The 72089-nt window shown below is 30.9% G+C and overlaps 8 protein-coding genes and 1 long non-coding RNA gene across 11 annotated transcripts in view; 5 read left to right on the top strand and 4 right to left on the bottom strand.

Moving 5' to 3' along the window:
• The window catches only part of LOC122611079 (cyclic dof factor 1-like), a 1707-nt gene extending 491 nt beyond the window's left edge, over window positions 1–1216 (top strand). Inside the window, exon 2 of the mRNA XM_043784040.1 lies at window positions 178–1216. Coding sequence (XP_043639975.1) covers window positions 178–1008 — 831 coding nt within the window. The 3' untranslated portion in view covers window positions 1009–1216. The remainder of the gene's footprint in view (window positions 1–177) is intronic.
• Window positions 1217–6445: 5229 nt separating this feature from the next.
• On the top strand, window positions 6446–11223 carry LOC122579271 (putative lipoate-protein ligase A). The gene is made up of 5 exons (XM_043751402.1): window positions 6446–6648; window positions 7067–7350; window positions 8239–8477; window positions 9793–9941; window positions 10587–11223. Exons 2-5 carry the CDS (start codon window positions 7172–7174, stop codon window positions 10800–10802), a joined length of 783 nt encoding a protein of 260 aa, XP_043607337.1. The 5' UTR covers window positions 6446–6648; window positions 7067–7171; the 3' UTR covers window positions 10803–11223.
• Window positions 11224–19365: 8142 nt separating this feature from the next.
• On the top strand, window positions 19366–22828 carry LOC122578752 (agamous-like MADS-box protein AGL65). Of its 2 annotated transcripts, XM_043750779.1 has the most exons (11): window positions 19366–19460; window positions 19752–19938; window positions 20275–20353; window positions 20429–20493; window positions 20581–20596; window positions 20696–20757; window positions 20851–20947; window positions 21099–21146; window positions 21730–21857; window positions 21955–22339; window positions 22577–22828. In XM_043750779.1, the coding sequence occupies exons 2-11, from the start codon at window positions 19754–19756 to the stop codon at window positions 22610–22612; spliced, it is 1101 nt and encodes a 366-aa protein (XP_043606714.1). In that variant the 5' UTR covers window positions 19366–19460; window positions 19752–19753; the 3' UTR covers window positions 22613–22828. The 2 variants fall into 2 exon arrangements, with proteins under 2 accessions (XP_043606714.1, XP_043606713.1); XM_043750778.1 differs by lacking the exon at window positions 19366–19460 and adding an exon at window positions 19576–19645 and having other exon boundaries at window positions 20429–20596.
• Window positions 22816–24432, bottom strand: LOC122578753 (chlorophyll a-b binding protein P4, chloroplastic). Its single transcript, XM_043750781.1, has 3 exons — window positions 24137–24432; window positions 23528–23943; window positions 22816–23100 (listed from the first exon to the last, which is right to left on the bottom strand). Exons 1-3 carry the CDS (start codon window positions 24337–24339, stop codon window positions 22964–22966), a joined length of 756 nt encoding a protein of 251 aa, XP_043606716.1. The 5' UTR covers window positions 24340–24432; the 3' UTR covers window positions 22816–22963.
• A 1560-nt stretch (window positions 24433–25992) lies between these two features.
• Window positions 25993–28215, bottom strand: LOC122580090 (thioredoxin-like 1-2, chloroplastic). Its single transcript, XM_043752361.1, has 4 exons — window positions 27914–28215; window positions 27564–27746; window positions 27210–27374; window positions 25993–26528 (listed from the first exon to the last, which is right to left on the bottom strand). The coding sequence occupies exons 1-4, from the start codon at window positions 28079–28081 to the stop codon at window positions 26328–26330; spliced, it is 717 nt and encodes a 238-aa protein (XP_043608296.1). The 5' UTR covers window positions 28082–28215; the 3' UTR covers window positions 25993–26327.
• Window positions 28216–36122: 7907 nt separating this feature from the next.
• Window positions 36123–38259, bottom strand: LOC122578337 (photosynthetic NDH subunit of subcomplex B 4, chloroplastic). 2 transcript variants are annotated; one of them, XM_043750281.1, is made up of 6 exons: window positions 38061–38259; window positions 37919–37963; window positions 36941–37109; window positions 36768–36823; window positions 36521–36592; window positions 36123–36345 (listed from the first exon to the last, which is right to left on the bottom strand). In XM_043750281.1, the coding sequence occupies exons 1-6, from the start codon at window positions 38151–38153 to the stop codon at window positions 36223–36225; spliced, it is 558 nt and encodes a 185-aa protein (XP_043606216.1). In that variant the 5' UTR covers window positions 38154–38259; the 3' UTR covers window positions 36123–36222. The 2 variants fall into 2 exon arrangements, with proteins under 2 accessions (XP_043606216.1, XP_043606215.1); XM_043750280.1 differs by having other exon boundaries at window positions 36941–37112; window positions 38061–38257.
• Window positions 38260–40082: 1823 nt separating this feature from the next.
• Window positions 40083–42968, top strand: LOC122609717 (2-hydroxy-palmitic acid dioxygenase mpo1). Its single transcript, XM_043782667.1, has 4 exons — window positions 40083–40540; window positions 42420–42482; window positions 42565–42636; window positions 42725–42968. The coding sequence occupies exons 1-4, from the start codon at window positions 40205–40207 to the stop codon at window positions 42839–42841; spliced, it is 588 nt and encodes a 195-aa protein (XP_043638602.1). The 5' UTR covers window positions 40083–40204; the 3' UTR covers window positions 42842–42968.
• Window positions 42969–43038: 70 nt separating this feature from the next.
• LOC122609716 (pentatricopeptide repeat-containing protein At4g21065-like) lies at window positions 43039–44392 on the bottom strand. Its single transcript, XM_043782666.1, has one exon. The coding sequence runs from the start codon at window positions 44266–44268 to the stop codon at window positions 43057–43059; it is 1212 nt and encodes a 403-aa protein (XP_043638601.1). The 5' UTR covers window positions 44269–44392; the 3' UTR covers window positions 43039–43056.
• Window positions 44393–54112: 9720 nt separating this feature from the next.
• LOC122609796 lies at window positions 54113–54790 on the top strand. The gene is made up of 2 exons (XR_006325395.1): window positions 54113–54216; window positions 54380–54790. It is a non-coding gene; the product is annotated as an uncharacterized LOC122609796 (long non-coding RNA).
• Window positions 54791–72089: the final 17299 nt, after the last annotated feature.

Genomic DNA, 72089 nt, shown 5'->3' with positions numbered 1-72089 from the left:
TGGGTTTTAGTTTTTCATTTTCTTGATGTTTAAGTGGTTAAAGATTAGGACTTGAATATGTTGCTTAAACCGAAAACTGATCAATTTGACCCGGAAACTCAAACTGAATTTTCTTTGAATTAAGGTTGCCTTGATGTAGTGTTCTTACTAGACCAACTGATGTTTTGATATTTTTAGGATCAAACAACAGCAAGTTATAGTGAGACGAAAGCAGACTCAGACAACCCGAAAACTCCATCTATCAAAGAAACTAGAAAACAAGAATTTGAACAAGAAGCAACAAACCCGGAACCTAAGACCCTTAAAAAACCCGACAAGATTCTCCCCTGTCCTCGTTGTACCAGCATGGACACAAAATTCTGTTACTACAATAACTACAACGTTAACCAGCCGCGACACTTTTGCAAGAGCTGTCAGAGGTACTGGACTGCTGGAGGCGCGATGAGAAACATGGCAGTTGGAGCGGGTCGCAGAAAAAAGAAGAATTTGATTCCTAGTTTTATTTCAGGACCCAAAAGTCTTCAAGATAAAAACAGATTCCCCTCCAGGATTACCAATATTCCTAGCCCTGGGGTTTCTTGGCCTTACAATCCTTGGAATTCTACAATTCCGATTCCAATTCCAGCCATTTGTCCTTCAATGCCGATTTACCCTTCAACCTACTTGAATGGAATTCCATTCTTACCTCCATCTATCCCTGCAACTGATCATACTATCTTAGGAAAGCATACAAGAGATGTTTTGTTGGTGAAATCTAGTGATGGTGACGACGAATTAAAGAAACAAAAGATACCAGTTCTGATTCCTAAAACTCTTAGAATTGATGATCCTGATGAAGCTGCAAAGAGTTCTATATGGGCATCACTTGGAATTAAAAATGAAAACTTTAAAGCATTTCAAGGAAAGGGTGAAGAAACGAAGAAGGATCATGCGACAGGAAATTCTTCCTTTCTACAAGCGAATCCTGCTGCGTTTTCTAGATCACTCTGCTTTCAAGAAACGACGTAAACATGGGTGCCGTGTTTTGTTCAACCTAGCGTTGTTATTTAGTGTAGATACATTGTATAGTTTAGTTGTTACAATTCCAAATTTTCTTGGTCTTTTATCCCCCCAATTTACTATGTTTAGCATCAATGTACTTGAAATCTGACTCCTTGTCCATCTTTTTTAATTGATGACATAAAGGATATGGTCAAATGTGAGGTATTCTTATCAATAAGTTGTACTTTTTCCATGGACTATATATAAATTATTATTTAGCTCAACTAAGAATATGCACATATACAAGAACTAACTTTAAGTTCAACTGCATGTAGTAACTCATATCTAGACATTCATTAGAAGGGCCTTAGGGCTATGGTACCACAAGGAAATCTAACTCGATAGTAATTATTCACATCTATATCATGAGCCGTTACAGTATAATCCAACATTGTAGAGCACGATTGGTGGTGTACGGCTAAACTAGGCGGTGTACAGATCACCACCCTTTCACTAATCTTTATATTTTCCGCTCTAAGATTTCAGAAATTGCAAGAACTTGAATGTGATTAACACATACAATAAAGGCTTTCTCTTCGTGTGGGAATCCGTAAGCAATCAGATAAGTAGTTATAAGTCAAACATACCACAAAATAAAATTCCTAAGTTTAGAAGGCTAAGATAACAGTTGTTCAGATTGTCTTGTCAATTTCACTTAGGAAACCAATAATGGTAATGAATCTGATATGAATTACAAAGGCCACAAAATAAAAACCTTTAATATGAAAAAGACAACAGTTATTTTAGATTATTCAATAAGCCCTACACAAAGATATTTCCAACTCTAAGCCAATTGAAACCACAATTTATGTACAAATTAAATGAGTTGTTTTGTGGACCTAAAATGCCATGTCTCTGTCTATGGCCTTTTGCTTTCTTCTTGTTCCTTTTTTGCACATTAAGTTCAATCCCATTTTCCATTATTTTCTTATTCATTTATCACAAAAAAATGTTCACCTCATATTGTATTCTACTTCAACTTGAGTATCAAATGGGCCAATTCAAGCCACTTGCTAATAAAATATCTTTTGAACCTAATGTTATGTTTTTATGAAAAATACCTAAATGATTTAGTATCATGTGGGTATGCTTGAAAGGAAAAGGAGGTCCATGGCTGTTTCTAAGAATTCCAAGAATAAGCATAAATGAAAAACAGGCCAAAAAGGTCACATCTTTGATGAACTTATCTCAAAAATATCTCAAGAATTTCTCCAAACCTAAAAAGTTCTTGTAAAAAAATCTCGATTGTTTGGTTCTTGCATTCTGATAGAGTGATAGGAGTAGCTTACATAGCCACAATGACAAATCTTGGCCATTTTGTATAGGTCAACCAGCCCCGGCCAAAGGGTATTTGGTGTTGCGGTATCCAAGTAAACACAAAAAACCAGACGTTGTGACTACAAATCACATAACTACATAAGGAACAAATTTGCATATCTTTGTTTCTGCTAAAAGGAAAAAAATTATTACTATTACATGTCCAAAGTTTTAATTAGCCTGATGTATTTGAATAAACTATATTAGTGCCAATATGAAAAGTCAACTGTTGAAAAAGCTTAACTTTTTGCCATGAAGTTGACAATTACATCACTAGAATTAAGAACTAAAAAGTCAATCTTCCACTTCTGGTAAATATCTAATCTTATGTTATTGTTATAGTGCATATTAGGTCTTAAATTGAGTGGAGATGATAAGGAAACCATCATGCAAAGAAACTTATGGTACTAGTGCACTTAAAAAGGTTGACAAATGCTTAAATTGACCCAAAAAGAAAGAAAAATAACAATTTCATCTGTAATGGCATTGCAATTAGTATAACTATTTGGATAAGTATAATATCTTTAGTCTCCTAAATATCAGCAAATAAAAAATTTCATTGAAAAAATAGAAATCAAAATGGTAGTCATGGCATAATCAGGATTTGATAACACTAGTAACAGCTTGACAGGTTGAGCTGCAAACAATTTTCTGCGAAAGTTCGAAAGACAATTCAGTATTATCACACATCTCTGGTCTGTCTTTCAGTGAGTTGAACCTGCAAGTGTTGGTTCATGCTAAACAAACACCTTTTGGTTTCAAAACAACTATAACATTTAAACATGTTTACAAAGATTATATAACATTGCAATAGTATATATATTCAAACATATGTGTAAATTAATCATCTAAGTATATCAAAGACATTTTGCATTTGACACGTTCCAGACAACTTTTAACTCTTTAGACATCCTTTATAAGTTATCAGTTTGAAAGATAAAATAATAAAGTGGCTAAAAGGGAGAGTTGGGCAATGAAGATTGAAGAAAGTGTGGCTATTACTTGTGTAGCAATCACTTCTGCACCTAAAGTAACATCCTATTTATATTTATTGAATAAAGATTCAATCAAATTATACACATCTTGTGGATTAACATATATAAAAAGTTGAAGTCAAAAAAGTTTCATGCTGAAAGTCAATTATGCCTTTGAAGCTAATTTAAAGCAAAAAAGATATATGTGAAATTGTGAATTATATTCATAAGTTTAAACATGTATAAGAAAGAGATTCTATTATAACACATAGAAATATTAGTGGAGACGATAATAGATAAAGAATAGAATTTACATGTCAACAATATCTTTTAACTTTTAGGAACTTACAAAGAATTCGCATAGTAGTAAAAGATTTTAGAGAAAATTACATTTTTGGTCTCTCAAGTTGGCAGGATTTCCAGTTATTGTCCTTAAGTGAATTAATTACAAATAAAATCTTGAAGTTGGTCAATTTTTTCACTTTTTACTCCGTAACTAACAGCCGTCTATTAGGTCCGTTAAGTGAGGAGTAGATTCGTCATTTCATAATGATCTCTTCTTCTTCCAAACTCAAACACAAACCCAGATTCGTCAGGTTTTGCAGAAAACGAAATATCAACTGAAATCACAGCGACCGGAAATTTGAAATTTTTGCCGCAAAAATTAAAATCTAGATTTATCTTATGTTTCTTCGAATCAAAACACGAAACATGTTGAAATCGACTCAGAAATCAATCACGCACGAACCCTAGACAAAATAAATCTGGTCTAGACTTCGCCGGAGAAACTTGTTTTAATCGAAAATAAAGACAATATAAAGCAATTGCACTTCGAATCCAACTAAATTTAGCCATAATCGATTCCGATCCAAGCAATTCCGAATCCAAAAATCCTTGTTTTCGATCTCAGATTTGTGTGTTTCGAGTGTGTGTTTGTGTGTTTCCGAGTGGATGTGTGTGTGCTCGGTGTGTATTTTTCAGTTGACATTTCATTTTTCCGTCGCCGTGATTTTCAAAATCTGGGTTTGTCTTTGAGTTTGGAAAAAGAAAAAGAAAGGATCATGGTGAAAATGACGAATCTGCACCTCACTTAACGGACCTAATAGACGGTTGTTAATCACGGAGTGAAAAGTGAAAAAGTTGACCAACTTCAGGGTTTTTTCTATAATTAATTCACTTAAGGGCAATACCTAAAAATCCAGCCAACTTAAAGGACCAAAAATGTAATTTTCTCAAGACTTTAAATATATTATAATCTATTTAAAAAGAATTCTCATAATGGTGTTTTTTTTCATCATCTGTCATTTTAATATAAATATGATATTTGCCAACTATTAAACATAACTGATGGCTGGTGCAATGGTTTGTATATTGGTCTTTAAAGTAAGAGGTCACAGGTTCATCTCCCACCCCTCTTCTTTTTTTTTTTTTCTTTTTCATTTTTGCCCCCCTCTTTTTTCCTTTTTCTTTTTGCCACCCTCTTTTTTCCCTTTTTTTACCCTCCTGTTTGATTTTATTTATTTCTACCCCTTAACTTTATATAACTTTTTTTTTAACATTTATTTTTTTAAACCTCTTTCTACACTTTACATTTTGCTCTTTTATAAGTTTTTAAAATGTTATATATTTTGCTTTTTATCCCTTTTTTTTGCGTTATATTTTGTTTTTTTATTTTTTAAACATTTGGTTTTTATAACATTTTCACATGTAGCATTTGTTTTTTTTTAATAACTTTTTCATTTGGTTTCGTATTCCCTTTTGATTTTTTTTTAAAAAATTTTTGGTTTTAATATATTCCTTTTGTTATTTTTTTTAACATTTGGTTATTAATACTTTTTATCTTAACCTCGCTTATAAAGGAAAACGCTTTCAAAAATCGACTCCATTTCTTCCTTTTGTTATTTTTATTTTTATTTGGTGGGTCTTGATGAAGCAAGATTATATATTTTAAATATTTTTTTCCTTATTTGAATTTTAAATTCAAAATGTAATTATTATATATAGTTTTTTAATTGTATTAGTGTTATAATGCCGTATCGGCTAACAGGTTGACGTTCTTTTCAAATAGCAAAACAACTAACTTTTATTATCCACGGCCAACGGCCGGATATAATCCTAGTTGTATATTATCCTTTTTTCCTTTTAATTTATATATCTAGTTTAAGATCTAAATTGGTTTTTGCTTCATCAAAGTCTTAAGTCTAATATTTTAGAATGGGAAAAAGTAGAAAAAGTCAGTCTAGTAGTGGAGTTTTGCTAAACAAAACATTGATTTTTTTTTAACGGCAAATTTGGATTACTGAAGGACTACTGAAGTATCATTGTGCCTTCTGATCATACCCATTAGGCAGGAGGAAACTCAATAAATATAAGAAAACCCTTATATGGGTCTTGAAACCATGACCTTATGGTCACTAGGCCTTATCCCACCACCAGAATGCCACTAAGCTATCAAGCCATGGACTAAATAAAACATGATACTCCCTCCGTCCCATTAGAAGTGTCTTGTTTTGAATATTCAAAGTCTTTATTTATCAACTTTGACCTTATATATTTTTGTTTGTGTTATATATTAGTTGATGAAAGTTATATGTTTTGATTGAGTTTTAGATATATTTTTATAAATTTCATCAAAAGTTATATAGCACAAAAAAATATATATAAGGTCAAAGTTAATAAATTAAGACTTTGAATATTCAAAATGTGACATTTCTAATAGGACGGAGGGAGTAACTTTTACTTTAGGGCTTGACATTTATTTTTAGAGATACTAAATTACCCCGAATAAAACTAAATTACTAAATTACGTCATTGTCAAATATTAAACTTGAAGTAAGAAGTAAGATCTTTTACCAACTAACAAGTAAGATAACCTCACATTGACACAAGGTTGACTCTTTTGACTTGTTGACATGCTATCTTACGTAAGACCATTATCAAATTTGTTAGACTCGTTGTTTTTTATTCAACTTGAAAAACTTGATTTTTTTTTTACTCGCAGAGTCGTGTTTTTAAATATATCAATTCAGTGTTATACTCTACGAGTATTTTTTAATTTTTGTAAAAAAACATATAAATGTAAAATTAAATATATGCTTTGCCCAAACGGCCCCTAATTAAGTTTTGGGTCAGACAATTACTAAAACCAATTTCAAACCCGACCCGTATCCATCCTCTGCTAAATCAAACTTTGGCTTTATTTCCAAAGTTCATCGAGTTGTTGCTGCTCCGCCCACTGCCGCCGTCACCACCAGTGATCCTCCTCCGTGGAGTGCAATACTAGCCTTTTGCTCAGCTCTCAACTCCTAAAGATCAGGTGTACCATCAATATACATTGTTTTGTTGCCCCAAAATACTAATTAAAATGTACTTATGCACACTAGGTGTTTGACAAAATGCCTGAACCAATTAAAAGCAAAATCTGGGCCTTTTTAGCTTGCCATTCTTTTTTTGGTGTTTGTATTTTTGACTAAATACTGTAAATGTCTTACCTTTTTTAATGTAATCATCTTGTATACTTGATGGGTTGGTTGTCACACTTTGATGTTCTTAAGTACTTCCAAAATACTCGTAGTGATTTTCATTTACCATTCAGACTTTTGGAGGTGTTTTGGATTGCGTTTCGGGGGAGATTATACGTTATTGGCGATAACAAAACGCGAATAATCAGAAAATATTATTTGAGAAAATTTTATGCGTCAGTCTTCATGATATTTCCATTGATCTTAATATAGAACCCAACCACTGAAAGCCGAGTTGCGGTCCATCGCACCTTGAAGTGGATTGTTTAAAAGCTACATTAACAAATTTTGGAAAACGTTGTACGAAGACTGTTTGGAATGGCTACACGGCAAGTTGGACGTGTTGGACTTCCGTTAATGAATATTGTGAGAATGAAGGGAGTGCCCATCCTGCAGCAGTTGGAGATCGAGGAGTGCCTTCTCCGGACTTCATCGGACAATTGGTGCATCATTAATGATGGGACGGATAAGCCGAATATAGTCATGGGGGTTTCCGGGTGAGTTTCCTGTCAACTCATAAGTACACTTCAGGTTATATTTGCCCTATATTATAGTCAACTAAGAATGAAAAACTAGCTGGGAAATTTGTTTATTATATATCATAATATTATCTCTTACGTAGAAAATGCATACATAAGAACCTTCATGGCAATGTAAGTATTATCTTCACTCATATGACATTATCCTTTCAAATATTTGATGAATCTCTGCCTATGGTACTACGTACTATGTCTGATAACCAAAGTGAGGTTTTCTAATTTGTTACCTTCATATATTTTGAGTAGTGTTTGAGTCACATGCTGAGTAGTGTTTTAACTGTCACAGAGGTTACCAGCTAAGTAAATTACCCATATTATAATACTAAGGTTTCGAGCTTTAACTGCGTTGTTTACTGGATCTGCCTGTGTGAATAGCCTCTGTCCTAGCGTATTAAGGTTAATATCTTGATTCCTTAAGTTGATGAATCTTTATGGATTTCATATGATCATATGTATTGGGCCTAGCTTTCGAAAGACTATGAAAAGCTTATTAAAATTTTTAAGGGGAACAAGCTAAAAAACTATAAGCCCGAATATTATGGCTTTTAGATAACTCATAAGCTAAATAGCATAAGCCTTGGCAAACACCACCTATGGTTTCTGAATGTCTTCCCTTCCCTTTCTTTCCCCCAGGTTTTGTGGTTTTAACGCGTTGCAGCTTTAAAAAAAAGCTTGATTCTGCTAAACCTTGTATAGTTGTATCTACCGTATTATTTTAAGTTGACAAATGTTTGGGATATGAACTTGTTTGCGTAACATGTTTATTGAGTCGTGTGAAGAATATAATGCAAATTGTAACGTGTTTTGTTACCGAGACCTTATCTTTCTGCATGAATCTGTTATTAGGAAACCTGCTGAACTTCTTGAGATTAGCCCTGTACTAGAAGATAGAATTCCTGTCATAAGGAGGTTTACTGGTGGTGGGACAGTAATAGTTGATGATGGTACAATATTTGTTTCATTTATATGCAACAAGGAAGCTGTTCCTGATGTACAACCATATCCTCGACCTATCATGTCTTGGAGCAGCCTATTATACAGTAAAGTGTTCCAAGGAACCACTGATTTCAGGCTTCGTGAGAATGGTATGAGAACCGAACCATACCCTTATCTATAAACTTTCCTACCGTTGGTGGATTCTCAGGAAGAGTCATTGCTATATATATGCTATTTTCTTTTTCTTTTTTATTTCATAGTTTGTCTAGTAGCATCTAGTTATAGTACCAGGCGGGACAAAATCCCAAATAAGTAGTTTATAGAAGATTTTGTATAAACAGACACCAGACCAGAGGTGAAACCCTGCTCGGTGGTATTTGGTGTTTTGTAGGATTATCATCTTCATCGTCAACTAAATTGTGACTTTAACATGCTGACCTCCTGAATAAACTCGAATGCAAATTGTAGCTGGCTTAATACTTAATAGCAGGCTAAACTCATGTTCAGGCTTCTTTAATTTTCAGTATAAGAAATGGCTCTTGCTCTTTGATGATATCATCGCTGTTAGAGTTGGAAATTCGATCCAGTTACTTGTCAATAAGTTGAAATCTACTGTGTTTTATCTCAAATTGTTCAAGTAACTTTAATACGAAAGTTAGCTAGAAAGGGAACATGTGAAAAGGATTGGTTGGGTCAGACGGGTGAAGTTTTTGGTAGTGTTTTCTTAGAGCATAAACCCACCTTAGTGGTTTATCAAATTTTAGATTATCATTGTATAAATATTGTTATGTATCATAAACCACCTTAGTGGTTTGATTCAAAAGTTTAGATTATCATTGTATAAATATTGTTATGTATCATAAATTCACAATCAACTCATTGAGTATTTATACAAATGGGAAAATTGTAAGTGGTTTAACCCAATGCTGATCTTTTCAATATGACCCGTTTCAACCCATGCCTAACCTGCCCATCTTGTGAACTTTAATCGCTGCTGCTTTTGTTCGTTATTTCTTATAGACAACAAAGCTGACAGGACCTCTGTAAGAGGCTTTCTTTGAAGACTGGAATATTCAATCCACACCAGAAACTAGTGTTTCATTAATTCATGTATGACTGCCCTTATCGGCTTATCCTTTGTAAAATCACCATTAAATCAGTTCATTATCCTCAGCAGCAATGTAGGAATTTTTGGTATTGTAATGTTGAAATAGTTGTCAATGTTCATTACGTGCTCATGGGTTCATGCTTGTTGGAATTTCATTTTCTTTCTTTCCTCTTGTTTCTTTTTTTTTTTTTTTTTTTTTTGGTTTCTCTTGATAAAACTCCCTTGTTTTTGATTTTATTTCTTATGCAATATTCTTGCCCTCTTTCATGAGATGCAATTCCAAAAAACCTGAATGGTATCTGAGGAATTTGAATTTGGTATGCTACATGTCTGACAGATTGCCTCTAATTTTGTAGATTATGTATTTGGCCTGCGGAAGTTTGGTGGAAATGCTCAGTCAATCACTAAAAATCGTTGGATCCATCATACATCCTTTCTGTGGGATTACAAGACTCGAAACATGTCCTATCTGAAACTTCCCAAGCGGACCCCTGAATATCGACTTGTATGTCATCTTCTTAATTTTGCTAAGCTATTTAGTAATAATAAAATATATAGACGGGTATGAATCATGATCAGTCCTTAATATATCGATATCACATTTTTAGCTGCCTGCTAGTTAGGTATGATCAATTTTGAGATTAAAAAAAAGCTCAAAAACACTACGATGATTTACAAAACGTGGTACTTATAATTAAAACAGCAGATCTAGGCATCTAGCTTAAGATTGCTAGTACATCTAGGATTTCTTCTGAAAAGAGGGGAGAGGAACCAAATAAGTCTTGTTTTTGAACTCTATTTGAATATATATTTAAACATATCATATTTATGGGAAGAAACCCTTCATCCAACCTGCCTAAGTGCCTAACGTCATTTTGGCTCAATAAGGCATATGGAGCATCACAATATTTTATAACTTTCAGTTTCTTTTGTTAATTTTATGGCAACATTTGAGCAAATGATGAAAAGGAAGATAATACCAACAAATTGACAATATGATTTGAGCAAATTTACAGTCTTTTCTGCTATATGATCATAAAATGATGCCTCTGATTTACTTATGTAATCTTCTTATGTGGTGTGTTATTCCAACTTAAATGGTTACATGATAAAGCTTCTATCAGACATTTATTATCTAGTTTGTGATTAGGCAAGGGATCATCTCGACTTCATCTGCCCCATGAAGGACTATCTTTCAAGATCAGATTTCATTAACAAAACCATTGATGCAGCGGGAAGCCATTTTTCAGTTAAGTCATCCGAGTTTGATGCGCTCAAACTTCGTTCAAACTCGAAATTTACTCCCACCTCCAGATTACTTACAAAACAGGAATTAGAGGCTGCAGCAATTAAATCCTGTGAATAGAGACTTACATTTGATTCAACATTGATTATTTACAACACACAAGTACCATTGACCTGCATATGATTGTTTTTTGTGAATTTTTCCAAGCCATTAAATCTAAGACTCGGCAGGTATCTATGGCTCATACCCTGACCAAAGGAACGTAATTGTTTGTACTTTATTAAAGAATCCCTTTGAATAAAGCCTGGTCCATTTCTAGGTTCTTTGATGTTTCCATGTCAACGTAGGATGGTACTAGTTGTAGTATTGACATGTTTTCGGTTATTATGCAAGGGCTTCTGAACAAGTGTAAACATATGTTCTGGGGGATCAGAATCACTTTCAAAATATTTGATTGGATGTCATCCGAGAATCCAAATCTCGAAACATGATTATATTGTTACGGCTCATTGATTTGATTGGATTTTTTTAACTTGCATAATTTGAGAAGGGTGCGACTTAAATGTCTCGTTTTTGGGCACTTTTAAAATTAAAGTTTTGTTCTATATATATTTAGAGATGAATGGAGTTAATTATTACTTTATTATATATATATATATATATATATATATATATATATATATATATATATTATATATATATATATTATTGTAATATTAAATATAGTATGGATATTCACTTCCATATTAGAGTCATTATAATCTCTAGAATGTTCTATTGCTTAGCCTATAAATACAAGGCTTTGGTTGTATCTTTTATTAATAAGAATTACCTCTTTTTCTTTTCTAATTCTTTTCTCTTTTACTCTCTCAATATTATAATACGTTATCGAATGACTCAACCTAAAAAATAAAAAGAAAAAAAAATCATTCGATCAATAAAGGTAATTCATCCGTGAGTTATATCTTTTCTATACCATGAATCAATTTAGTCAATCGGCAGACAAGTCTATGGGTTGACTCATATCTACATAAAGTTTGTGATCAGATAAGTCTTACTACCTTTGTTTTAGAATTTTAGTAATCTTCATTAAATTCTTGAAACACGTACACTTAAATTCTAAATTTCGATTTTATGATGGTTCGGTTGAGCATGGATCTTCACAACATATATGGGCTGACATACTAGACAATGTGTACGCCATACTTTGTTCTTTACGGTAAGTTTGAGGTAATATCCGATTATAAGTATAATAAATATATCGATCGATTATAGTATCAATCCTTCAATTAATAAAGATTTATTTGTTTTTTACGTTATCATTATAGTGATAATCTTTATTAATATTTGTTATAGTCATGGAATGAAATAATTTTTTTTTTTTTTGAATTATGATGGTCCGAATTCTCTACTAACAGTATTTAAACTTGGTTACGGCCTTGTTTATCTCGATTAGTAGTTGGATTTGGGTGACTATCATTACTAAAAAGAAAAATATATGTTTTGTTCATGCTTCTATTATTTGTGTTATACATATGTATGTTTGAATGATTTATCTGAATTGACCATTAACAGTTGCTAAACTTGATTACAATCATCTTTAGTTCGACAAGCGGTTCGATTTGGATAACTATCTTTTGAAGTACATATTAATTGATGACAATAAAACAATTCGGATTCATGTTTGTTTTGTTTTTACAATGGATGAATACATTAAATAAAATTTTCGGACGATAAAATTTTTTCGACGGATGCCGGTTGTTAACGTCGATACAACTCCGTTTCCGAGAAACACAAACAACGTCTTTTTTCAAACAAATCGCCCGACAAAGCGTTTTGGAATTTTAATGTTTGGCAGTCAAAATAGTTTTATGATCCATCATCAAGTCATAATAGATGCGCTGACTAAAATTTGAGGCGAAACATGAGATCAGAACGTTTTTGATTAGAGAATCTTGATAATTTTGACCGATAATTTTTTTTGAAGTAATATTGATTTTTCTCACATCTAATCAAATTTTTAAAAAATTTATTACTGAGCTCTTTATTGTTAGGAAATTGGTGAGCAAGGCCATATTTTAAAGTAACAAAAAATAAGGTTTACAGTAAGTCTTTTGGACTAATGATAATATGATTTCGAGGCTTATCAACTTAATCTGAATATTGGTTCAATTCTAAATTTCTAATTGCACTTATGTTTAATTTTAAGATTACTTGAAGCATTCTATGTTTTCATAACATTATTAGTTATGCAATAAAAAGAACTAATTGTTTTTTCGATATTCAACAAGGTGAATCATAACGTATTACCGTTATGTATGAGAAACTTCAAGGTTTCCTCGCGAATTGATATTTCGTTATTCACTTGGATTTTAAAAGCAAATATATAACGATTATAGACTCGTTGGAATCATGTCAACGCTTGAATATTAAACGGTGGAATACCCGTTGCAATTATGAGAATTCTCAATAGAGAATCATAACTAGTTATGTCAAATGGACTAAAATTATTTTTGATTTTGTTGGATCAAAAATTGTATGATTTGTTAATAACATCAGTTTATTACGCAACATGGTTATCGAATACCATGCAATTATGTCAAATACCTGAAAGAAATATCATAACTAGAGTTATATTTATTTGACATGAAGTTGTTTTCAAAATTCTCCATAGAGAATAATATGGATATGCCATTGAATAAAACTACTACATGTAGTTCATATATAATAAAGAACACAAGGTTCTTGTGTGATTCTTTGAATACATCCAAAGCATAAATAACTATAGGTTATCGATTTTTTTTTGGCATTATTTGTCATTACAATAAACTACGTCATTCAAAAGTTCTGAATGATTCTTCGTTGGGAATCATTACAATAAATTATTGTGCAACAATATACAACTTTTGATTTTGTTGGATCAAAGTTTGGTTTGATTATGAATATCCATGTGATTATGTCAAAAATTGAAATACTATGATGAATTGGCATATCAAAACTTCAAGTTTTGAAATACTTCCATTTTCTTGAAGAAAATGATCACCAAATTGGTGTAATATAATCACGAAGATCCATTATAAGAGCTTAATATGAGAGCACATCAAAATTCGTGACAAAGGTCATAAGAATTCTATGATAATCATAAACATGTGATTCTTCTAAAGATTCGCTACAATTAGTTGCACATGAAGTTGAAAATTTGTCAAATATAAGCGAGTACAACTTCACATGGATGCTCATGAAGTAGCAATATGATAAAATATTTCTAAAGCCGTTTAACGATGTGGTATCCATTCACTAAAGTGAATTCAATTACATGTGATCGGAATGATCAATATGTGTCATGGTCATAGAAATTTAAAAATCAAAGTGTTTCTTAAGAACACGAGATGACACTAGCAATGATCGACTTCTATATGATCAAATGCACACGAGAGTTCACTTATCATAGTGTTTCTATTATGAACACGAGTTGTCACAATAAGTGACCAAATTATTAGTGACTAAAGAAAAACGACTATATACAATATGTCATTATTTCACTTCAAAGACATTTATATATGTATTCAAGATTGTCATATCATTGACATATTGTTGGTTCCTAAAGAGCTACTTCGATAGCTAATTTAAATTTGATCAAAAGGAACAACATTTAAGAGTAAATGATACACTTTGGTATCATCGTTGTATATAAACTATACAATGCAAAATGTACTTGGATGACATATGGTCATAACTAGAAGTTTATGAACCATGATTTTATTATTATTGTTTTGGCGTGACCGGTTGACCATCCCGTGTCATTATGATGCAAGAGAATCTGTAGATTCTACAAAGTAATGAGTCTATAAGCTCCTAGAAAAGATCAATTATTCACCAATTGCTAGCCAAGTGGGGACTAATTCCCTTATATATCTAAAGATAATACAAGAGGATGTATGTGGCCTATACATCTAATATACCATTTAGTTATTCAAAATCGATGTATCGTCTAAATGGTCATATATCATGAAAAGCGTAACATGCAGTTTGCGTCAAAAGTGGCTTAGCTAATAAGATTACGAGTATTCGTAAATGGTGATGAATTTTAAAGCGCTTATTAAGCGTCTATTGCAAATTAAATGATTATGAGAACAAAACTTTGAATTATATGTTTGGGCAAAGTCATTATACAATATGTTCTTGCATCATGCCAACAAAATAAAATAGTTCCTCCCCGTTATCTTGGATATGGTATATATCCTATGACAATGCAAAAAGATGTATTTCAAAAGAGGACTATATTCAGGGGGAGAGATCAAAGAATTTATAATGATTATTGTGTGAGCTTACTAGCAAGAATATAAGGTTCATATGGTGATTGATTCACTTGAGTTGGCAATTGACTTACATGCTCACTAAATCAAATAAAGTCATATATATTGATTTTCAATGCTCCAATGGTGATCGTATCTCACAATGATGACTTATATGCGTCTATGTCACACGCACAAAAGGATATCGATTCCAAATAAAAAGTCTCGAAAATAAAAGGAGCAATAATTGTGATGGTCATATCGAGGTAAAAAGACCCAAACATGTGTCTTAAAGAGACAATAGACATGATGGTTCATGAAGAACCGATGATATTTGAATAATGAAGAGATCTCTTACAAACATATATCATGTCAAGTATTGCACTGAATCAAAAGCATGGAATCGAAATAAGATTGATGTCGACAACAACTATGTATATTATATGGCACTAAATATTATGCGTGCAAATTTTAAGAGCATATATGCTATAAGGTGTAAAAAAAATAAATAAATTGAGATACGTTGGCAAAAATAGCAATACGAGTAATGCTACCGAATATTTAAAGCCTCTAATCGTACACGAAATTTTTGGACATGAAGTCCATACATAAGAATGTGTAGCATACTTTATATAAATCGGTCTTTGTGCTAAAGTGAAATGAAAAATTGATATATTGATGTATATGGCGCAAATAATGCGACGATAGATTTTCACAAAGACCTACATATATTCTCCCATGGTTGATCATATTATTGGTATATTTGAATACCATGATATACAAATAGTTATTTCTATCTCCTTACTATCATTAGAGCCTGCAAGTGGCTTAAAGTTTCACATGGATATAAAATGCTTGGAGCATGTATATATTTTAGTAGTACTAATGATAGTACTGCATATCCCCGATATCAACAAGCTATAGCTGGATGAAACTGAAGACATACTCCGTACATGAGATATGAGATTATCTGATCAAAAGAATTCACTTGCAAAGATGATTGAATATGTTATTGCTAGATATTTGTCTCATCCGCTCAAAAGACAGTAAACAAACAATTTAGTTTTTCACAAATGGTGACACTACAAATTGTATGAAGATTAAGCAATCAGCAACAACTACATCATCAAGCTATGAAGATCAATGATCATGATTGAAGATCAATGATGAAGATGCCCTAGAAGAATGTGTTTGTGATATTGGCAAGAAATACTCAATAGTATCATTTGAAGATAGTGCGGTGTATATAGATCAAGCTCATTCAATGATGGATTCAATATCAACATATGATCAACAAGACGGTGACACAATCAACCTTCATCACATCTGATCAAGCAATAATTTGGCTGATTATTGAGTTATTTGTATACAAGATCGACATTTGATATTTTGAAGACGGATATTTAAATGAGGGGGAGTATTATACGCGCTGCACTCTTTTTCCCTTTACCGAGTTTTTATCCCACTGGGTTTTTCTTGGTAAGGTTTTTAATAAGGCAGCAAACACCATATTTGCGTATAATAAAGTGTGAATATCTAAGGGGGGTATTGTAATATTAAATATAGTATGGATATTCACTTCCATATTAGAGTCATTATAATCTCTGGATAGTTCTATTGCTTAGCCTATAAATACAAGGCTTTGGTTGTATCTTTCATTAATAAGAATTACCTCTCTTTCTATTCTAATTCTTCTCTCTTTTACTCTCTCAATACTATATATATATATAGGGAAATGTTATATTGATAACCCCTAAAAAAGTAAGAACCTTTAAGAACCTTTTTTATTAAGGGTATTTTAGTATCTTAATGTTTCATCTTTTATTAATGAAATCACTTGTGCACTCTTTTTTTTTTTTTTTTTTTAATTTCATACTTGCATACATATATTTATTCACAAAAATATTCACATGCACAAATGATCACAAACTCATGAAACATTCATTTACAAAATATTTGCATGCATATGATCAACTTGCATACATGTGCTCATAGCACTATATTTACACATATGTTCATTGAATATATGTTACATCGTCGTCGTCTTCATCATCATCGAACATTCAACGGAATAGGTCCATGTCTTGTATATATTTGTAATATCCAAAATTGTACCTAATTATTCAAAGAACAATTATTAACATGTAAAAAAATATAGATCATTATATGAAAAGAATACAGATCAATTCAAAATGACGAACAAAATAAACAAAGAAATAAAATATTAAATTTAATTTCCATATCACAGTATGTTAACCAAAATATTATATCTCGTTAGCAAAATACCACTCATGCAAGAAAAATATAGATCTTGCCATCTATTGTATCAAAAATTAATAAATATATTTAAAGCTTTAAAAAAGAATTTAAATGAGATCTCAGAATGTAATATGAGAACCAAGATTTTTGATAGTAAAATACGAGTACTAAAATAGGAATCTGAGCCAATCAAAAGATACAATATTCTATTAACATCCAAATATACAAAAGTAACTTTACCGTGTAATTCCATGGAATTAATCCAAAACAAATTGATTTCTCTTTCTTTTTGATTTTTCTGCATCATATAAAGCACATCCAGGCAAATATGTTTTGTATTTACTTGATTGTTGAAACTGTCTCAAAATTTACAAACGCATAGTAGCCATTTTTATAGCATGACAGTTTTTTTTTTCCGTTGGGTATGTGACTAAATTACCCTTTTTTAATTAATAATTATTATTTACATCTCTAAATAATTACCAAAATACCACCTTTATTTTAGGCCATTGATTAAAAATTTTAAAGGCTATGATGGCTTCTAAAAAGTTTTTAAAGGTTCTTACTTTTTTAGAGGTTCTCAAAATTACTTTTCACTATATATATATGTATTTCTATCATTAGGCAACGGGCGGAGATGAGAAGTAAAATCGGGGAGGGGAGGGGAGGGGTGACGAGACGCTCCCCCCACCCGGGGGTGTTTGGTAGAATGAAATGAAAATGAGAGTTAATGAATGAGAATTACTTACTTATTAGTTTGGTTGCATTAGAAAATAGAAGAAAAAGTGGGAGAGAGATTGGTTACTATTCTCTGTATATAAATTGAAGGAAATGAAGAGAATGTAAATACTTTTATTTATATATTTTTTTATGTTTGATGGAGTTTATTTCTTAATTATATAATTTGTTTAAATATAAAACAATTAAGTTATGTATATATAATATATATATTTGAAACAACAATATCTACCAATAAACTAAAACAGGATTGATATATACACGTGGCGTAATCCTTGATCGACACGTGTCCTTTTAATTTATTTGTTTTATTAAATTAGCTTTTGTAATTGTATATGAATTCAAATTCCTTACTAAACTTAAAATTAAACTCTAACTCTTGACTTATTAATACAAAAGACATTATAACCTTATTTAATTGATCATTTTCTTATAAATAAATTGTCTCTTTTTCTCTATTTATTCTTCTAACTCCTATTACTTATAATAAATTATTAACATGAAGACTTTAAAAATTTGAGTTTACGATCCAAAATCACAAGGCTATTTTTCGTCATCCACTATGCTTATAAGTTTCGATTTTGATGTGATTCTAAAAGTTTAAGGTAAATTTAAAAGTCTAACTAAAGATATGTTTTATTTATCATTATTGTTTATTATAATTTAGCTTCGATTATCGGTTTACTTTAACAACAATTTATTTCATACTCATAAATCATGTATAAGGGATATTCGGATTTTTTATGATACAATATATATAGTTACCGTACATCGTACGAGTATTAGAACTACTATTAAATATAAAAGGTAAGTGGTTGAAATTTGAAAACGATTCAACCATTAGCAAAAATGAGTGATATTCATAGCAAGAAGTGGATTTTTTAGCCATTAAGTCCATAAGTTATGTATATATTATTGATATGTTTCAAATAATTTTGTTTAATATTTTTGTATTTATCTAATATTCATTCTTTGTTCTTATCAAACAACGAAATATTTTTTTTCTTTTAAAAATTTTTTTCTCAATATTTTCATTCTATTTAACATTTGTATTCTTTTAAAATTACTTTCTAGCAAACACTCCTGGAATAAAACATAGAATTTGCCGTTTAAAAAAAAAATTAACAACAAAAAAGATAAAAGAAGAAACTAGGCTAAGGACACAACCTTCTATACACAAGGGACTACTTTCAAAAAAATTTACGAGAATTTATACGGAGTACTTAATACATATCGAAAAATTTCAAAATTTTATTACAGCATCATCATCACCTCACCGCCTAATTCGAACGTCAGACACCCCGCGAAAAACCATGTCATCATGTTTTACAACTCACCCCTTCTCTCTCTCACACACACAACACCTATACATACATTTCCTATATCTATATCTATGCACACACAAATTTTACAATAAAAATAATATTATGACAAATATCCGCTTCTACCGGTGACGATCGCATAGGTCCGCAATCACAGCAGAGCTGTAAGCCCCTTTCCTCTCTTTCCTTCTTTTTTCCTATCAATTTATTAAAATTAAAAAAATCTAATAATAAATTCTGCTTTTCATATTTTTCAATTTTTAAGATTAGGGTTTCTTTTTAATTTGCAGAATCTCTTCTGGGTCATAATTTTCTTGAATTAATTTCATCAAAGATCATATCTTTTTAGGTCTTAATATATGTATATATATGTTATATGATATTATAAATAAATTCAGGTTATTGTTATTTTTGAATCTTATTATTTGATATTTTTGGGTGAAATTTGATTGTAGTAATGGGGAGGGTGAAGCTGAAAATCAAGAGATTAGAGAACATTAGTAATAGACAAGTGACGTTTTCGAAACGAAGAAATGGGATCTTGAAGAAAGCAAAGGAGTTGTCGGTTTTATGTGATATTGATATTATCCTTCTTATGTTTTCTCCTACCGGAAAGCCTACATTATTTACCGGACAACGCAGGTATGAGACGTCTTAATTATGCTAAACCCTTTTGGAAATTTAGTTTTGGATTGTTTAAATTGTATGCGTTGTGAATTATATGTCGCGGTGTAATGAATTTCAATTGGTATTTTAAATTGTATGTGTTGTGAATTATGTTTGGATTCATATGTATGCAATACGTGAAATAGCGTGTGAGGGTTGGACATAAGCTCAGTGTTTCTTTTTACATATTGTTTTAGGGGTGGGGAGTGTGTTCTGGTCATCGTATCTGGTTATCAACGTGTGCAAATGTGATATCTGAAGTAGCACACAGTTAATCAAAGTTGTTACTTAATACATGTTTTCTATTTGTAGTAATATTGATGAGGTTATTGCAAAGTTTGCTCGATTAACACCACAAGAAAGAGCAAAAAGGAAATTGGAGAGCCTTGAGGTAAGACTGCTTTTTTACTTAAGTTTCTTTTTTTTTTTTTTGTGGTATTATGTGTTGATCCGTATGAGTATATAGGCTTTGAAGAAAACGTTCAAGAAGCTGGACCATGATGTAGCTATACAAGACTTTGCAGGCCGAAGGTTGTTGACAATTCTTTTTAGCTTTGTACATCTTTATGTTGTGATGCAACGCCTAATGTTAGTTTCTTTGGTTTGGTTGTGTTGCAGCAGTCAATCAGCTGAGGTCAGAAGAAATTCCTTCCAAAATACCACTATATATATCTATAAAGTTACATCAGAATTTCTGTTAATATTATATTAAGATAGTTACTAATATTTTCAGGATTTAAGCAATCATGTGATGATGTTGCGATCTCAACTTGCTGACTTACATAAGCGACTAAGGTACCTTTGAAATAGTAGGTTTTTAACTGTTCTGCAATTCGCAGACGTTTTATATTAGGTTCTTATTCATGTTTTCTGCATCCTCTTAATTAGTTATTGGAGTAATCCAGACAAGATCGAGAACATTGAACATCTTAAGCAGATGGAAGATTCCTTGAGAGGCTCACTTGACCGCATTCGTATACACAAGGTATCATATACACGTTTTCAGACACCAAAGAAGGATATTTTCTGGTATTTTATGTCGTTCATCATTCGAAGAGCCTCTTGTGCATGAGTGATAACTACTTAAGTTATATATTTGGCTTTTTTTAAATATTAGTAATATTGGCTCTTGGCAGGACAATCTTGGACAACAAAAGCTCGTTCCACTAGATTGCACGAGCCAGGTATTATAACTTTGCGTGTTTGTATCTGGGTCCTCTAGCATCTTGCTAGTCGACCTTTTTTATACAAGGAATAATATTTCACTTTGCTGTTCAAAAAAAAAAGGTATTATAACTTTGCAAAAAAGTTTGTTTTGGGCTATCCATCATACTGATAGAAGGCAAAATGAGTGCTTCAGATAACAGGTCAAACCGGGTAACTTTTGTATAGGTCAAAATGTGTTGAACCGACATACTTTTTGTCCAAATTTTTAAGGCTTGATTTTTATCTATATTTCTATAAATGGTATGCGATTCAATTGAGATACAGAAGTTATACTATTTTAATCAGAATTTAATTTTCTGAATCTTACATTATTGAGAAGGTTTATGCATCAAAAATATACTTGAGATGAATTTCGATTTGTTTGACTTTTATCTGTGCCCCATGTTCTCTTTTAAACTACTTTTAAGTACTTGTTTCGCCCATTAGAGATATATCATAACCCAAATCGGCTCATATATCAGTATATGGGTCTAGATTGCCGCCACCAATCATGTATGTATGTATTGATTTGATTTGATTTACAGAAATGTTTCATTACAGTTCCAAAATGGGTTGAGTTTGCCTCTGATGATGTCCAATACCCAAGAGGATCAGACCATACCGTGGCTTCCAAACAATGAAAATCAAAACCTAATCTTACCAGATAAAGAAGGTTACATCCCTCACAGGTCGGTTGGCTCCTAACTTGAGTTAAGTGTATTGTGTGAAGTTTTTATAATTTAATTGTTAAAGAAAGATGTAATTTCTCTTTATATTTACCTTCAGAGACGGGGAGTGTTCTGGGGTCTCCATTCCAAATTATTCTGGCATATTTGATGCTGACAAACAGCTAGAAATAGATGGCTTGTGCAAATTCGACCGCACAAGGCAGGACGGTGGTTTGGCTGAACTGTGTAGTACATCGACTTTGAGACCACAATACAATGAGCAATTCCCGTTTAATCCATTTGGCAGTTATGGTTTTGCACCACCAAAAGAAATGAAGGCCGACAGATCAACAAACTTACAAGGATTTTTGGATTATTCAACAAATTGCAACTTCGAGATGCCTAGGCCCGTCTACAATGATAATATATGTCATGCCTGGAACCTTGAGCCCAACCCTTATCCTCTCCCCATGATGGATGCAAACTCATACCCTCAGCCACAGGTAAGGCTTTGAAATCATATTCATAAAAGTTAGAGGTAGCAATTTCGACTGATTACTTCTGAGTGGGTTAAATAGGCTTTACAAATTCCGCCGTTCAAAAAAAAAAAAAAAAAGGTTTACAAAAATGTGGAAAATGTTGGACATATAGTGTATATGGGGTTAACCCGATCCATTTTGCCACATCTAATAAAAATTCAGCCATGTTTATAATACTTTGAGATTATGGTTTTCTTGCAGCAACAAGATCATCTGATGACAAGCCACCACAGCTGAAGGACCATGCTTATTGCACACGTATGTACAACTTCTGGTCCGAAAAGTTCACATGATTTTCCCAAGTTTGTTTAAAGTATAGGTGAAGTTATGTTATTCTAGTTGTATAGTATGCATTATAAAGTAATAATGCATCTTATAGTATCTTTGATCTTTTCTATAACCGAAATGTTATTTACTTTTTGCTAATGAAATGGTGACGATAGTTCAAATAAATCATAAATTACCATCTCATATTCCCCTGTACATTAATGACAAAGCTTAGATCTAGGGTCACAACCCATACACTCATAGAGTTCACAAACAGAACAAAACAGATACTTTGTTTCCTTTTTATTAGCTATGAGATCTTTACTTTCCAGACAAAGTTTGGATAATGGTGTTATGCCATGGGTCTGACAGGTGCTGCAATAAGTTATCGAATGGCCCCTTTCCAGTCACATTGTGTTGAACAATGAACCCCAAAAACGCCAACATCGCCAATCTCCCTGAGATCAGAAAAGAAAGAGTTAGAGTTGACAATTTGACTTGTTTATGTAAGAATGGGTCAATTAGTGTTCTGTTTCTATCTCAGATGGGTCGCATTCTTTGATAAAACAAAGCTTAGCTGGAGATATGTCAAATGAGTCTTAACTAGTTGAAAGTCATCCAAAGTCTTCTTTTTTCATCATTTTTTTGTTTTCATGAAACCTCCTACATTTTGTTAGTTTTAATAATATAGTTCCTGAATTAACACAATTTTTTGATCATATTTGAGACACATGCTATTTAAAATATGCAGTTTTTCATGACCCGACTGCGAAAAAATTTTTAGACCATTTTGATTTGTTAGGCAATCAACCCATCTTTTCACTTCTTAGCTAAAATTTTCAACTGACTGGTATCTCAAAAGTAAGAAGGTAATATATTATTTACCATTAGCAAGCTCTTTCTCCTTGGCCTCGGGGGTTGGTGCGAAGTTAAGGGGATTGAATATGCCACCAGGGTACCCGACTTCGTTAGGAGGCAAGCTGTAGCTTTTAAAGATTGGATCTTGGTTAACACTTCCTGGGTTCTTAATATCTTGCCATCTTCTGATCTCAACATAGTGGAACAAAATGAATTCGATCACAAACAAGGTTGAAGACGATGCAAAATATTCTGACTTTCCTGCATCATACCACTTAGGAACATTTAGTATGCCTATGCTTGTGAAAACCTCAGGCAGTAACATTCCTGCAACACCCAACATGGCCCACCGCCCGTTTACAAGCTCGGCTTGCACGAACCACTTTAAGTTCTCGGGGTCTTCCGCTAGTCCTAATGGGTCGAACCCGTTGTCACCAGGAAGACTGAAAAATACATATATTTGATCATAGTTAGTATATGCATTTATATGTATATATTTAGTTTTGTACTCCTTCCATCCCAAAATAACTGTCAGTTTAGTAAAAAGTACTCAATATGTAATACTAGCACTTTGTTCTAAACAATTATTTTGGGACGGATGGAGTATATTACATGTATATTTATGCATCGTTATACCTTCCGTTTAAGTAACCGGGTGAGGCTAATCCGGGTAGCCACTCACCCTTCTTAGCTTCAATCTTGAAAGAAGCAGATGAGCAAGTATTGGCAGGTCTAACAGATAGTTCTCTGTTTAACTTCCCTGATGAGCCAGTTAGGAATCTGGTTCGGGTAGCACACGGCCTAAACGCCGCAACCGGGGCTTGGGTGACTGCAGCCATGTTTTCAGGTTGAAACTTAGAGATCAAAGTGAAAGGGGGGTGTTTGGAGAGGTAAGTTGAAAAACTGTAATGTGTGTGGATCCTTTTTTAATATTGATTTGCAGTGGTGAAGTTGTGGTTGTGAATTTAAGGTTTGATAATTCATTAGATTATGAGAGAATTGGCCAATGAGAAGCAATAGGTTCTTATCCTTATCTGAGTTGTCATATCCACAATATCTATTACATTGTTCTTGTTGATCACAAGTGTTTTGTTGGGACCTATTAGTGCCACCTTGGAAGATTTCTTCTTGGATCTTGCCATTTTGAATCTTTGTTAGCCACACATTGAATGACATGTGTTTTGACTGTTTTGATTTTTTAACTACATGGATTTTTAGAAAGATGATACTCTTTTGAAAAATCACCAGATTTTACTATTGGGCTTGATACCTTTTCTTAATCATGAGGAATCCGTGTGTTTTATATCCTTTAGCGGTAGGTATTTACTGCAGGTTTTACAACCAGTTTGTTTAGTATTGTGTGGTAGCGATACTTCATGTACTCCAAAAAGGGCAATGTCACATTTGTCACATAATCGACAAAGCTATAAGCTTTCCTTAGACCATTCTTAAGAGTAGGTGAAAACTATAGGTGAAATAGGTAGGTTAAGAGGTGAAAGCTTTATGGCATCTAGGTTAAATATGAAGGTGAAGATGGTTAGGCTAATGCATTCACCTACTAGAAGATGACAAATTAGTGGGTCAATGAGAATCTTTTACAAGTTCACAATTTAAAAAAATGTGGGGACCATATAATAGGTGAATGGTTAAGGAGAAAAATAAAAGGTGAAAGAGGTGAGAAGGTGATGCTGATGTGACAGGAAAAAGTGTAAGTGATAGGTTAAATGGTTACGAATGGTCTTGAAGGCAATGGTTCATAAGTAAACAATCAATGTGGTTGGGTTGCTAGTTTACTATCTTTTTTATATTTGAGCTGTTAGTTGTGAGTTGTGACCAACTGACCACCAATCTGCGTGAGGCCCAATATAAAATATAGAAGCCCAAAAAGTGCCCTTAATATCCAAGGTATCATACGACCCAATTAGAAAGTTTAAATTATAAACAAATGGTCAACATGCCCAAAAGCTGGTTAACACATAACACAATAAAAAAAACCATTTCTGACCAAACCAGAACCGATTTTGATTAAAAGGTTGACCAACTTTTTTCAGTTTTTCCTCAAAAAATGAAGCCGAACCAATATGGAATTGGTAAAAAACCGATTCTAGAAACCAAAAACCAGAACCGGTTCCGAACCGGCGGTTTTTCCCTTTTTTACAGTTCGATTTTTGGTTTTTCGAAACTGGTTCTCCCATAACTGGTTTTTTTGGGCATGTTTATACATTGATACAGTGTTTATGGTATATGTAGGTTTAGACATACCAACCAACTTGCTTAGTGTTCAAAAGGGATAGATAAACGGAACATATATATTTTTGACAAACTTAACAAATTAGTGAGAGCTCTCCCTAAACACCAATTGAACAAGTTTTTGTTTCTTTTAATATATGCCAGTAAAATCCTCTTTCCTGCTTTCTATAGATTTCAATATCCAATAGAAAAAATGAAAGGGAACTAATCACATGGAATTTGGCAAATATTGCATCTTGTCATTACCAAACTAAATAGGATTATGATTTGACATGTTTGTTATTAATATCCATTACAACAGTTGTACATTTAACTTGAGTATAAAACAATCATTCAAAATAACATCTTCAATGTTATACGGAGTATATAATATAAATAAAAAAAGCAAACAAGCAGGGCTTATCCTTCAACTAAAAACCAGCAAGCCCCCTTTTAGGTTTACAAAGACTATGTACAACTTAAAATCTACTCCGTATCATATAACCCAATCCGACAGACCAGCATTTTGCGGTTTTACTAAGGTTTGAGTCGGAACTTGTTTCCTTGACCCGAACCATGTCGAACTAGAACCTAAAACTTATGCAAGAAGTAATTCTTTGCTTGATGTGTTAATCTCTTTGAGGAGCAAATCATCCTCATTTGACTTTAATGGCAAGTTATATGAAATTTGACCAATTGAAGCTAAACTCAACAGCTCAGACTCTTCTAATCCTTTGGCGGGACCAAGATTACATCCATTTGGTTTATACCTTGATAATGCATCTTTAAATTTCTTGATCTGTAGAAATAAGGTACAATATTCATCTCATTAGCCATTTAGCCTAATAAAGTCAAACATAAGTGTGAAAATAGACCAATCACACAATGGCTGTTTGGCTTTTTATATTTTATGGACTTGTCCACATGAGTTTCCAAAAGGCCATTATCCAATGTTTTAAATACCGGTAAATATCGGCCGGTATTACTGGTACTGGAGACCACGTCGGTATTTTAAGTCCAGTATTTTTTCGGTATTTTCACTATTCAATACCGGCCGGTATTCCCGGTATTTTCCAGTATTACCATATCGGTATTTCCGGTATTTTCAAAAAATAAATTTTGATTTTTTAAAAAAATTATTTTTATGATACTTTAATGTTATTTTTTGTTACTTGTGAACTTTAAAACCTATATTTTGTTATGAAATACATATTTGGTATTATTTTTGAGTAAATTATAATTGCATTTTGACTATTTTTGTTAAATTGTAATAAGTTTTGTATATAATAAATTAAAAATAGTCGTACCGGCCGGTATTTCCAGTATTACCGATAATACCGGTAATACCGGAAATTTTTTCCACGCCGGTATAACTAAAATAACGGTTTTTAAAACATTGTCATTATCTCATTTTGACATGTTATCGATAAAATACTGTATGATGATTAATTATGAAAAAAATAAGATAAAAAAAACTTACAGTTGCAATGGTGCAGCTAAAACTGCAAACCTTGCCCTCATGACCTTTGTATAGTCTAAAAAAGGGCAGGACATGAATATGAAGAGCATGACACATAGGTTTTAGGTCTTCATAATTCACTTGAAGGAAAATTGCATCAGGGTTTGATTCAGCTAATTGACAGATCTGATTATAAATAAATAAATAAAGTTATAATGATATATAACCAAAAATCAATAAAATTGCTAGTTGGGATATAGTTATTTAGTTAACACACAAAAAATATTATACATAAAAAAAGTCTCTGAACATATTGATAAACCAACATATACAACAACTTTGTGTATGTAACAAAATTCTAAAAAGAAATATAACCTTTGGGTGTAAAGCTTTACAACCACCACAACCAGGTGAATAAAATCCCAAAATGACCAATCTATCCCCTGAATTTGATAATGTGTTTACCAATTCTTGGGCTGAATTGATTTCAATCATATTGGACTTTAGTGTCTTTTCCCACCATCTCATAGATTTGCTTATACAAAGTGATGCATGTACCTATAATCATTATTAAAAAAATAAAATTTAAAATTAAAATTGTACATTAAACAGGTTCCAATTATCAACAACAATAGTATACAATGCAGACAGTCATAAAAAGACTGCTTACAAAAAACAAATTTTATCAATGAAAAACTAAAAGAAATTGAAAACTTTGAACATACATGAACAGGGGTTTTAGCATTCCAAGAAGTTGAAGTTAAACCCTTGTGATCTGAAAAAAGTTGTGATCTTTTGGCAAAATTTGTGCAAAGATTTGAAAGAGAAGGAGACCCATCTGAATTTGGATAACCAGGCAATATTATAGTAGGATTTAATGAAGAAGAAGCCATTGTAAGGATGTTTTTTAAGCTTAATGAAGCTGGTAAAGAATACCTCTTTTTTGTTTGTATGATTTTGAAGCAAGACAATAGTAATGTAAAATGAGGTTTTTATAAAATCCAGATAACAAGATTCCAAAAAAGATGTGTTCTAAAATGAGGGTTTTTTTGTATATTTTGATCCGATATAGAAAAAGATCAAGAAAATCCACAAATTGATGTGCTCTTTTTTAATGTTGTGATGTGAGAGAAAATGGATTAAGGGTTGTTGTTATTTAAGAAGCTTTTGTAAAAAGCAAAGTTAAATTTGGAGGATGGGTTGGTGAGATTTTATGAGCTTGAGTTTGGCTTTAGTTTTTCTCTTCTTTTAAGTGAACATTATCCATTCACAAAATTATTGTGAAACTATAAATAGTTTGTACCAGCAGTGAATCTTTGAATAGGAAAATGTTAAATGCAGTGTAAGGGCTGGATTTAGCAAAATTCTTTTGAATATATTTAACAAATTTTTTTAAGCTTTTGCCATTTACAACGTTATATTCCGATAAATAAATTTAAGTGGTTTGTTAAACACTATATAAAATAGTTGTACATTTACCTAAAATTCAAGGGTGAGGTTTTTGATATGTGATAGTATAGATTTTTTATGCATGTTAAATGCATGTTGCGTTTAACATTTTTCTAAATTTAAAAGAGTTTTGTTAAACAGCCTTAAGGGCTTTTGTTAAGATGCATTAAATAGTTATACATTTATTAAATTTAAGAGGTGAGCTTTTAATATGGAATTTCAATAAGAATTTTCCAAATCATACCTCAATTATCTTTTTTTGGTATCGGCAAGTTAGTAAACTATATGGAACTCAATTAACTTCTATACATCCGATTAAAAGGCCAATTTTCAAGCCATCTAGACGAACAAAAATGAAAATTCCATTTCGTCAATAATGTTTCCTGATATGCATTATCGAGATGGCGTATACGACTAACTATTCAACACAACATAAGGATTAGTTTATGAAATCAAGAAAGAAGTCCCGACTAAATTAGTGTTAAAGCAACAAGGTGGAGTCAATAGTTCCCTACTTTCAATGCATAATATGTTTTTTAATACCATGATTTTTAGTATATTTGGATTCATTCATTTATAGTTGGACTTGGTTAATTTAGCTGCTGTTGACATCATATAACTTATCCTGTTACCCTCACATTTAGGGAGAATTTTTATGTATTTAATCACGTTCCAGAATCGAAGAAAAACATTATATATATAATATCCAATTAAAATTTATTTTTCAATTAGTAGACTAGATTGGTATTGCCATCTTGAGCCTATGCTAAGCTAGAAACGAGGCAGTTCATAATGTGTTTTTGCAACCCCAAAAGTTGATCTTTGAGAAATTATACTTCGACGTATATTTGGATCTTGAATATAACAAGCCGGATTGGGATGGATGGTGTAATAAACCTTACATTGCCTAATTTTCTTTCTTAATTTAATTTGCCTCTTTAATTTTATTTATATCTCTGCTAACTTCATGTTATTTCTTCCGATATCAATGAAATTTACATTCAAAAAAACTGGACAAGATTGCTCAAAGATTTGGTTTATGTAGTTTGTATATTGGTAGGACCAGATAGTAAGTTTTTGTTATGAGCATGTAACTCAGATTTTTGTTTGTATAAACTATATGAATGCTCGCGCAATGCCGCGATGATGGTGGCAGCGACGATGGTGTGGTGGTGGCGGCGTGGTGGTGAATGTAAGTTAATTGATGTAAGAGGGGTTAATATGGTTATTTTAGGGTTGGAGGAGGATCTATGTTGTAATTTATTTCATTAAGGTATTATAGATAAATAAGTGAAATTGTTTAAATTAGTGAATAAACAAGAGGATAATATGGTCATTTCAAAATATTAATTACTTAATTAAAGGGAGAGAGAGTAAAATAATTGAAAGTTAAATAATTGAAGTGTTTCGTAAAATAATTTAAGTTAAAGTTTGTTTAAGTAAAAAATTAATAAAAACTACAATATCAAAAATCAAATATTTAAAAGGTATATATGTTATGTATGTATAACAAGTTCAAAAATTAGATCAAATGGCTTCTGGTTTAAGAGTTTTTTTTTTTTTATTATTATTAGAAGTCCTTCAAGTTTTACGTATCAAACCAAGCTTATGAGATTTAGGTTATAAATTTAGGCTCTCAAGCTCTCTAAAACTTTAAACTTATAAACTCATTAACATGGTACATACACCAAATAATTTGTTCGTAACAAGTAACAACAAAGCGTACGTACGGAATGTAAACTATCGATTTTGATGTAAATGTATTGAATATATTGTTTGGTGTAAATGTCACCTGTTGTAATAAAGTGTAGCTAAATGCTATATAAACGAATAGAAACATATTAAACTGATCATGAATGATTAAGATTGTGCGCTTATTAAATCCACAAGCCTGCCAGTTTTAGCACATTTTCTTATTATTCTCCTCACTGTTATGTGTAGAAAATCACTGAATCTTTGATTAATTTTAAAAGAAAGAATAGATAAGGTTGCTGAGTGGATATAACGTGTCATGTATTATTTAAAGCCCGACAAATTCCTAGTGAAGTTATTGCGGGGTACCTTAAAATTTTAGTACGAGTACTATTTTTCCAAACATGTACAAATCAAAGAGGGGTTATTACTTCAAAATGTTTCAAAATGTAAAGAAGTTTAAACGAATTGTTATTGTATGTATTGAATATTGATCTTATGCATTTATGTAATAAACTTAAATCATGTGCATCTAAAAACTTACAAGTGACATCGTATGTGATTGTCATATATACTCGGATACATACAATGCACAGGATCTGAAAGTTTGTTACATACAATGCACAAGGTTGAAGTTCTATATATACTATGACAATTCATGTAAAGTTGTTTATATTTTAAAATACTAATCCTAATAATATCACGACATATTGTTTTAACCGAGTTAATATTAGACAATCTCTCACCCAATAAATTTATATAGTTATATATGTTTTTGAATGTATAATTAACACCATATATCAATAAAATTAAGTAAGCATAAAAGAAATAGGTGTTATAAATTGTATGGATTATGGATTGTTCCTAGTATACATATTTTACCATTGCTAAGTAAAAAAATTGTTCGGAATAAAACCATCAAAAGGATGAAGTTTTTTTTTTTTTTTTTTTTAGTTATATAAATATGTCCACATCATTTTTGTTAAGAGTGTTCGAAATGAGATCTTGCACACCGGCGTCAAAGCCCAACCACCCTGAGGTAGTGGTGTCAACCGTTACAAGCTCGACGTCGTTAGGTACTGAAGTTAGTTTCGTTGGCTCAACGGAGGTTTATCAATATCGGATGAAGTTGAGGTGGTTGGTGTGATTCCATTATTTAATGTTTTTTCCCTTCCAATCGTTGAAAACTAGAATGCAAAACCCAGAAACACATTTTATTTGGTGCTAGCCCTCTAGCAATTGAATTTATATATATATATATATATATATATATATATATATATATATATATATATATTTTGGGAAAAGGGAATATAAGGTTCTCCGACATCTAAGCTTAGGTGTGGAACCCCTCACATACTAATATTTTATTACTTATTGTTTAATGAATAAATGTTTAGGCCCCCATGATTTTTATGGTTTAAAATTTAATATGTGAATGTCTGACACCTAAGCTTAGGTACCTAACAGCCTTATATTCCCATCCCCCTATATATATATATATATATATATATGGAGACAATCAAATAAGAACAGTCTTAAAATATGAACATGGTGAGAACACTTAAAAACTACATTTTGAGACATTAAAAGTCCATAAAACTAACATAGTGTATAACTAATTATCATTATTTAAATGTTTAACAACACAATAGTCTGTGAAAATCGAGAAAATCATATTTTTTGTTTTGTTCATCCATCTTGGATGCAGATTCAACAAAATGATGCATCCAACAAAAAACGTGATTTTTTCGATTTTGACGGATCAATATATTGTTAAACACTTAAATAATGATAATTAGTTATGCACTATGTTAGTTTTATGGACTTTTAATGCATCAAACTGATGTTTTTAAGTGTTCTCACCGTTCTTATTTTAAGAGTGCTATTACCGGAGTGTTACCATATATAGGGTAATACTCTGGTAAGAACACTTTTAAAATAAGAACGACGAGAACACTTAAAAACATCATTTTGATGCATTAAAAGTTCATAAAACTAACATTAAGTGTTTAACAACACATTGACCCGTCAAAATCGAAAAAATCACATTTTTTGTTGGATGTATCATTTTGATGAATATGCATCCAAGATTGATGCACAAAACAAAAAACATGATATTTTCGATTTTGACAGACCAACATGTTGTTAAACACTTAAATAATGATAATTAGATTTACACTAGGTTAGTTTTATGGACTTTTAATGCATCCAAATGAAGTTTTGAAGTGTTCTCACTGTGTTCTTATTTTAAGGGTATTCTTATTTAATTTGACCCATATATATATATAGGGTAAGTTATTTTGAAAACCCTTTTTTTTTGCGAGAACCTTTGAGAACTTTTCAAATCAAGCTCAACCGATGATTATTCTTTACATGAAAATTGTTTTTTGATTGTTTTCTGAATAACTTATGTGTAATTTTGAAGTTTATAATTGCGTGGAGGCATGGATTATCATCCGTTATACAATTATGTGGAGATTTGGATTCTTGATCACATGTGCACGAATATTGATATGATTAAATGTGATTGACTTGCATACATGTGATCATAGCAATATTCGCGCACATGTGATCAAGAATTTAAATCTCCACATAATTGTATAATGGATGATAATCCATGCCTGCACACAATTGTAAACTTGAAAATCACACATAAGTTATTTAGAAAACAATCAAAAAACAATTTTCATGTAAAAAGTAATTATCGGTTGGGCTTGATTTGAAAAGTTCTTAAAGGTTGTCGCAAAAAAAAAGTTCTCAAAATAACTTTTCACTATATATATATATATTCACTATATATATATATATATTCAATATGTATATAATATATAAAAGTGTGTTATATATATTTTAAAAGAAAAATACAGTTTGATGTAATTATTGTTACGGATTTGTGTGGTTATTCGATGATATTGTGTGGTGCCGATGTGGCGATGATGTGTCACATCACCTGATGTGATAGTGTAAACCACTACTAATGCTCTTATGATGTGGTGTGATTGTAAAATGGTGTTGATATGGTGCTAACGTATCACACTATCTGAAAATCGAGACGCCAAACAGTTATTTTTATTTGGGATCAAAGAAAGTTTAGTAAAATTAGCAAATGAATTGAAGTTCCAAGAACCGGTTGGTATTTGGGAGTGGATAATGGATATGGTCAAGGACCCCATATTTTGACTACTTGGATAAGGTACAATAGTCCCATCCCCAATTCCCGGTAGTATTTTTCTATTTCATTCTTATTATATTTTATTTTTGCATTTTTATTCTAGCAACACATGCTTTTGAAACAGTAAAAGGCACAAAATGGAAATCACTTGTGCACCCAAACCACCAGATATAAGAGTTAACGCTGTGAAGAGTTTAGATCGAAGGCAAAAGGAAATCCATGAGGCCCACAATATCTCCATGTAACGGGCTTGACAGATAAATCAACACTTTCACATAGTTGATCCAACCAAAAGATTGGATGGTTTACCCATAATTTTACTCAATTATTTATTCATTTATATGAACAGAATCAATTTGTTTTATTTTACTAAAACTTTTATATACTCATGATTCTAGATTAAAAAGATACGTAATCTATATGATATTATATTATATTATATTATATTATATTATATTATATTATATTATATTATATTATATTATATTATATTATAAAGCATATGGGGTTTTCAACTTTTAATACTCAATAATACATCAAAATCATATTACATCAATAACTTACACTACTCAATACCACCACCACAATCACCACCGACATCACCGCGTTATCTCCACCACGGAGATAGCGTTTGCTTCGAGATATTATCTATGATAAAAAAAACACATTCAAAATGTACCAGATATCTAATGTAGACAGCCTTACGCCTACCACGACTGTGTAAAGAGTCTGCTTCCAGATTTTATCTAAGATAGAAAAGGACATCCAGTCTTTTAAGAAATATTGATGAAACCTTTGACCTAAGTAACTATGTTAACCACTTATCCTCCTTTATATCATTCGTAATATATATAAACATATATTCAAATAACGTCAATTTGAAATATATGAATCTGATTATCGAAAATATTATTTAGATTTGGACAATATCTATAGACTTCAAATTTATCTTAAAAAATGGCTTTAGGTTCCTAAAGAGCTTAATACGAGTTTGTATGATATATCTATTTACAAAGTTTGTTAGTTTTATAGAAATACTAACAAAAATACCATATCTACCAATCATTGAAAAGAAATGGTGGATGAACACCCATAGGTTTGGAGATGTTTGTGTGGTTTTGTACAATACGGTGGCTCAACTACCCGTTGTTTTAGGAACCTTGATTGCTAATTTCATACTACAAATCTATCATATTTTGTCTGAACCGGCAAGTAAATTTTAATGTTCGTATGCAAGATTGAATTTTAAAAATGGGCCCATATACAAAGAAAAATATATATATATATATATATATATATATATATATATATATATATATATATATATATTTTACAATAAAAACTATAAGTGTACCAAAAAAAAAAATAATGTTCAAATTATAAAGGTAGTTATCATTGATTTCATTCTTGGTTGAATAATGTCTTTCTTCAAGCCTTCTTTGAAGCAAAATCATTGATCAAACTTTTATAATCAATATTATCTAATAAATCATTCTCAATTACTATCATTGTCAATCCATTCAACCTCTTTTGTGACATTATCGCCCGCAAGTATGACTTTAATAGCTTAAGTTTTGAAAACTTCTTTTCGCAGTTGCCACGGTCATCGAAATAGTCAACAACACTCTATGTGCATTACATGCATTATGAAAATAATCCACCCGTTTTTATAGAATAATAATTTTATAATAAATATTTAAATTATATTAATATAAACTAAGAATTTTTAAAAAATGGGGGCCGCTTGGTAAGGCCCTGAATGCTGGCCTACATTGCAAATGTCAAAATCCTCCCATGTATTTTGTTTTATGCTAGTTTTTATTGTAGTAAATGTTTTTCCATGGCATATGATCCTTGTTCAAAGATATTATATTTACCAAGATTGAAACTTTAAAAATAACCGAACCCAACATGATAAAGTTCTACTAATTCGACGTGGTTAAGAAATAATGAGATTTTAATCCAAATTCAAGTATGATATAAGATGTATCGTTCTTATTTTAAGACTGTTTTTATTTGATTGTTTCTTTATATGTAGGGAAGAGATCTAGAGAGAAGGTTCTTAAGGAGAGAAGGGAGAGAAAGTTCGTTTTTTTTTTTTTTTTTAACTTTTATTTTTTTTTTCACTTTTCTTATTCTTTTTTTAATTAATTCAATCCATAAAAAAATTTAAAAAAATAAATAAAAATAAAAAATTTCAAACCCGAGTTAGTGAGTTATACATGTAAGGATACGGTACGGGCTTCGCCCTTAAGGATATTCATAAGGGGTAGCTGGTAGGAATGATAGGTCATAGATGGTGATAAGTCATAGGGGGTGATAGGTGATGAGGTGATCTACCTAACGGGCTTCACCCTTAGCTATTATGGCTCCGTCATAAGCCGAAAGGCTTCGCCTATAGCTTACGGACTACGCCCTTGAAAAAAAAAAAATTTTCAAAACTTTTTTAAAATTTTTATATAAAATAAGTTAATTAAAAAGAGAATGAAAAAAGTGAAAAAAAGGAAAAAAGTTATTAAAACAAATTTTAAAAAATAAAAAACGAACCTTCTCACCCTTCTCTCCTTAAGGTACATTCTCATTTGATCTCTATCATTATATATATATATATATATATATAAACTAAAAACTTCATTTAATTAACTTTCATGTTTCATATTCGACAACAGTCTTGATGATATGTACGTATAAACAATATTCGACCCAATATATAGTTGATTAAACAAGCTCCTCTTCTTTAGCTTCTTCCAACTCCCGCAACCCTCCAACCTTCTGCTCGATCTCCTCGATCAACTCCTCACGCCACAAAGCCGCTCTCGCCTTTTCTTCTATGTCCTCTTGCTGTCACAAAAGTAAAACAACCTCTCATCACAAACAAACCCGAAAGACAACAACACATATCTTACACGTTAAATAGCTACTACTCTCACGCCTCTTCGATCAAGAAGCAACATTTATCGTGCAAAACATTTTAAAATGATGATGTAACAAATTATACATATATATATACACACACCTTTTCGTAGACCCAATGCCCGGTACCATCTCCTCCATCTTTCCTGTAATATTCTGAATCGTAATACGGATCCTAACACATTTCATAGTCATTCATTAGCGGTCGCAAACTTGAAAAATTGTACGAAATCAACAAATGGACTGTAGATTTTTTTTAGGGACTAATACTAATTTAGACTATAGTTATTTACAAACATAATAGAAATGTGTAGTACTGATAAATCAGGGCAAATTATTTTTTTTTTTACCTTAGTTGCACCGAAAAAACAACAACCCCACACCGTGAACATGATGTACAATGTATCTGCAACAGATCACAGAACGTACGGGATTAACAACATTCATGTACATATATATTAGACAGACGGATCGAGTTGAGAAATTAGTAAAACCAATTAGTTAATATATGGAGGGGAATTACATATGTTTTTGATTTGTTGATCAGTAAGATGCCATATGGATTTGTGGGTGATGAGGTCTCTTTGGCCTTCCATGTGCTCTACTAAAACTGCCATTAGTGACAAATGCGGTATCGCATTCATTCTACCTCCAGATCTTCTTTTGCTATCTTCAACACCCACTGATGATTGCTGCTGTTTTCATATATGAATTAGGAAAATGTTAAATGAACCCTTAAGTCTTCACTTAACGTGCATAATAAAATTGTACCGTTCCATATCAAAAGCTCACCCCTGAATTGAATGTCTAATATGTATTCTTTGAGACTATGGAATTGACACAATTAATACATCAATTATTATATATGGTGGTTGTTAGAGAAACATCTTCCTATCTAAAATAATTAACACGTCAACTCCGTGGTGTATAGATAGTATTAGTCACGATTCAAAGCCCTAACGCCAAGTATGGACCTTTACTCTGCATATATAGACGTGTTTGCTAGAAAAAATGAGGTGTATGAATAAACGCCCGGCCCGTATATAGAACTTGAGGTTTATCTTTTGTGACGCATACAACTCTAAAGAGACTCATGGGTGATTCAGTATTTATGTCATATAACAGGTCACAGCATAGGATAAGATGTTATGTTATATAATCAAGTGTATTATATTAAGTTTATCTATAAAATTCCAACAATTTTGTGTCTCATACAATTAACTCTTATATGACTACCAGTCTACCACTACCAATACTAAAACTAACACTACAATACTAAAACTAACACTACAATACTTTCAATCTCCCTAACAATATAATTAGACACTATAAAGATATACAATAAGAACTTAATATATGTAAATACAAGATTCCTAGTCAACATGATTTGCAATATTCATAGTCAACATGATTTGCATGAAATGAGTAGAAATATATATATATATATATATATATATATATATATATATATATATATATATTATATATATATAATATATACCAGATGGAAGCCATTAGTGAACCTTGAGCCTGATAAGTGCCTGAGCTGAAATTCAAGAAACATGAATATAAGTTCACTAGGATAATTAACACATTTGCAAGAAATGGGAATTTAAGTAAAATCTTTAGGAATATATAATTACTGATAATTTTGATTCCAATCTTGGTGCAAGCAAAAAAGGCTTATGATTGATATGAGTGTTAATGATTTTAAAGCTCATAATAGCTTCTGCCATGGATATGAGATTGCCACAATATGAGCTTCAAACACTTGATGAATGTTATTACTTTCTTTCTGTTTTTATTAATTCTTTTTGTATTGTTTTGTTGGTTTGGATATAGGATAAGAAGCGCTCATTTGTAACCACCCTTTCATTTCATCTCATAAACTACAAGTGATCTGTTGTGTCCAAATTTATTTATTTTTTTTGACCTTTTACTATCCTAAGTTTAAAGCAACATGGTTGGATCAATGGTAAATACTCTGACCTCTGGATACATAAGTCATGGGTTCGATCCTCATACATGCAAAGGTTGGAGGGTCATTTCTACCATTTAGATAGACAATGGAAGCAACCTCTCTACTTAGGTAGTATTCGGGCTCAAAATCCACAGAAGATGACACTGAGTAGTTTTCTTCTTTCTTTTTACTATCCAAAGTTATTTTAATAAAAACATAATTTTTTTAAATGTAAATTCCATACCAGGACTGGGAAATATATTGACGAGTTTGATTTTAAGGTTCATAGAATAATTAATATTTCGGAGTATTAAACATGTAAAGTTTACATTGTATTATAAACAATGTAAAATATAACTTTGAAACTTTTTGTTTTTGTAAAATATAACTTTGAAACAATGTAAACACTGAGTATTTTCATGCTTTAGACGTTTTCAATGACTTTCTTAGTATGAGAAAAGTGAGAAAAGCACAAAACATATGCAAATAAATGACATATGACATATCAAACTTTAGGACAAGGTGCATATCAACAGGTCTTCATCGGGAAATGTTTGTTGTGTGTGAAAGAACTCCGTATTTGGTAAATGAATATGCATGATTTCTTAGATGATTGTAGACTTCTTAAAACAATACATGGTGTAACCTTTATACATATATATATATATATATATATTTAACCTAAAAAAGTATTTCAAATCTTCAAAGTTGATAATATATCTTATACGTATCCATATACGAGTTATTTTACTTTCCATATACGTATACGTATCCATGTATTAATAATGTTAACAAAGTTGTTTAATACATTGTTATTTAGGAAGAAAAAAAAGATTTCTATAAGTTTCAAAGGATAAATTATAGATGGATTTTATAAAAATATGGGAAGTTGGATTAGGAGTCTCCCGTCTATGCACGTCGCTCGTTTGTGAGCGACAAGTGTTGCTTATATACATTTGTCGGCTGGGTGCGTCGGTTCATATTAAGCGACGAGCTTTGGGGGTCCTCTTCAACTGAATCATTTATTAATTAATATAGATAAATAAAGTGACAAAGAAGTGAGAAAGTAATATTGGTAAGGGTGTATTAGGTTAGAATTGTTGATATAATGCCAATTTGGCAAAATTAACAAATAACTAACAATATCAAGTTATCAACCTTAAAAACATCAGTACAAACACAATATTTGTTAAAATTTAAAGTTTTATTATTTATATATAGGAATATTCAATTCGGAAACTCCAGGCTGAGTCTAAACTTTCAAAAACTCAAGACTTCTTTTTTCGCTGAATCGAGCATGAATCATGAGTTTAGTAGATAGAAATGATATATATGCATTAAGATGTATGCTTAATAATTCTTTTAACAACTTGATCATGACATGTTATAAAGTTAAAATCAAAATATGAAATTAAAAAAGAAAATTAAGACAACACTCATGTATTTAATTTGTTTTTAGATTAATAGTTTGACTCTTAAGAAAAATATAGTTTTTCCGTGTCATAAACATTTTAGTTTGAATTTTTAAGTATTTTTATTTTAGCATTCACTAATAAATATTTTATGAAAATTATGACGATGAAAATTTCCATGTAGTTCGATTAACAATTCAAAGTCGATTAATTGGAGCAGATTATATTTTATTACGAGATAAAGATTACTTATAAATTCGGTTTATTCCACAATCTGGTCCTTCGATAACTCCTTTGTATTAGTCAACACTCAAACCATCATATCTTTAAACCAAATCTCTTGAACCTATCTTTAATTTTTCTATAAAACCCCTTATAATTTGAATAAAAAAATATTTCAAAGAAAAAAAAACCAATGGCAAAAATAGGATTATTTGATCTTGAAAACCACTTTGCTTTTTATGGAGCATATCATAGCAACCCAGTAAATATATTCATCCACATGTTGTTTGTTTGGCCAATTTTATTTACATCACTTGTGATTCTTTATTTTACACCCCCTTTGGTCAATCTTGATTTTTTACCATATAGTTTGGTTTTAAATTATGGGTTTCTTTTTACTGTGATTTATGCTGGTTTTTATGTTGGTTTGGATGTTAAAGCTGGTTCCTTTGCTGGTCTTTTGTGTTTTCTTTGTTGGGTGTTTGGAAGCTTTGTTGCACAACATTTGGGTTTCTCTCTTGCTTGGAAGGTAGTAATTTTTGTTTATTATTTATTGTTATTCTGTTATATTATTGAAATTTATGATGATCCCAGAAAATGAGCTACTCAAACACTCTTAATTATGGAACTTTCATATTGTTATGGTTAGATTTATGCTAAAAATTTGAACCTTAATCTATTAGTCAATTAAAGTGTTACTTTTGTTAATGATTGTTTTCCTAGTATTGACTCAAGGAAGATGATGAACTTTAATAAGTAAACAATAGTTAGGCAATCTTTTACATCTATGTCAATAATGAATTTTCTTTCTAGATCCAATAGGATATAGGTGTAGAAAGATTAGAGTAACAAATAGTTAGGCCATCTTACGTTTATCACAGCAATTTGTATTATTACTACATGCATTAGGACATAGGGAGACTAGTTGATTAGGTTGATTGAAGTTAGGAATAGTTAGGTCATCTACTAAGAATGTATACATGAGTAGTAATCTACTAGAAGGTTTTGGAAGAACCGAGTCAATTAATATGTCACCAGACCCTAATGAACTTATGTGTCTCAAGCTTCCGTTTTTAAAACGATAGTTTGTGTTCCTAACTTTCAAACACACTTGTTTAGATATGGCCTTTTCAATTCAATTCTCTGTAGAAGTAGATCGTAGTTGTTGCTGCTTTACTGTATCAATGAGTGTTTTAAGTTTTAAGTCCTGGCCAATGGGGTTGGTGGCCCATTGGTAAGGTCTTTGACCTTGGGAGGATCCACCTGGGTTCGAGTCCCACTTCTCACATTTGTGAGGGTGGATTAATAGGGGGTTTTCGAGAGTCCTGGTTTCCAGGCATACGTGTAATTTAGGAGTAGAATAGAATGCCGTTCAAAAAAAAAAAAAAGTTTTAAGTCCTGCAAATAATCAGTTGGGGCAGTGTTTTTTTTCTATAGCTCCTGATGGCTCATCGATAACATCACTCATGATAGAATGGAAAAATCTTTCGTAAAACTTGCAAGGTGCGTATCAGTTTTTTTTTAAAGAATTTCTACTAAAAATGTACTTAAGGGAATTTTATTGCAAACCTTGCTACTAATCTTAAGTTTAGTCTTGATTTAGGTCATTATAGGGAATAAGGCCATTTAAAGTGTTTCATGTGAATTTGGCCAAATTAGCTATTGAGTGTAGAATGTGTCCGTTGAGATATAATTAAGATCATTGGCACAGGGTGAAAAGATGCAATCATGGCTGGTCTTTATTCCTTGTTGCATTAAAATTTCAGTAGTTCAGTTAGTGTTCATTGTAAAGGTGGAAGTAACTATGGATATGGATTTGATCGTGGGTTGGAATGGGTTTTTCATAACCCATCCCATTGATGGGTTTGAGAATATTGTAATTCTTTTTGGTTTCATTTCCAAATATATATCCCAAAGACCCAAGCCTATCAACCACACATTTGTTAAGGGAATTCTTTCATTCCCATAACCTTCAAACAAACACACCTTAATTCTTTAGTTGCATTAATATGGCAAATGGCATGTTGGGTTGGGTAATGGGTCATAATGGGTAGTTAATTCTCAATAGCCAAAACAGGTCTGGATGATCCAAATGTTGTCTGCCTAAAAGTTATGCTTTTGTATATGGATTTGTGAGTCTAAGATGATTACTAGAATCTATTATTCCGATAAGAATTTAAAGTTTATTGAATAATGGCTAGGAAGTTCTATGCATTAAAAATTCTTTGTAGACAAGTTCTGACCTGTTTGGCCCATTTCATTTTGAGCTATTTTGTTGCATGTTTGACCCATTATGGATGAAAACATAACCTAAATTGGCCGATGCATATGTAAATGGGTCGAAATTGGCACCTCAAATGAAAACATAGATATATCACCCATCATTTAACTTCATCCTGTATAATCAGGTTGTACTGGCTGCTCAAATATTCTGCTGGACCGGACAATTCATTGGACATGGCATTTTCGAGGTAAATTAGCAATCTAAAAATTTCTGGTTCTATTTTGTCCTTCAAGTAATTGTATCCAAATTTTAATTCCTTTTCCCATTAGAAACGTGCACCTGCTTTGTTGGACAACCTTACACAAGCCTTCTTGATGGCGCCTTTCTTTGTATTGCTAGAGGTAAATTCATGATTACCTTGACATATATGTGTATACTGTGTTCAAAAACTACTCATTTACTTTGTATTTTTGTCATTAATATACACAGACACTTCAAATGGTGGTCAGTTATGAACCATATCCAGGTTTTCATGCAAGTGTTAAAGCTAAAGTGGATGCCAACATCGAAGAGTGGAAGGAGAGCAAGCAAAAGAAAAGCTCGTAAATTATATCTTAAATAATGAAAAAGCGTTGTAACATGTATTGCGACTGTGTTGTTCCTACTGTGGATAGCAAAATAAACTTTATCTAATTGTTGTTCTGGATGTTAAATACAATGAGCCTTATAGTAACCTGTCCAATGTAGGCTACTAAGAACTCCCATCACCATTTCACGTTATCCGGCTTTATAGGACTGGATATCTCTTTGGTCCTTGCGTGTTAGAATCCCGATGGTACACCAATGAAACTGTTACCAGCGCACGCTTTTTGAACTTTATCAGCTACCATTGATCTTCTTACTCTCGATACTTGGTTCCAGTCTTCTAAACTTGCATAAGTATTAGCTAGAAGAACATAATCACTACTATGATCTGGTTCCACCTCAAGTAGATGCCACCTTACGTCCTCAGCTAGTTTGATATTTCCGTGCATATTACAACCTGCTAATAATGTCCTCCAGATAATGGCGTTGCATTTCATAGGCATATTGTGAACCAAACTATAAGCCTCGGTGACCAATCCTGCTCGAGATAACATGTCTACCATGCACCCGTAGTGTTTTATTGATGGTTTCATATGGTAATTGCTGGTCATTTCTTCAAAATACCGTCTTCCTTCTTCCACCATTCCTCCATGGCTACACGCAGTTAGAACTCCTAAGAAAGTAACATCATCAGGTGGTATGACGTTTTTGTTCATCATTAGTGAAAACATGGATAAAGCTTCCTGAGAGTAACTATGAGTTGCGAGTCCCAATATCATCGTGTTCCATGTTACTACATTTTTATCATTCATCATGCCAAAAACTCTTCGTGCTTCTTCCATCTCGCCACACCTTGTGTACATATGAATAAGAGAATTCGCAAGTGACATATCTCTCAGTAAAAAACTTTGATCCACAACGGAATGAACCCACCTCCCAACCTCCAACTCTCCCAATGCAGCACAAGCCGATAAGACCACCGCCAATGTAGCATTATCAGGTTTTACACCATCACTCTGCATCCGATAAAACAACTCCAACGCCTCTTTGTGTTTCCCACAACAAACATGGCAATCAATGATAGTATTCCAACCAACCAAGTCGGGTCTAGGCATTTCATCAAACACCTGACGTGCAACGACAACATCTTTTAACGTTCCATACATATGTATCATAGTATTCCTCACAAAAACATGACTCTCAAACCCATGTTTTACAACACTACAATGTACTTGTTTTCCCAACAAAACTGACCCACATTGCCCACTAGCTTTAAGCAAAAAACATAGTGTAAAATTATCCACAACTTCACCATATTCAACCATCTTTTTATAGTAACAAAAAACTTGATCAACTTTGTTCGTATTACCAAACCCTCTAATCATAGTATTCCAAAGAAACCCATCTGGCTTATTAATCTTACCGAAAACCGACACCGAATACTCCATACAACACTCATTTGATGTAGCACAAAACACTATAATCTTGCCCACAAGATATAGACTTTGAAAAAGGCCAGTTTGAACCAAATGGGCATGAAGTTGTTCAATTTGTTTTTTGCTACAACATTTCTTGAATATAGAAACAAGTGTCTGTTCTTTCTTTATGTAACTTTTTTCATGTGGGTTTTCAATCTTGGAATAAAATTTATAAAAAAGATTGGATCTTGGTGTTGATAATGTAACAAGTTTATATTTTGATGAAGATGGTTTTATCAAGCTAAAAAGTATATTCATTATATAAATTATTAAGTATTTTAAGTTAAGGTTTGGATAATTACTGATTTGGGTAAAGTTTATATAATGTTTGATGGGATAAATAGAAATTTGTTTGGTTTGGGTCGGTTTATAGAACAGAACGTGAGATCATATTCAAGGTGATGAAGCAGAATTAAAAGAAACATTTATTTATATTTACTACAGTATTTTTTTAGCAAAATTGTACCAAAGTATTTCATATTTTGGTGGTGTGACTGGTGTCTCTAAAATTAAAAAAAAAAAAAAAAGTGACCGGAATCATTGTTACCAAAAACGTTTAGTCGTTTACAATATAGATTTGGGCTCAAACCTTTTGCAGTAGATATGGGCAAGGCCTGAGTCGGGCTTTGGCCGGCTTAACATTTAAAACATCAGTCTTTTCTTAAAGTCCCCCAGTTTATAGGCAGGCCTTTTTTTGCGTGGGGAGCTAGTCTTGGTTCGGTTTTTTATGTTTTATCTTTTGTGTTTCTTTTGACGAGCCAATTTTTGAGATAGGAAAGCTTGTCAAAACTTAGTCATCTCCAATGGCATATATAAAATGTCTAAGCAAATCGGTCACCTCAACAACACGTCAGCAAACTGTTTCAACATATTGAACCAACATATTAAACTCATTTTGTCTCCAACCCAATGTACTAAAACTTAATTTGCTTTCAAAATGCCCATAACGTTGACTGGCTCTAAGGCTCCATGGAGTGTCTTTATCATTTTTTCCCCACTCTTTTTCACCTTTGTTATCTCTCTTTACTCACCATTTGCAAGAAATAGCTCACTAGCCTTCTTCATCCCTCCCCATCATTCCCCACTCAAAAAAAGAAAAAAACAAACACAAAAAAAAATCAATAAAGAAATGAAAAGTGAAATGGTGAGCAGCCCGTTAAGAACACTCCCCACTTTCTTCGTTACCTGATTGGTGCCTATACGACGTGATGGTGTTCTTGTAGTCACCGGCTGGTCACCACTTTTTCATTGGGTCGCTTCGTACACCAAAGTGTAATGCATATATAATACTTCAAGTCTTCAACCCTCACCTTTTAAAAAAAAAAAAGAGAGAAAAACGAATTTTTGGATAATGTGCATGATTGGCAATAAAGTGTCCATTTTACCCTTACATATTTGCTTAGGAGTTACATCAATGAAAGAATTATGTGGATCAAAAGATTCAAAACTATAAGAAAGGTAAGAGACTAAAAGATAAATTTCTGGTACTAAAATGGCCTTTAGATATCCTACCATGAGATATGAAAAGGTGTAATTCGAGTTTCTTGTTTGAAGTTCCAATAAAGTAAAAACGACAAGATAGCAACGTATTTCATATTACAACGTAGTTAAACATAAGAAGACGCTAAAGTCTGTTTAATTACATGATCAAAAATTAATGTCGCAAGAAACCGCTTTAGTCTATCTTGAGTCATGTAATAATTAGACGACATAGCAAAATGGTAACACAACCAGAGATCACCCATGATCAAAGAAAGGTTGGAGAGAATGGTTTAACACTTTAACGAACACTCAATTAGAGGCAACAAGTCTTAGGAATGTAACAAAATGTCTTTAGACTTGCCATGATATAAACTTATAAAGCTGAAAATTAAAGAAAATTCTCAAAACAAAGAATGAAGTTTGGTTCTTCACTTCTTTGGGTAGCTAAAAATCAAATTAGGTCATGAACTCATCACCACCTATGCTCAAACCTCTAACAATAAGTTGGATGGTAGATTACAATGTCGTCTCATGGATTTTAAATTAAAGGCCCTGCATTGCATTATTTATAAGGACTTTTATCCGTATCATTTACGTATCCTCTCATTTTATAGAATAAAAAAATACCTTTTATAATTAGCAATTCCAAACAGAAACACAATATCACATTGTAATCGTTGGGTATTATGATATGAATATTTAATACTAGCAAAAGAAAATTGAACTTTTTGGCCCTTAAACAAAACTAGGCCCTATTCATTTGAACATGTTGAACACCCTCAAATCCGTCCTTGGTAGATTATTTCTTTTTTTCTTTGGAAAGATAAATTGGGCTCAACGTTATTGTCTCTTCGTATACTCAACTCCAATTTCAAAGGTAATCTAATTCTTTTCACACAAAAAAAAATACTCATGTGTACTCCAGATCGAAAGTATTTTACGCACAACTGGATTTCAACCCAATACCAAGTTTTAATCCGAAGTACCAAACCATCTATTGATGGTTGGTATATGTTTGATGGCAATGAAAAGAAATGCATGTCTATTGTATGATGTAATACTATGTCTTAAATAGTTTAGAACCCTCAAACCAAAATTATCTTTACCGGTTCATATGCCAAAAGATTACATACAATATATCGCTTTATCGCTTGTAAACTCGGTATTTAGTATAACTTATTTATTGATAGAAAGCCAACTAAAGACAAACGATTTTTACGTAAACTACCATATTGTTTAAACAACCAAGGGATTAACATTAATCAACTTTCATATATCGATCTCTTCCCATCCCATATCCGGCCAATATATAATCTTAAAAAAAATTTCCTTACTTGGCTCATAATTTAAATTTGGTCTCCTTAAGGAAACGAGGCAAATGATGTGATGAAATGTATGTAACTTTTCAACTGGAATGACATGAGATTTGTTTGATTAGTTGAGGGTTTCTCTTAGTCCATTCATTTCCCCACACAATGTGCTAATGGACAATTTGTCATATCAAAATATTCCTTCTAATAATAATATATCACTAATCATATATATGTCTTATTATTTTGAAGAATTATGTAAAATTGTCACTCCATAGTCTCAACTTCCCTATTTTGTCATTTAAAGAAGAAATTAAGTTCGTACAAGATAATTTCAAAAGGTTAATATCCTTGGACTTCGAATGAACGTAATATATCTTGTTAATTAGTTAGAAATTTCTTATACTAAATATAAGTTAGTTTCTCTATCGCAAGAATTCACGACATAATCTATATGTGGAATATCTACGTAGGTACACTTATCTCTCGATTAGTCGATTTGTATGAAAAGAGGCTGTGAAATGAGTTGATATCAACCACACAACGACCATTTGGTGTAGTGGTAAGATTTTCTCTTGTCATTAAATTCGCTAAGGTCGATCCCCGCTCATGTACCGATGGTTTGTTGTATGGCGCATTGTATCAGACAGAATACTAGGGGTGTTCATCAAACCGTCAAACCATGAGAACCGGACCAAACCGGGGAACTTGAATTGGTTTGGTCGGATTGAATCGTTAAAGTTTGGTCTGACATTTTAAGTTTTAAAAAAACCGGGTTCCTTGGTCCGCTTATGGTTTGAGCAAAACTTAAACCGTCAAAACCGGACCGGACCAAAAGATATATATATATATATATATATATATATAATATACTTACTTCACATATATATCAACTTTACCGGAGGTATTCTATTTAACATTTTACATATTTTTGTAGTATGCACAGTATATTACCAGATAATTTAGTTCAGATATACTGTAAAAGATCGTTTGGTAGACAATTATAAGATATTATATTAAACATTTTTTCCTATTTTTACTTTCATTCTTTCCTATTTTCACTTTATTCTTTTATTTTTTCATCTTCATTATTCCACTATTTTTCTACTTAAGGATCAAAATTATAAGCTTGAGTCTTTCATCACCTTTGACATTTCATATACTAGCTAATCAACTCACATATTATGCGAGTAACTGAATAGAATTTAGTGTTAAAAATATAGTTTATTTAAAAGTCATAATATATAAATCACATTTGTTATATTAAAAATCTATGATAAATTGATTATTCAATTCTCATACTTTTAACTACGAAATAGTATTACAATAATAAATTTTAATCTACAAATTTATTTTCGATTTCAATATCAACCCTTTTGATAACACTTAACATTTTACTTAAGTTACAATGACATCAAAAGTAAAGTTATATAATTTAAAAAAGATATTATGAAAAATTTAATTAATTATACGGGTTTTGTTTTTTAGTTTCTATTTCTCCTAAATAGTTAATTAAAATATAAATTATCCATATATACCTACTAAAATTATGTTAAAATCATTATATCTTGAAATAAGTTTGAAATTGTTTTGTTTTGTCTATTTTTTTTGGATGATGTCATAAAAAATTAAGATAATATATTAACATGTTATGGAAAATTCTTTTAAAAAAACATGACATCATCACAATCTTCTTTTATTAATATAAGAGATTGTGAGTATAAAACACAATATAATTGTAACTTTATTAGTGTTTTTATTAATAATATTAAAATCATAGTGTTCGTGACATCTATTTGTGTAATAAAAGAAGGGAAAAAAATAAATATGGAAAATATGCATAAAATTATTTGGAGATAAAAATGAAAAAAAAAAATAAATCACGAAACCGTTAAACCGGACTGGCTTACATGGTTTGGTTTGGTCCGGTTAGACAAAGCACTTGGTTTGGTTTAAAATATGTTGAAACCAGAAATCCCGGTTTGGTTTGAGATTCAGTCAAAACCGGACCAAACCGGATCACGAACATCCCTAAGACTGACAGACACTGACCAATTGTAGTGCACTTTTACATATGTAGTAGCCGGTCATTATTCAATTCGTATAAAAATTGAAGTTGATAAAATGAATCTGAATATTTGAAAGTGATACTATACCGACCCTACCTCTAAAAAATATGTTACTCGTATAAAAATTATTGTTGAATGATTCAAATAACATAAAAAAACAAATTTGATGGCATCCGAACATATCACCAGGCTATCACTACTTTTCTAAACAGTCTAGAGAAGTCTTAAAAAAGTTTATCTATATATGCAAACCCAATATTTAATTTCGTTTACTAAATGAAGAATGCCAAAATCCAATAATCAATATTAAAAAATACATCTTGACACGATGACTCATGCTTTCTGTTTCACTAAATAGATAATCAAATTTTTTACATATATATAGAAATATGACTTTATTCTTCATTTTAAATAATGAAAGCATTCCATTACTACCAACCCAAAGAAATACGACCGTGATAATATTGAACGCGCATGTTCAAACACTTTACGGTATGATGAAAAGAGTCTTTTTCACATACATATATGTTATTTTCCGAAGTATTTCTTGGTCATTTCCAAATTAAACCTAATAAAATTCCAACTTAAATTTTTTTTAAAAAAACTCCTACCATTTTTTTTCCGAACATTCAGTTGGTATGTAACATCAGAAAAACCTCACCGTATAATGATTAATTATTACACGTACCCTAGACAACGAGATAATGTAAATAATTTTATTTAATCACAAACTCGGCCCTAAAATGGACGGGTGTATTACTACAATAATACAATCATACAATACTTACATCAACTTGAAATTACACTATTCATCTCAAATTATTATTTTTTTGTTTTATTCTTAAATCAAAAAATCTCAACTACTTTATACCCCAAAATGGAAGTATTTTATCGTTTTGTTTTTTGGTTTATTCTCATACCTAACATATAATATCGTGATTAATAAAACACTTGCATTAGGTTGAAATTTATGTTGAAATATATGTATCAATAGTAATAGTATATTAGTATAGTAATATCTAATTATTAGTTAGGAATTTTTCTTGATCATAATCAAACCCACGTGGAATGCAAATGACGTTTGGAATAATTAAATCTAATAATTAGCTAAAGAATACTTATGCCAACTCATCGTGGCCTGGGTTCCTAAGGTTCCGGGCTTCTTAGCCAATAAAAGTTCGCCACTCAGGCCTGTCCCCATCGTTGCTACATGTTGGGAGATAAGGCAGCAGACCCTACATAGCCCATCTACATATGGGTCAACTCTTGGGTTAGCTAACCATCGAGTAGTAAACAACTACTAAAATAAAGAGAAAATCGCGTCATTAGTCATATTTCATTGCGATTATATTAAATTAGCCAAGTTTTTTTGAATTTTCTAAAAATAGCCAACAAAATCGTAATAAACTGACAAAATCGCAATGAGATCTTCAAAATCATAATGAGAACATCAAAATCGCAATAAGATTAACAGAATCGCAATGAGATTATGAAGAATCGCAACGAGATTCTGAGAATCGCAACGAGATCTTGAGAATCGCAATGGGATTCTCCTGTAGAATCTCTATGAGATCCTGCGGAATCTCTACGAGATTATCAGAATCGCATAGAGATCATCAGAATTGCATTGCGATTCTTAGAATCTCGTTGCGATTCTGTAGAATCTCATTGCGATTTTGAAGATCTCATTGCGATTTTGTCAGTTTATTGCGATTTTGTTGGTTATTTTGTGAAAATCCAAAAAAACTTGGCTAATTTGGTATAATCGCAATGAAATTTGGCTAATGACGTGATTTTCTCTAAAATAAATCATCCTTACACAAACTTATTTTATTATTTACATAAAAATGTATATGTTACATAACTTGAAAATGTTTCTTGTTTATTTCAATGTAATATACTAATATAAATATTATTTTATTGATTACCTATTAAAAACACAAAGAACACTAATCGATATTGATCGACATCACATTATATTGCATGTTTTGTATCAATATTGATTTAAACCAGAATATTGCCCGCGTAATGTGGTGGTAAAAATGACGGAGACAATGTGGTGGCAACAACGACGACTAGTGGTAGCGGTAGCGGCGACGATTAGTGTTGGTCATTAATATAAATGTAATTGATTTAAAAGAGGATAATGTAGTTATTTTATAAGTTGAAAAATAAATGTTAAAAATTCAATCATTAAGTGTATTTTTGGTATACTATACATGTAAGGTGTTAAGTATGTGGAATTTCGAAGGGCAATAAACTTAGGTGTGGAACCCCTCACATACTAATTTTTTAATATTTGTTGAATTTTAAGTAAATCACATGGCCCCCCTTATTTTTATGGATTAAAAAAAACAATATGTGAGTGTTTCACACCTAAGCTTAGCTACCTAACAGCCTTATATATATATATATATATATATATATATATATATATATATGTGTGTGTGTGTGTGTGTGTGTGTATGTGTGTGTGTGCGCGTGTGTGTTTGTGTGTGTGTGTGTGGTTATTTAGAGTACAACTAATCCAAAAAGTACAAGACACCGTTGGATCTTCTTCCTCCTCCTTCCTTCTTCTCCGGTGAGACAACCACTACCACCAACTCCGATGACATCTTTGGCGACTTTTCCGATGAGAATCAGGTTCGTTTTCGGGTGGATACATTACGGGCGTTGCCCTCATCCGTTCTAAACTAGTTGTCACGGTACGCATATGAGAATCATATGAATTTGATGGGGCGGCGATCCAAGAGATGGTGGTGGTTTGATACGCTACGAGCGAAGCCCTTGCTGCCGGCGCCGTGGTTGGGGTGGTCGGAGATGATGGTGGTGGCGGTGGTTGTCTCGCCGGAGAAGAAGGAGGTGGTAGCTGGCGGCGCCAGTCTCGCCGGAGAAAAAAGGAAGAAGATATCCCCTTATACTTTTTGGATTGCTAGTACTCTAATTATATTTCTCATATCTACCAATATATATATAACAAGGTCCTAAATTCATTTTAGGAACCCTTGGATGAGTTCTATCTTTAATTTATAACCATTAGATCAAATTTAATTATTCCATCTTTATTAAATGACAATATTAATACTTATACTTTATACAATTAGACATAAAACCCCCTTAAATTATTAACCATAGATAATCTACCAATATATTGAACGCCTAAGACTTTCCTTCTAAGTTATATACCATAAATAATGATATATAATAATAATATCAATAATAACAATAATATATGCGTACCATTGAATATACCTGCATTTAACATTTACTTTTATTTATATTTATATTTACTAGCATGGTGTCCACGCAATGCGACGGTGACGACGACAATGCGGTGGTGATGGGTGGTGACGACTGATGATGGTGACGACGAGTAGTATATGTTGTTCATGTAAATTTAATTGATATAATTATGTTTAGTGTAGTTATTTTAAAATTTTAAGGATTGGTGGTGTAATTTATTTCGTTAAAGGTGTTTTAGGTACATTGATGGTGATAATTAAATTAGTGGATAAAAAAGGGTGATTAAAATAAAAAGAGGGGTATTTTTGTCATATCGCCTAATGTAACTTTCAACATTTCTAAAATTAAAAGGGGCTATAATTTTTATAAGTAGGTATAGATATAGACTAGATTATTACAAGCGTAATACGCAGGAAATATATATAATAATGACATGTTAATTTTTGAAAATATCATAAGTTGACAAATATTTAACCAGGTAAGAATTAAACCACACTAAAAACATGAAGTTACATTAGTGGTCGTTTAGATTCCGGTTAAGAGTAACCAGACAGTTGAAAAATACATACATTATCTATTAGAGACCTCGCTAAGTAAGGTTTTGTTTCTTTATATGTCTTTTATTCATCCGAATATGTCTGCATTATCATTATACTTGTGCTTTAACATTTTGCTCGAATAATTTAGTTATATACTAAAGTTACTAAGCAATTTAAATATCTATCTCTATATATTGCATGTTGTGTTAATATGACTTAAAATATACATAATATCATTACAATTTTCATACAAATATTATTTCATATATAATTTAAATATCTATCTCTATTTGTTTTTTAGTTCTTTATTAAAAAGGTGAGTTTGACATCCGGTCTGATTTTTAAAACATTGATTTAATAAAAACTTTATATGATAAAACTTCTATACATAAATCCTTATAACCAAATTTTATTCGTTATATGATAGAAATACTATATAAAAAATATATACTTTGATAAAACGTATTACATTAAAAAAAAGTTATTGTAAAAAAAATAAAAATTTTATTTTAAAGATAAAAAATGATGTAAAAGAAAAAAAAATATTAGTTTTCATAATTATATCATTAAAAGCATTAATTATTAATGTCTACAAATTTAAATAAAGACATAATAATATGAGGGGGTTGTCCCCCATCTAAGCTTAAATGGGGAACCCCTCACATTTTGTTTTTTTAACTATAAAAATCATGGGGGCCCATGATTTTTTTTAAGATACAAAAAAACATTTAAATATTTGAATGTGAGGGGTTCCCCATCTAAGCTTAGATAAGGAACAACCCCATATTCACTTTATATATGGGAAAAGTGAGTATGAGTCTGTTATGCAGCCAACTTAGGTGAAAAAACCCTTCACATATTAATTTTTTAATATTTATATTAAATATATGGCCCTTCATGATTTTTACCTTTAAAAAAGATATGCGAGGGGTTTTTAACTCAACTTGGATGTCTAACTGCCTCATATTCCCTTCCCCCTATATATATATATATAGAGAGAGAGAGAGAGAGAAAGGGTAAAATAAAACAACTATTAATCTAAAACAAATAAGACACATTATAAGCTTAACATGTGGCCAGGGAGTTAAATTAATTTTTAAAATACGTTGAGGCTATTTTAGGTACAATACATCTATAGTATATTGCTTGTATGTATATTTTTTAAAAAGGATAATATGTCCATCCGTTCAAATCTCTAGGAACCTCTTCGGCTCTTCCCATCATCCACAGATCCACTCATAATTCCATATATTTTCCTTTTCTTTTCCTTCCCAGGTAATAAACTATTATTATTATTATTAATCCAAATCTAAATCTTAATTTTGAAACTCCAGATTGATGATTAAACAATATACTGATCTTAGTGATCTTTGGATAAATCAAACTACATCTGCGAATATAATTTTGTTAAAGGGTTGATTTCACAATGCTTCTTTAGACAGCAGGTTTTAATTCAGTTTCATGTTGGTGCTTACTTCTTGTGTCACGGTGCATCACTTTGTATGAGGATGCAAACTATTTGGAAGATGGTCATCAAAGTGAATCTAGGTGCATCAGTTTTCAGATAATATGTCATTAAAGTGAATCTTGGTGCATCGGTTTTTTGCTAATATATGATTGAAGTTAATCATGTTGGAGGTTGAAGATGAGCCATCAAAGTGAATCATTGTGCATCAATGCATTAGTTTCAGAATTTTGATAATATGTCAAAAAAGTTAATGAAGCCGGAGGTTGAAGATGGATTATCAAAGTAAATAAAAGTATATCAACATGCATCAGATGTCTTGCTTTTTTTTTGTGCATCAACGATTTGATAATTTACGGTTGTGCATCACCATTTTCGTTGATATACACATGTGTATTCACTTTCTGTATTTTTGTGTTTTTGTAGGGAGAGAATAAGAGAAATGGTCAAAAATAAATAAATATATAAAAAATAAAAAAAATTCAGAAGGAAAGAGGCGAGACAAATACAAGTAAATGACATAAATATATCCTTGATCACTAATATTTTAAGTTTAAAAAAGATTTAATTACTAAAATCTTGATCCACATGATCTAAAGGCTGAAAATTTATCTTATTTGTTTTACCATAATAGTTATCTTACAATACCTAACCTCTATATAGAGAAAGGGTAAAATATACTATTTTCTTTAAAAAGCGAACTATTAAATAAATGCGAGTGAAAAAACTTATAAACTTAAATATAAAAGTATATGAAAAAATAATTTGATAATCTGGTATTCAATAAAAAAAATATATATGTTCGAGTAGTACAAATGTCATATATGATACTTTATTTTCATGCGTAAGATATTCAAGCTTTATTTGTACTTTTTAAAATGTGCATAGAAATTATTACGTGGATTGAATTACAATTATCAATAGAAATATTAATATGTTTAAAAACTTTTATGTTATTAGAAAGATTTTTAAGCTAACATATTATTATAATTCTCTGTTATTTTTATTATGAATATTAAAATAACATTTTTAATAATAACTAGCGAGACACTAGAGAAAGTACAACTAAACGGGGTACAAGGTTATATTACAGATTTTGACATATGGGACATATTGATATTTATAATAGAGATGTAAAAAAGGAAAGCACAACCACAAAATAAACAAAAAAAGAAGAGCACAATTATGAACATTTACTTTTGAAATATATAAGATTATGAGTTAATATTCAATGATTTTGGTTATAGTTTTAGTCATATTATTTTATTAAATGGTTAAAAATGATAACTTATAGTTAATAATTTGATATTTGAATTTGTATAAATAAAGAGATATATGTTTTTTTGAAAAATATATATTATCAGACTAAATAAAACATATTTTACGTTTATTTATAGTTACATCGTCATTATATACAAATATATAACAAACATACCAAGAAACCATCTATAATAAAAAACCATTTTCGAATAATAACATCAATATTTTTTATTACATATTTTATATATATTTAACATATCCCATTAATTATATTTGATACGTTTTTTAAAAAATATTATTATTTTATTTAAATTTGTCGTATGTATAACTTTTAATATTAATAATGTATTATAAATATATAATATGTTTGTCTCGCGTATTACGCGGGAAAATAATCTAGTATTTTATATTATATAAAGTTTAATTGAACAATTTAAAAGATAAACTTTATAATTGTTTGGTTGGATTGTGAAATATTGTCCTTTATTAATGTTAATATGATAAGACGATGTATATGATTGATAGTACGGAGTAATAATTATTTTACTTGTACTCTTTTTGTATACAATCATTCTTAAATTTGTGATTCTTATGTAGTGTCTATCATAAGAAAATAAGAAGTGCATAATAATTAAAGATGAAAGGAATAAAGATAAACAACGTACATGTTTAGGCTTCCTTTTTTCAGTAAAAACATGTTCCGTAAAATACGTATAAAAACAAAAAAGTTAGATATGAATCTTGAAATTAAGCTTATCTAGTTACGCATTTAGTAATACTATATCTCTTAAACACTTCCTTAAAAATTCTAAAATACATCTAAGAAGCATGTAATGTCTAAGTTTTGGTTAAGTGTCATATTAAGATAATTTGATGAGAATACGACATTCACTTTTATGTAAAACTAATTATATAACTTACTAGTCCTAATACTCGTAAGATGAACGGTAACTATATATATTGTATCACACAAAAAATTCGAATATGTCTTATACATGTTTCGTGAGTGTGAAATAAATTATGGTTAAAGTAAACCAATTATTGAAGCTAAATTATAATAAACAGGTATGATAAATACAATATATGTTTATTTAGAGTCTTGGATTTACTTTAAATTTCTAAAATCACATCAAAATCGAAACTCGTTAGCATAGTGGATGACGACAAATAGTCTTGTGATTTCGGATCGTAAACTCAAATTTTTAAAGTTTTCATGTTAATAACTTATTATAAGTGATATAAGTAATAGGAGTTGAAGAATCGGAAAAAAAAAGAGATAGTTTTTTAGTGAAAAACGATTAATCAAATAAGGTTATAATGTTATCTGTATTAATATAATCCAAGTGTTAGAGTTTAATTTTATGTCTAATAAGAAAATTGAATTTATATACAATTAAAAATAGCTAATTTAATAAAATAAATAAATTAAAAGGACACGTGTCGATCAAGGATTACGCCACGTATCGTCTCAAAAATATCTAGATCAATCATGTTTTAGTTTGTTGATAGATAAAATTCTGGCTTGTATTATCATCTTGTAAACTTTCAATGGAAGAACACTGATTTGGGTATCAATAATTCAGTATAAATTTAGTCATTATGAATTTGAAGCCATTTTCGTGTAAATCGATTTATATCGCAATATTTTTAACGTATTATATATATGAACATGTCACATATTGTTATAATAACCTCATGTTTAAATCTTAAAATGTAATTATCATTGTAATTTACACACGTTTGGAAGTATATTCAGTGTATGTTTATATATATATTTTCTAATTAACGTATTATAGCTTACCACATTGTAATTTACACACGGTACGTAACGTATTATTATATTTATATACTATTAAACGAAATGAAAGCATGAACAGTAACTCGCCTATGTGGCGAGTTACTGTTCGTCCACGTAACGTCTAGTAAAAATTTATCAAATCGCATCCTGTTTGATTTTTTATTACGGGTTATTTGTTGGTTTTTTGTACACTCTTTTTTCTTTTGGGTTCTCAAACAATATATTGCAACTTTTTTATGTAATTATGTCTATATATCCCGTACCATTATCATTATTCGGATTTTGTCATATCGCATCCCGTTTGCCTTTCTATTATGGGTTACTTATTGGTTTTTTCACAATTTTTTTTTTGGGTTTTCAAATACTATATTGCAACGTTTTTACGGTTATATCCCGTAATGTTATGTACCTTATTTGGTTTTTACACACTTTCTTCTTTGTAATTTCAATTAATATATTGAAAACTTTCATTCGGCTTTTTTCTTTGTGCATATTAGATAGATGCATTACTATAAACTTTTATTGCTTTAAATAAATATACATTTCATACGGTAAAAGTGAGATAACAAAATATAATCAGAATAATTGACACTGAATAACACTCAGATGAAAACTGATGTGGTTTTGCCATGAAATAAATATATATGCGTATGAAACAAACTTATCTATGACACAATGATTTTTAATTAGGCGGTTAAAAGGTTCAACATAATTACTCTAAAACAACTCAACCATTTCAAAACGAAAATTAAGGTCCCGCAACGCGAGACTCGAGTTATACTAGTTATATATATTCGGTGTATGTTTATATCCGGCCGTATAAATCAATGTGCATTTGGACCAAAATACTTGAAGTCAAGGGATCGAGTCTTAGCCTCTTAGGGTGGGGGGAGTGGCTCACCACCCCTCCTCGCTTTTTCTCCTCATTCTCGTTCACTCCCTAATTGCAAGGATTGCTTCCCCGCCCTGCCCCTCCCCATCATTTTTTATTTAGTTTATTTTCTATTTATTTTTTATTAAAATAATAATTTAAACTTTAATTTAATAACTTAAAACAAATATTACTAAAACCATAAAATAATACATAATATTACTAAAACCATAAAATATTACATAATATTACTAAAATCATTGAAAAACATTACATTACATTACATTACTAAAATCATTTTCGATAAATGTAATTACCATTGCTTCTTTTACTCATTGGAAGGTGGAAGAGGTAGTGGTAAGCTGGAAAATAATTATCGATCTTCTGTCGAAGATATACAACATACTCATTTTCGGCAGCGTTACGAACCCGATCGAGAGCTTCAATTCGGTTGATTTCGACTTGGTAAGCCGCCTTCTTGTCAGATACACTCTGAATAACGGTGTTCACTTGAGATCAGTGTCTGTCGTCGTTGACCACGTGAGTTTGCATCGCCATCTTAACATCCCTTAGGTTTATGTTTGCCATGTTTTATATGTATTATGTGTGTGTTGTGTGATGGAATAAAAAGAAAGGATACGAAAATGAAGAAGAAAAGAAAGAGCAGAAGGCAGAAATGGAGGAAGAAGAAAGAAAAAAGAGGGAAAAGAAAAGAATGAATTTGGACCGTTAATGTGGGCCACATGTTATTTATTTTTTTGGTTCTAACATTCAAGTTTTGCGAGAGTGAGCTGGGGACCACGTTCTCCATGCTTTACTGCTCAACCGGTACCGGTAACACGGGACGATATTCCTTTAGGTACCGGACCGATACCTAATGGGTACCGGTAGTATTAGAATATGATCACGTAAAATGAACGTATGTCCGGGAAGTATTTAAGCCTACGGGGTCACACCTCAACATGAATGTAATTTATATTATTAATTAATATATTGAAGTAATATATGAAGTAATATATTAATTCGTTTGATCACTAAATGATTAATTTAAATAAGTTAAAGGGTTAATTATATTTAATTAATTAAAAAGAAGGATTAAATGTGAAATTAGGAAATTAGTGTTGGACCCTAATTCTCTAAAGGGGGGCCCGATTTTTACAAGGCTTTTAAGGCCTTGATTAACTTGGTCACCAAGTCATTAAACCCTTAATTCAAAGGGTTTAGATCAATTTCACACCTAAGTAATCCTCTTTTCCTCTACTGTTTACTTCACGGCCGAAACCCTCTAAGGGTTGTTCGACTTTGTGAAATTCAAATGTCCATAAGCAACTTTAATAATTAATGCTTTGTATGGCATTAATTGTGGTTCGTTTATTTCGACAGCAACATGCTTTTGATTTATGGGGTTTTTGTATTAAAGGAGATATACAACGGGTTTGTGGGTTCGTGATCAAGTATTAGCATACATACATTCCAACGTTGTGTGTGCAATCGTAGAGAGGTTTAATTCAAACCTTGTCATAAAGGTTTCTTGCTTTATTCTCTCCAATTTAAGGTACACGTTTTCTATCTTGGTTAATTAATTAAACTACATAGATCTTGTCTTCCGCTGCGTGTTTTGTGATTTGATTTGATAATAGTTATATAACCCAACAGTGGTATCACGAGCCTACTATCTATGTTTTTTAATTACCAATTAAATCAAATCTTGAAGAGGGGTTAGGGCTCTTGATTATTGAATTTTTTGGGCTATATATATATATATTTATATATATTTAAATTGATTTTGTAATTTAATTACATTATTTAAATATGAAAAAAAGTTTTATTTAATATATATATATATATAGTTCGAATTTTCCAGAGAAAAAAAAAAGTTTTTTTTAGGGTTTCTAATCCAAGTTTTGATTAATTACATGTTTATGTGATAAATTGTATGCAACTATATGTTGTACCTTTAATTTTAATGGTTAAAAAGAAGTAAAAATCATGAATTTTTCATGCAAATCATTCATGATTCTTACTTAGATATATTGATATGAAATCTTGATCATTAGGGTTAATTATGCTAGATAATTGAAGAATTAATTGTGTGACAATGTGATTATGCTTTGTGTAATATTCTGTTTGACACCAGTTCACTAAAACGAGCATAACTAATCAACCGTAATGAGTTGTAAGTCGAATTTTGGACAGTAGATGCATGACTCATAGGGCTACAACTTTCGTGTTTTGTGCTAAGCCCAGTTCGGCCTTCTTCAGGGCCAGAATTGGTCGACAAGCTGCTGGATTTTCCAGATCAGCATCTTGTAATTATGGTAGATAAATTTGTTATTATATTTTTGGCTTACGCAATCAAGGAAACTTGATGTATGTGGTCTCTTTCCTTATGAAAGAGGAGCCAAATCTTATGCCATAGTGACCATAATTAGGTTGATTACCTTAATTGTGAAGTTGAAATTTAGTAAGTTACCTTAAATCGTTAAGTTGTATATTTAGTAACTTACCTTAATTGTTAAGTTGTATTTTTAGTAAGTTTATTATTTTGCATTTTTATTGAGATATAAATTGTGATGCAAAATAGTTTTTGGAAAATATAAACTTAGACTAAATTATATCGAAATTAACCCAAGAAAATATAAACTTACCTAATTAATAGAGGACTCCATTGTTTAATAAGAAATTAACCCAAGAAATTTAAAAAAGATCAAATTCAGTGTTTGGTAACAAAACAAAGCGAGAGAAATGAAAATAAGTTTTCATCATAAAACTATACTAAAATATACACATCCAAACGATGAAAAAATTGCAAGCATATCATACCAATGAAACCAATCCTTTTACAGCTATAATATCAATACATTTACCATAAACATAAAACTTAAACAAATTTAATAACCACATGATTTTTAATCTCACCAGTCAATCTTTAGAACATTTCATCATTACAATTGATTTCAACCATTCATATTCAACTTAACTCATCTAATTTCGATCTTATAATTCAATTTACCCATACATAATATATTTCAACACTATATATTTAAATAAAGCATATAACACAAATGCCCACCAAGGTGCATGGTCTGATCATGTAATAATATATTGTTATTTTTACGTGATATTACGTTCGTCTTTAATATCCATTTTCCCATATATATATATATATAAACTTTATAAATTTATGGGTCATATCATTGAAAATCAAAATATAGAATTATATTTAATTTTTCTTTCTTCTTTCTCTATTTTTCTTGATTGATCCATATAAGTTTGTAAAGATTGTTTATAAATATTTGTTCACTTTAATCAAAAATCAGTTAAACTAAGTACAAGGAAGTTAAATACTCACTAGTTTGAAATATATACTATTACTAGTCCTAATACTCGTATGATGTACGGTATATATATATATATATATTGTGTCATAAAGAAATTTCAATATGCCTCAATCCGTGAAATAAATTGTGGTTAAAGTAAATCGATGATTGAAGCTAAGTTACAATCAGGGTTGGCTCGACTATTTATTGGGGTCAAGCATGGGCTTTAGGCCCCCAAAAACAAAAGGCCCCCAAATTTGTAGCTATCTGTTTGTATACATCAAAATTTCCAGGCAGCTAGAAAAATACTCAAGTAAATTAAAGAAAAAGAAGAGGGAATAGAGTAAGTCAAACGCCTCATATCTCGAAGTCTTCATCTCCTCGAAAGCTGAAAAACATATGAGAAGAATAAAAAGCTTATCACCTAATTGATTTTGGTAAAGGAAACGCATTTATTCCTTTGTCTTGCAACTCCCTCTCCTTAGTATATCGTAATTTTTTTTTTATGTTTTAAAACACAATTTCAGTATATTATATATTAGTTCTAACTGAATAAGGGTGAAAGTAGATTTTTAGGAATGTTACATGTTGTTCATCTCCTTAAAAACCGATAAAGGATTAGGGTTTTTATTAATCTTATTTTAATTCTGGTGATGATGAGACATATACACAACTAAGGTTTGTAAATGTGGGTCTTTTGTTATCATCATAAAAGTTTGACCAGCAAAAATTAGGATTATGTGATAACTAGTTTATTAATGTTAAGGGCTTTTAAAACTGGTAGTGATACGCTTAATAATGTTAGATTGTTAGACTTGCTAAATGTTGTAATTATTAAGCCGAGTTTGATTGTCAAAACGAGTCAACAAAACATGGTACAACTTGGGTAAAGAAGACAATTACATGTTAACTTTTTATCAACCCTGAATATTGTTTCTTTAAACGGCAAGTTAAAACCAGAAGCAACCAAGTAGCAGCCCAACATCAAGTGACCAACAACAGCAACATCAACATACAGCAGGTACACTTTTTTGTGTTAATAAAATAGGCCCCCACAATTAAAAGTTTTAAAATAAGAACGGTGAGAACACTTAAAAAACATCATTTTGATGTATTAAAAGTCCATATAACTAACATAGTGCATAACTAATTATCATTATTTAAGTATATAACAACACATTGGCCTGTCAAAATCAAGAAAATCATGTTTTTTGTTTTGTGCATCCATCTTGGATGCATATTCTTCAAAATGACGCATCCACCAAAAAACGTGATTTTTTCGATTTTGATGGATCAATGTGTTGTTAAACACTTAGATAATGATAATTAGTTATGCACTATGTTAGTTTTATGGACTTTTAATGCATCAAAATAATGTTTTTTAAGTGTTCTCACCGTTCTTATTTTAATATTGTTCTCACCGGAGTGTTACCATATATATATATATATATATATATATATATATATATATATATAGTGTAATTGTATATCGCTGTTAACAAATTATACTAGTCTTATCATAACAACAAATCGTCATTTCCCAAGGGAAAAAAAAATTGGTAGAAGATAAGAGAAGGATTAGAAAGTTTAGAAGACTGACTGATTGGCTGTGATGGCTCCCACCAAATCCTGAAAGTTGACTTTTAATACTTGACCAATTAAGTTTAGGACGGCTGAGTTACGGTGGCGAAACAAAATACTTTTTGTTTGACACGCGTCCATGCAATATATTCCCTTATTTTTCTAGAAGAGGAAAGCTTACTTTCTATAGAAGTAATTAGTATAATTTTTTTCATTTATAAAATTTTATACTAGTAACAGTGTGTAAGATATTATACATAAAGATAATTGTTTTTAAAGTTAAAACTGTAGAATATTTAACCTTTTTATCCATAGTCCTGAATTACATACATACACCGTAACAAGACAAGATTGAGCACACTGTGGTCACCAAATGGGGTGGTCGTGTGTAGGGTTGTCAATCGGATTGAGTTATGTCGGATTGACGGGTTGAAGATCGCAGACTCTATCTATCCGACTCGTTAAAAGTTTCATGTTAGGAATTCAGCCCGGGCCCCACTTGGATTGACTCGATTAGTATATAAGTTGATGGATTGTCAGATTAAATGAGTTGGTTTTAGCTCAAATAAGTTTTAAATAGTTTTTAAAAACAAGATACGTTACTAATAATAAGGTAATGAATAATAAACTTATGTAATATGCCTTATAATATCGTTTAGAAAACTAACAACTCATGTTCTTTTTATTTTTTAAAAAATAGTAAATAATACTCTCTTTGTAAAGTATTCGAAGTAATAGTTTTTTTTTGTTTAAACTTTTTTTTAAAAAAAAAAACAAGTTATATCTGAATAATGGGTAAGCGAGCAACAAGCTGCGCCGTTATTCCTTTTTGAATCGAAAAACCTATAAGTAATAGTTATATTATATTTTATGAACGAAGAATTTGAAAAGTTACTTTAAGCATATATAACGAAATGTATTATATTATATATATATATATTAAAAAAAATAATTTAAATAAGTATCGGGTTGGGTTGTCGACCTGAAGATCGAAATGCATTATAGAGTTGAAAATATCAATAATTAGGTGAACTAGATACTTATAGTTACAAGTAATATCGACATATAGGAGATCGATGTGTTGTTGATATTAAAGTATATAAAACGTGTAGACGTTAAGTAGTTTGTGATGGATTAAGGCATATATATTACTGTACGTATAATAAATTATAAAAAATTTAGAGTGTAGTGATGTAGTAAATGAAGTTAATTACGAATGTACACTACGATTTATAAATCATCTACCGATGTGCATTACACTATATATTTGTGGGGTGTCACAATATATGTCTTACCAAGGAATAAACCGAACATTTTCACAAATGTATAACCATTACATTACATTTTATAATCGATCCTAACATCTTTTTCTGTATTCACATTCATAATTTACAAATTTAAGTTGGCAAAACGTGTTATATATGGATTCTTATTTAAAACTTTAATTTGGTATGATATATTTTGATATTGAAAAAAATAAAATGTAATAAATTCTACAGAAACTTCTTAATCTATAAGACATCCTATTAATTTGCCTTTGCCAAAGTACATTCTTTTCATCTTTAACGAAGCATTAATTTTCATTTTTATAAAAAAAAAAATGAGAAAACGGCTTCAGTGGTAGAAAGGTGATTCATGACTTTTATTGCTGAAACCGTGCCCACATAAAACAAATATTAAAAGTATGGCCACCAAAATATAAGCTTACAGATTTGCACGTCAATACTCGCTACCGACAATTCAGTCCAAATATATAACACTAACACGCACACATTTACATAGTCGATATATTTTTTAAAAGAGTAATAATGAATCCTCATAAGTTATTAGCCTAAAAGCCCTCTTAATTTATAAAATGGTAACATATGGAAAATCAAAAGGTGAGATTATGAAAGAGAATTAATGTAATTCACATGTCACATTTATATAATTTTAAGAATATTTTTAGACTTAATATTTAGGGTTAATCATTTTTTCTTCTTAAAATTCGTAAAAATCATCCTAAGAGGCAAGAGTGTTGTGACGATATATCGATTTTTGTTAAAATAATGAGCCATACAAAACTTGTCATGTGGTCTTAATGAAAATACCAAAAGTTACCAAGCTATAAGGTGTCATCGGCTCTATCATACCATATTACTATATATATTTATTAGGTATTTTATCTGCACAATGTGCGGTTATTAAATTTATTTTTTAAAAATAATTTTGACACAAATTCCATAAACCCCAAAATAGTTTATTAATATTCATATTTGATGAGAATTTATTAAATTATCTTTTCCATATATAAAATTTTTGGAATTCATTAAATATGTTTAAATAAGATAATTATTATAAAAATTTATAAAAATGATACATGAGATAAAAGCTTATTTGTCAATTTTTAAAAATAGCTTTAAATTGAAAGAGGTTTTAAAATATTAGGATAACTACTTTTTTAATAGATATATAGATATTCTTTATTTTTAATTTTTTTTTTGCACAACCAATCTAATGCTTTTAATGTTCATTTTAATTGCTCCCAATGGTCACATGCATCGGCTCTATATGGTTGATGTTGCTTGTCGACGCTCCTTGTCAAAATTTGGCGATGTGAAAGGTGTAATAAAGTCGACTTGCCGATTTTTGTCAATGCTACTTTCCGATGGTTTTGTCGACTGCACCTTTACCCTAAGAGTTATAGTCGGTTCATAAAATTAAAAATAAAATAAAATTGTATGTGAATATGTGATGGTAAGTTAATTATCTTTTTGAAAAAATTATTAGTTTTAATTATACTTTTATTATTATATATTAACCATAGTTCTCAAAACTATGAAATATCATATTAAATGAATTTTTTTTCACAATTTACGAGCACTTACATATTATTTAAGGTTATTTACTAAAATAATACCTGGACTATCCACCATATTACTGGTTTCATACCTATAACTTTAAAATTACTCTCATGATACCCCAACTTATAAATTTTTCACTCGGACGATACCTGACTTAACGGGCGTCAGTTTGGCCGTTAAGTTGGGGTATGACTACCGTAAATTTTAAAGTTTTAGGTATGAAACCAATAATATGGTGGATAGTCCATATATCATTTATGTAATTATTATTATTATTATTATTATTATTATTATTATTATTATTATTATTATGGTTGTTGTTGTTGTTATTTTTTTAATTACACAAAGTACATTGATATTTTTTTTTGTAAATATTTATATTTATTTTATAAAAGAATACTTTATTTTTATAAAAAAATTATTGTAAATATTTAATTTTTTATTAAAAACTATTAGTATTTCAAAAACTATTATTTATAAAATTTATTTTTTAATAAAATAATATTTTCTTCTATAAAAGATCATTTTTAGTACAAAGTTTTTATTTTTATAAAAAATATTTTTCAATCTTCTTTTTTAAAGAGGTGAACCGGAAAGAATATCATAATTTCTTGTATTGCATTAGTACCTGTACAACTACTATGTAAGGTTTGAATCAGCTCAAAACAGATTTAATCAACTCCATGTGGTGGTATCTATTCAAGACTTCACGTTCATTTATCAATGCTTTACATGAAATTAATGTACTGCTTCCGATTTACTTACTTTTTTTTAATTAAAAATAAATAAATATGAAATAAATAAAATCATCATGGATCGATAATTTGATTGATTAATAGTTTTAATAAAAAAAATTAAATATTTACAATATTTTTTATAAAAATAAAGTATTGTTTTATAAAATAAAAGTAAATATTTACAAAAAATATCAATGTACTTTTTAAATTTATTTATTTCTAAATAATACTTTGTGTAATTAAAACAACAACAACAACAACCATAATAATAATAATAATAATAATAATAATAATAATAATAATAATAATAATAATAATAATAATAATAATAGTAGTAGTAATAATAATAGTAATAATAATAATAGTAATAATAATAATAGTAATAATAATAGTAGTAGTAAAAACATCACTTCCATTAGATCTTAATAGGATTTACAAGAAATTATAGTAATAATATAATAATAATAATAATAATAATAATAATAATAATAATAATAATAATAATAATAATAATAATAATAATAATAATAATGGTTAATTACATAAATGACACATGGACTATCCACTATATTACTGGTTTCATACCTAAAACTTTAAAATTTACCGTAGTCATACCCTAACTTAACGGTCAAACTGACGCCCGTCAGGTCAGGTATCATCCGTGTGGAGAATTGATAAGTTGGGGTATGATGAGAGTAATTTTAAAGTTATAGGTATGAAATCAGTAATATGGTAGATAGTCCAGGTACCATTTCAGTAAATAACCCTATTATTTATTATCAAAAATAGTGAAATACCAAAGTCACAAAAGATGTCTAAAGGATTGTAGAGGGTATCCAAAAGAGAAAGTGATTTTTACATGACATCTTTTGATTCACACACGAAAATTTTATAAAATAGGATAATAATACCCGTAGATTAAGTTTATAGTGACTAGTTGCCCAAAAGGGAAGTGATTTTTACACGACATCTTTTGATTCACACGGAAATTTTATAGAATAGAACAATAATACCCTTAGATTAAGTTTACAGTGCCTAGTTGCCCAAAAGAAATACTCATATGTATATAGATAAATTCAAAATCCTACTTCCCTACCGAGTACCACCTTGTTCAGTAGACTTATATCAGGTAGGATCATTGGACAATGTAATCCTCGCGTGATGATAGAAATTACAAAATTACAAAACGCAAAGAATTAAACATATTTACTCCAAGAAGAAAGTGATATACCTGTCAAATAATGTTTCAAAATTGTTTACATTTAGTTTCCTTTTAATGTGTTTCAAAATTGTTTGCAATTAATTTCCTTTTAGTGTGAAACAAATTTAATATAAAGGTACGTGTAACTGATGAGAGCTGAAGCTCGCTAGAATTTTCTATTCCATTGTTGGTATTTGATAATCTTCTCATTTTCTAATTCCTTGGTATTTGCGATACGATCTAAACAAGTCGTTTGATGTGCGTTTTATTTCTTGTCTTTAAATTTATATGTTGTACAAGTAACTATCTAACCTAAACACACGTAACGAGCAGAGAACCCGGTCAGTGTAATATAGCCTAGTGGTAAGTTACAGGATCGTTCGCATGGACGCGTTGCTTTACCTAATCAAGTAGTACATGTATTTCTAGTTGTTTGGGGGTTTGTCACTAACTCCGAATAAACTAATACTTTTCGCAGTAAAATAAAAATTTAGCCGCAACCGCTTATTCAGCGAGAGGCTAATCTGAAAATATTTGAAGAAAAACTAATAACAGTAATTAAATTAAAATACTTGTTTGGCATCTCTGATCTCATGGTATGACTAAATACTATCCTACTGGTTTGCTAGTCTTTTGGAAACTTCATCACTACTCAGATTCTCGTTAGATTCACTTTGCCTAATTAGTAGTGTTGTCGCTAGACTCACACCACCCTATAAACAAATTCTTGCTAGATTCATTGTTTAAGCATTAATGACCTAAAGTTTGTGTTACTAATTTATCTTTTAGTTACCCGGCTCTTAAGCCATGACCAGATATAATTCCCTCCGGTGACCACAGTGCTCGGTTACAAGTCAAAGGATCGTGTCTGACATTGTTAAGCTTCATGTTTAATTTATCCTAGTTACTATGGTTCTGGATCATGCGGCTACAAGTGAATCACTTTTTACTTCTAGTTATAGACCAACTAGTCGTTTTCTTGCCTAGCATATTAGTCCAGTGTATGATCATAGACAACCATCAGAATTAAACTAACATGTTCAGATATAAAACCAATAGCAACATAAATTACTAATAAACATGGATCTACGATAAACAGTAAAACACATTCCAACAGAATCTAAACAAACACAGTAAAATAATAAACGTCTACATGATCACATCGATCCAAACAAGTATTCAGCCTACTAGCCTAGCATCATTAAAGGAATAACAAAATCTAAAAAGATGAAAGACATTGTTTGATAATAAAAGTAAATAAAAGATGAAAGATCTAGACCAAGAATGAAGATCAGAAGGTGTTAGAAGCTCCAAAACCTCCTTGGAATTTGCAAAGTCGATCTAGAGTTGTTGTTGGGCGGCTAGGGCTGCTGAATCAGCTCTCTTTTAGGGTTTTGAGGGTTAGTTCGACTTAAATAGATGCAAAAGTCGGTTTCTGATTTGGGTTAACCAGCGGCGCTGGTGGGCTTACCAGCGAAGCTGGTCTTGGGCTCTTCTGGGCTAGCGGCGCTGGTTGATTGGGGAGCGGCGTTGGTTGATGGCCAGCGGCGCTGGCATGGAAGCAAGCGGCGTTGGTGGCTGTTGTTCTTCTTGTGCGTCTTCGTTTGGCTCCCGAATCATTTCCTTGTGTCTTGTAACTTCATAGGCTTTCTTCTTGAGTCACTTGATGTCATTTACTCTCTCTCGCATCTTCCGTAAACCTGCATAAACACATTATTCATTAAGTACCAATAGTTCCGGAATAATAACTCATTTAAGCATAGAAATGAAGCCTTTCATTAGGGGTTTTAATCACAAAATGGACGCTCATCATCGATCGTAATATTTGATTTGATTTATTAGATTTAACTTTTCTAATTATTCTAATGAGGAAACAATATTCACAGAGATCAAAAAAATATGTGACAGAAGGGAGGAAACTGGTTGGGGGTTTTGAGTCAAATATAGAATGATAAAAAGAGAAACAAAGATGATGAAAGGACAAGTTTGTCATTTTACATCAAATTTCCTTGAACACATATAAATCTACCGTGAAAAAATCACCACCCCAAAACTACCCCAAAACTATCCAAAATAGTATCAGGTTTCTTGATTGATGATAACCATCATTCTTTACTCTTTAGACATGTTTTGTCACATTGTTGGTTGCAAATATAACTTCAAACCGTTATTTAGGTTCACAATTTCATATAAACAATGCAATAAATGATTAATTATAATTTAATGACGTTTATAATGTACAAATACGGTTTGAGTGAGACTGTGAGTAGAAAGTCATTATTATATGATTTATATGAAAAGGCTATAGTAGAAAAAGAAAAGCTTTACGTTGTGCTTTAATGGTGAAAAGAGCGATATATATAGTTCTTGTGTGGAACATGAGTATGTGCTTTTGTTTGTATCTTAGTTAGATTTTTTTTATATTTTTTGAAAGGTATACTTCATTCACAACTTCTTTCTGGGGAAAACAATTACAATACTATCAATAGCGTCATGTGATCATGTCTAGCTTAATTTCTTCGAATGATTATAAATTTAAAGTTATTTTCTTTTAGATATTTATCTAGAACCCGTATCAAGAATTCAAGAGTCAAGACTTACTTGAGCATTAATTTTATGCAACTAACATAGCTAATTATGTTTTAAAAAAAATTTAGCTTTAAATTTATTTGTTATTTGAGAATCGTTTCATTCATAAGTTTAGGAGCTTAATATTTTGCATTTTAACGGTTTTTCATGTTATTTGTTAATTGAGATATAGTATTACTAAATGCATTACCTTTTGTTGTGCTTTTGAAAGACTAGTTTGATAGAAATCCACAGCACTCATCTTTTTTTACTGACGCACAAAAAAATTATTTTGTTGCGAATGAACATGGGATAAACCGAAGGTTGTACATTTGAATTAGGTGGGCCCTCTCTTCTAAGAACTTAAACCAGAAACTCCAACTCTATTTATCTATTTATTTGAATTAAGTCTCACACAAATATATTTTCTTTCCATTAAGTATAGTCTTTTAATAATATTTTTTTCAAACTTGTAATTATCGTATGTGCAAAGACTTCTCTTCACACAAAAAAGAAAACGAAAAAGAAAAAAATATAACATTGATGATATACCTGGAATATATCAAGATTAAATGGAGTGGTTAGACTCTCCTGTTTAATGTGATTAGGATGAAGATTTTGGGCCAAACCCAAATGTCATTGTTTCATTACCTATATCATTTAGTCGGTCATGAGTCATGACTATAAATGCAAAATGAAAGGTCAAATTACGGATTATTACCATTTGATTTCGGGTTGAAGATTCATTGAAACTATCTTAATTAACTTCTTTTTTTAAGGTAAATTTTGCTGAAAAACTTCGTGTCGCGATTCGACATACGTTGTCTTAATCGGGTCCGTGCTAGAGGGAGATCCCTCGAAGTAGAAATGTCTATTTCAAATACCCGATAGGGGAAAACCCTTACTAATCCGTCCGTAGACACGACGATTAGTAGGGGTAAACTTTGACCCTTCAGACTTGAACATAGGTATACCCAAATCAAGTCCTCATAAAGGGACTTCTTCTCCCCAAAGCTTGAACACAAGACCTCATAAATAAGGATGACTTTTCAACCATTGCGCTAATGCTTAAGGACATCTTAATTACCTACATATATGTAGTATTATGTATTACGAGCAAGCATAGTAACCACGAATGCCGTGACGTCATATTGTTTTTGGTTGGTGAATGATTTTTACGATTTTCAATATGGTATTTGTTATCTCATGGGATATGTAATTATACTTTTTTTATTGAAATTTGTTTTAAGGGAACGTAAATAAATTGATATTGATATTAATATATGAAAAATTAAAAGAAGGGACATGTGTAACTGGTGAGGTATGTGTAATTAAAAAAAAAAAGAAAGTGAATTAAGATATGTGTAATTGGTAAGGTACCTTGTAGAGAATAGAATTTTAATGCTAATTAATTAGTAGTAATATATTTTTTATTTCTTTGTACTACTTAATAATAGAAATGGTATGTTTGGAGCTAATGGCGGAGCTACGTGGTAGTTAAGGA

This window comes from Erigeron canadensis, chromosome 8, assembly GCF_010389155.1.
Source record: "Erigeron canadensis isolate Cc75 chromosome 8, C_canadensis_v1, whole genome shotgun sequence".
Classification (NCBI taxonomy): domain Eukaryota; kingdom Viridiplantae; phylum Streptophyta; class Magnoliopsida; order Asterales; family Asteraceae; genus Erigeron; species Erigeron canadensis.
The sequence above is the reverse complement of the archived record's forward strand: the minus strand, read 5'-3'. Positions and strand labels throughout refer to the sequence as shown.

What these genes read in the sequence shown, in the direction of transcription:
- LOC122579271 (XM_043751402.1), top strand. Translation starts at nt 7,172, where the DNA reads ATGGCTACACGGCAAGTTGGACGTGTTGGACTTCCGTTAATGAATATT. An exon ending in TTTCAGGCTTCGTGAGAATG is followed by an intron (nt 8,478 to 9,792) that starts GTATGAGAACCG and finishes CTAATTTTGTAG; the next exon opens with ATTATGTATTTGGCCTGCGG. An exon ending in GGACCCCTGAATATCGACTT is followed by an intron (nt 9,942 to 10,586) that starts GTATGTCATCTT and finishes GTTTGTGATTAG; the next exon opens with GCAAGGGATCATCTCGACTT.
- LOC122578752 (XM_043750778.1), top strand. Translation starts at nt 19,754, where the DNA reads ATGGGGAGGGTGAAGCTGAAAATCAAGAGATTAGAGAACATTAGTAAT. An exon ending in GGAAATTGGAGAGCCTTGAG is followed by an intron (nt 20,354 to 20,428) that starts GTAAGACTGCTT and finishes ATGAGTATATAG; the next exon opens with GCTTTGAAGAAAACGTTCAA. An exon ending in CACTAGATTGCACGAGCCAG is followed by an intron (nt 21,147 to 21,729) that starts GTATTATAACTT and finishes GTTTCATTACAG; the next exon opens with TTCCAAAATGGGTTGAGTTT.
- LOC122578753 (XM_043750781.1), bottom strand. Translation starts at nt 24,339, where the DNA reads ATGGCTGCAGTCACCCAAGCCCCGGTTGCGGCGTTTAGGCCGTGTGCT. An exon ending in CCCGGTTACTTAAACGGAAG is followed by an intron (nt 23,944 to 24,136) that starts GTATAACGATGC and finishes TGTATTTTTCAG; the next exon opens with TCTTCCTGGTGACAACGGGT. An exon ending in GGAGAAAGAGCTTGCTAATG is followed by an intron (nt 23,101 to 23,527) that starts GTAAATAATATA and finishes TTCTGATCTCAG; the next exon opens with GGAGATTGGCGATGTTGGCG.
- LOC122580090 (XM_043752361.1), bottom strand. Translation starts at nt 28,081, where the DNA reads ATGGCTTCTTCTTCATTAAATCCTACTATAATATTGCCTGGTTATCCA. An exon ending in ATGCTAAAACCCCTGTTCAT is followed by an intron (nt 27,747 to 27,913) that starts GTATGTTCAAAG and finishes TAATGATTATAG; the next exon opens with GTACATGCATCACTTTGTAT. An exon ending in TTAGCTGCACCATTGCAACT is followed by an intron (nt 26,529 to 27,209) that starts GTAAGTTTTTTT and finishes TTATTTCTACAG; the next exon opens with ATCAAGAAATTTAAAGATGC.
- LOC122578337 (XM_043750280.1), bottom strand. Translation starts at nt 38,153, where the DNA reads ATGGCAGAAGCTATTATGAGCTTTAAAATCATTAACACTCATATCAAT. An exon ending in TCACTAATGGCTTCCATCTG is followed by an intron (nt 37,113 to 37,918) that starts GTATATATTATA and finishes ATATGAAAACAG; the next exon opens with CAGCAATCATCAGTGGGTGT. An exon ending in GTTTTTTCGGTGCAACTAAG is followed by an intron (nt 36,593 to 36,767) that starts GTAAAAAAAAAA and finishes GAAATGTGTTAG; the next exon opens with GATCCGTATTACGATTCAGA.
- LOC122609717 (XM_043782667.1), top strand. Translation starts at nt 40,205, where the DNA reads ATGGCAAAAATAGGATTATTTGATCTTGAAAACCACTTTGCTTTTTAT. An exon ending in TTGGACATGGCATTTTCGAG is followed by an intron (nt 42,483 to 42,564) that starts GTAAATTAGCAA and finishes TTTTCCCATTAG; the next exon opens with AAACGTGCACCTGCTTTGTT. An exon ending in CTTTCTTTGTATTGCTAGAG is followed by an intron (nt 42,637 to 42,724) that starts GTAAATTCATGA and finishes TAATATACACAG; the next exon opens with ACACTTCAAATGGTGGTCAG.
- LOC122609716 (XM_043782666.1), bottom strand. Translation starts at nt 44,268, where the DNA reads ATGGAGTATTCGGTGTCGGTTTTCGGTAAGATTAATAAGCCAGATGGG.